The following is a 72,089-nucleotide window of genomic DNA, read 5'->3' as shown; positions in this document are numbered from 1 at the left end:
TGGGGGATCAAGTCTGGGTCGTGGTCGCTCATACCCTGGAGCACCTTAGCTTCCGTTTCCATCTACCTCTCTTCGATAGGGAGACCCGCCGGTGCTTAGCCTCATTTCCCGGCCCAAAACACCGGACCATCTTATGTGGACTTTCGGAGCTACCGCAGGCTTTCGTCTCAGGCGCTGAGAGAGCAGGAGTAGGGGACACGTCACAGGACTGTGTACAGAGAGGCTTCGCAACCCTTTCGGGCCCATGAGAGGTTGGCGGCGAGTTTCGGGTATTTATCTCCGCTTCAGCTTCCCGGGAGGTGGCGGAGTCTTTTACCGGAGGGTATGCTACCATCTAGACGGCCGGGAGAGTCATGGCAGGCTCTTGCTCCCGCAGCCCCGGCAGGAGGGAGGAGCTGATAGCCCCTACAGGGTCATTCCGGGTTGATAGGGTCCTGAGGCCGGCGGTGTCGAACGAAGGGGATGGAAGTTTGGAGATTTATCTGACTTCCGTGCAGCTGATCCATGCAGCCAGCGGCAGCAGGGAAAGTGGGGGGTGGGGAGGGGAATCCCGGATTCCCGGCACTTCTGGGGTGGGCGGTGCTCCTGGGCTCGGGATTCTGTGGTCCTGAGCTCAAAGGAAGTGTGGAATGAGATCGCGGTAATGCGGCGTTGGGCCGTCAGGGGGAGCTTCTCGATGGAGAGGAGGGAGTTCGCTGCATGGTCTTAAATTAACTCAATAGATCACTTTAGATACTTATGGAATAACACAAACAGAGGACTTGTGTAAAATATATTGATATTAATATTTTATTGTGATTCACTCTGTTCCAGCAGCCTCCCTTCATAAACAGGGAACACACACTAATCCCGCAGCCCTGCGTCAGTCTTCAAAATAATTCCACAGACACTAGTCAGTCCCAAAGTAATCCCACGGCACCACGATTATCCCACAGTCTCGTGTCATTCTCCAAACTAACACCACTGCCCTGCTCATTACCCACAGAGTTGTGTCAGTCCCCGAACTAATCGCTCCGTCCCTCTCTCTCCCCCGAGAGCCTTCGTCAGCCGCCGAACTAATCACACTGTCCCTAACTCTCTTCCCATGTCAGTCCCTAGACTAATCACACTGTCCCACTCTCTCTCCCCACAGTCCATGTCACTCCCTAGACTAATGTCACCGTCCCACACTCTCCCCACAACCCGTGTCGATCCCCAATTTAATCCCACGGCCCCGTTCTCTTCCCACAGGCCCACGTCAGTCCCCAAACTATTCAACTTCCCCGCTTTCTCCCCCCTCCCCATCCCCGTGCTTGCCAGTCACCAAATGAATCACAGTGTCCCACGACCTCCCAACAGACCATGTCATTCCTCGAATAAACCGTCCCACTATCTCCACACACCTCTGTTTCAGTTCCTGAAGTAATTAGTTGTGGGAAGTGGAATTAAGATCCTATATGGCTGGAAACGGACCTTATATCAGGAACAGATGTGCTCTGGGAAATGCACAACGTGAAGGTGGAGGTATTTCAGGCAGCACTTCCATTGGGTTCTATAAACCATATAAACCAGACACAAACGTAAAAACTACAGCACAGAAACAGGCCTTTTGCCCTTCTCGGCTGTGCCGAAACATTCTCTGCCTAGTCCCAGTGACCTGTACACTGACAATATCCCTCCATACACCTCCCATCCATGTATCTGTCCAATTTATTCTTAAATGTTAAAAAAAAGAACCCGCATTTACCACCTCATCTGGAAGCTCATTCCACACTCCCACCACTCAGTGTGTGAAGAAGCCCCCCGCACAATGTTCCCTTTAAACTTTTCCCCACTCACTCTTAACCCAAGTCCTGTTTTTTTTTTCTCCCCTTGTCTCAGTGGAAAAAGCCTGCTTGCATTCACTCTATCTATACCCATCATAATTTTACATACCTCTATCAAAGCTCCCCTCATTCTTCTACGCTCCAGGGAATGAAGTCCTAACCTATTCAACCTTTCTCTGTAACTGAGTTTCTCAAGTCCCAGCAACATCCTTGTAAACCTTCTCTGCACTCTTTCAACCTTATTTATATCCTTCCTGTAATTTGGTGAACAAAACTGAACACAATACTCCAGATTCGGCCTCACCAATGCTTTATACAACCAGATCATAACATTCCAGATCTTCTAGTCAATACTTTGATAAGTAAAGGCCAATGTACCAAAAGTTCTCTTTACAACCCTATCTACCTCTGACGCCACTTTTAGGGAATTTTGTATCTGTATTCCCAGATCCCTCTGTTCTGTTGCACTCCTCAGTGCCTTACCATTTACCTTGTATGTTCTGCCTTAGTTTGTCCTTCCAAAGTGCAATAACTCACGCTTGTCTGTATTAAATTCCATCTGCCATTTTCAGCCATTTTTTCCAGCTGGTCCAAATCCCTCTGCAAGCTTTGAAAACATTCCTCACTGTCCACTACACCTCCAATCTTTGTATCATCAGCAAATTTGCTGATGCAGTTTCCCACATAATCATCCAGATCATTGATATAGATGACAAATAACAAAGGACCCAGCACTGATCCCTGTGGCACACCACTAGTCACAGGCCTCCACTCTGAGAAGCAATCCTCTACTACCACTCTTTGGCTTCTTCCATTGAGCCAATGTCTAATCCAGTTTACCACCTCTCCATGTATACCTAGCGACTGAACTTTCCTAACTAACCTCCCATGCGGGACCTTGTCAAAGGCCTTACTGAAGTCCATGTAGACAACATCCACTGCCTTCCCTTCATCCACTTTCCTGGTAACCTCCTCGAAAAATTCCAATGGATTGGTGAAACATGACCTATCACGCACAGAGCCATGTTGACTCTCCCTAATAGGTCCCTGTCTATCCAAATGCTTGTAGATTCTGTCTCTTAATACTCCCTCCAATAATTTACCGACTACCGACGTCAAATTTACCGGCCTATAATTTCCCGGATTATTTTTCGATCCTCTTTTAAACAACGGAACACCATGGGCCATTCTCCAATCCACCGGCACCTCACCCGTAGACACCGACATTTTAAATATATCTGCCAAGGCCCTGCAATTTCAACACTAGTCTCCTTCAAGGTCCCATGGAATAGCCTGTCAGGCCCTGGGGATTTATCCACTTTAATTTTCCTCAAGACAGCAAGCATCTCCTCGTTTTCAATCTGTACAGTTTCCATGATCTCACTACTTGTTTCCCTTAATTCCATATTCTTCATGCCAGTTTCTTGAGTAAATACAAACGCAAAAAAAAAAAACATTTAAGATCTCCCCCATTTCTTTTGGTTCCGCACATAGCCGACCACTCTGATCTTCAAGAGGACCAATTTTATCCCTTACAGTCCTTTCACTCTTAATACACCTGCAAAAACTCTTTGGATTATCCTTCACTTTGACTGCCAAGGCAATCTCATGTCTTCTTTTAGCCCTCCTGATTTCCTTCTTAAGTATTTTCTTGCACGTTTTATACTCCTCAAGCACCTTATTTACTCCCTGTTTCCTATACATGTCATACAACTCTCTCTTGTTCTTTATCAGAGTTGCAATATCCCTTGAGAAACAAGGTTCCTTATTCCTATTCACTTTGCCTTTAATCCTGACAGGAACGTACAAGCTTTGCACTCTCAAAATTTCTCCTTTGAAGGCTTCCCACTTGCCGATCACATCCTTGCCAGAGAATAACCTGTCCCAATCCACGCTTTTTAGATCCTTTCTCATTTCTTCAAATTTGACATTCTTCCAGTTTAGAACATCAACCCTAGGACCAGATCTATCTTTATCCATGATCAATTTGAAACTAATGGTGTTATGATCACTGGAACCAAAGTGCTCCCCTACACACGCTTCCGTCACTTGCTCTAACTCGTTTCCTAATAGGAGATCTAATATTGCATACCCTCTAGTTGGTACCTCTATATATTGATTTAGAAAACTTTCCTGAACACATTTTACAAACTCTAAAGCATTTAGACCCCTAACAGTATGGGAGTCCCAATCAATATATGGAAAATTAAAATCCCCTACCACCACAACCTTATGTTTCCTACAGTTGCCTGCTATCTCTCTGCAGATCTGCTCCTGCAATTCTCGCTGACTATTGGGTGGTCTATAATACAACCCTACTAATGTGGCCATACCTTTCCTGTTTCTCAGCTCCACCCATACGGATTCAGTAGACAAGCCCTCTAATCTGTCCTGCCTGAGCACTGCTGTAACATTTTCCCTGACAAGCAATGCTAAACAGAGTTGTTCCATTCAGGCAGGGAAAGAATGGTAGAGTGAAGGAACCAGGGTTGATAAAAGAGATATGGAACATCTAGTCATGAGAGAGAGAGAAAAAAAAAAGCTGATTTAAGGTTATGAAGCAAGGATCAAACAGGGCTGTAGAAGTTACAATTTAACCAGAGGCGAACTGAAGAATGGAATGAACAGAGTCAGAAAGGTCTTTAGAAAGAATTCGCACGGAGTATTAAGGAAAGCCCCAAGGCATTCTAGGTTTATGTGAAGAAGAAGAGGATGACTAGAGTGAGGGTAGGACCGGTCAGGGATAGAACATGAAACATGCGCCTGGAGGCGGGGAGGTGGGGCAAGTCCTGAATGAAGACGTTACTTCACTATTCACCAGTAAGAGGAATCTTGATGTTGGTGAAGGTGTTAAAAGAGCTGATGTGCTGGAACATGTCCAGGTGAAGAAAGGGAATGTACTGGAAATTTTGAAAAACTTTAGGATAGATTAGTTCTCATGTCTGGTCGGGATATACCCCAGGTCACTGTGTGAAGTGAGGGAAGAGATTGCAGCTATCTTGGAGATGAACTTTGCATGATCACTGGCTACAGAAGGAGAGTCAGAGTATTGGAGCAGGAAAAATATTATTCCTTTGTTCAAAAAAGGGAGTGGGGATAACTTTGAAAATGATAGACCACTGAGTCTTATTTCAGTAGCGGGAAACTATTGGAGAAGATTCTCGGATACTCGATTTACAAGAATTTGGAGACGCATCTCCTGATTAGGGAGAACATGACTTCGTGAGCAGCAGGTCATGGCACCCGAGCCTGGTTAAATTTTCTGATATTACAAAGAACATGATAAAAATAGAGAGGGCGATATGGTGCTTCTGGTGATATTTAGTAAGATATTGTGTCATGGTCCCGTCTGGCAATTTCCCATCTTGCTATTACCTCCTGAATTGGGCGTTAATCCCCTTGTCTGATTTCCATTCATTCCTATTTCCACTAATTACATCACACCTGGTTCCCATTAGCGAACATGGGATAAAACTCCGGCTGTACAACCATGCTTTGCCAGTTCGTTGGTCGACTCTAGCGTGAGCTAACCTCGTTTCCTGATTCCTTAGGACTGTTCTATGGTCCACATCATTTCCTGGATACTCTACGTGAAACTTGTCTCTGTGTAAAGACTCTCCTGGATACGGGTTCCCCTTTCGCGGTGGTGCTAACGCCTCACGACTCTGAAGAGTATAGATAATGGCTGGAGTCAGCCGTCTAGTAAAGATACTTGCTCAGAGAACCAATAGTCAGTGCAAGTGGGTTACATGGGGCATCCGGGTGGATTCTTAAATTAATATGTATATTATGCAACAAGAGGAGAAGCTGTACTGGATCTGGCGTTAAACTGGCCAGCTGACCGACCTTTCAGACCAAACAGTTACCACAACTCCGTAAGTTTTACGACAGCTACAGACAAGGACAAACATGGAGCTTGTGAAAGAGTATTAAAGTGGAGCAGGTTACACTACGAGAGCATCGTGCAGGAATTAGGGAGGGTTAATTAGAATCAGTTCCATTTGGGCGAGTCCACATCCAACATGTGGAAAGTGTTTAAAGTCTAACTACACAGAGTACAGGGCAGGTATGTTCCAGTCAGAAGGAAGGACAAGGATGGCAAGGTAAGAGAACCGTGGATGTCGAGGGAGGTTATGAATATAGACTAGAATGAAAAGGAAAACTAGGGAAAGCTTAGGAAGTCAGAATCAAATAGGGGCTTGTGGGATTATAGAGAAGCCAGAAAATAACTTACGACGGGAATTAGGAAAGCCAGGAGCGGCCACGAAAAGTGCTTGGTCAGTAGGATTAAAGAAAACCCCAAGGCATTCGGTACATACTTCAGGGGCAAGAGGATTACACGGAGAGGGTGGGATCACACAAGGATAAAGTGGGAGGGTGGGGAGGAGCATTTGCTTGGGTGCAAAGATGTGGGTGAGGTCCATAACAAGTACTTTACATCAATATTTACCAAACAGAAGGATGTGGAGATCATTGCATGTATATTAATGCTCAGCCATTTTGAAGTGTAGGGGGAGGCAGTACTGGGTAGTTTAAATAGCATTAAGTTCGATAAGTCCCTAGTGCTTGACGGGATACAGTATACCACGGGTAACTGAGAGGAAAGTGAAGAGATTGCTGGGGAATTGAGCAATATCTTTGTGTCCTCCATAGCCACAGGCGAGGTCCTGGAGCACTGGTGAGAAGCTCATGTTGCTCCATTGTTCAAGAAGGAAACCAGGAATAATCCCAGAAACTATAGACCGGTGAGTCTCACATCAGTGACATGGAAGGTACTGAGGAGAATTCAGAGAGATAGTGTTTGAGTATTTGGAAAACCATAGCCTAATTAGCGAGAGCCAGCATAGCCTTCAGTGGGGCTAATTGTGTCTTACTATATTGATTGATGTTATTGATAACGTGACGAGGATGATTGATGGAAGTGGAGCTATGATTGTTATTTCAACACAGCGTTTCAGAAGATCCGACGTGGGAGGCTCATCAAGAATATAAAATGTGAGGGATCAATGATGATTTAGCCGTTTGAATTCAGAACTGGCTTGCCCATTGGAGACAGAGGGTGTAGTTGATGGGACCTATTCTAGCTGGAGGTCATGATTAGTGGTTTCTACAGGAATCTGTACTAGGACCTCTGCCGTCTTTGAGATTTTGCAATTTCGCGTCAAGTTATACATACCTCATCACAATTGGGATTTTACTTGAATGATATCAGGTTTATTTTTGCCCCAGCTGTTGGAAGACACGTCAACGTTGTGTAGTATTGAATATTCAGTGTGCTGGAGCGGGTATAAATGAATGATCGCGGAGATTCATCAGCTCAGTTTCCCCAGTGAAGACAGCTGGAAGACGGGGTGAATCTCAGACAGAATGCTTGAAACATTTTACCGTGTGAGAACGATATATTACATGATCCTTGCCGTTATTGGCGTTCCTGGTAAGAACAGAGGTGAACTAGCAGTTCCCGTTCTGTGTGCGTGGTCTGGGGACTCGTTCAGTTACCGACAGCGTTGTGATGCCGGTGTATCAGTGAGTGCCGTGCAGACAGTGTGACAAATCCCTGTGTTCGGTCAGAAGTTCCCTTGCAGTTTAATCGGCGGCCACGGCTGAAAATAAACCGGCATTGGAAACAGATATAGAAATGAAGATCAGCCAGATGGATTAATTTTGTAGATTCATAAGAGGCAGCTTTGATTTATCAATGCAAAGCGTATCAAAGTTATTCACTGTGCTCGGCATCTTTACAGACCTATTGGTGTTATCTATCAATTGCACAACATGTTTTGAATTCAAATTTAAAGATATTATTCTGTGTTTTAAGAAATGCTGCAAATTTGAACGGGGACGCGGGAAGTGAAACCCCGATGAGATTTAGGGGAAAGGGATAGACGTCACTTCTGAGTTACACTCTGAACCATCAGGAGTTTCAATAACTCAAATGAGGGACTATGTACAAGGGTTTGTTTCCACGCCCTGTTACCCGTGAAGTGAAGAGGCAGTTCAGAGCCAAACCAGCGGTGTCCGTTAGAGGTCAGACGGGGTAAGGTTTATGCGACACTCCGCGCTGAAACAGTAAGCATCGAAGCTTTTAGATAATGCTGCGGTGATTTGGAGACGCAGATGTTATGAAGTGCCTACATTGTCTTTCCTTTAGAAATTGGACGTTTAAGCTGTAGCGTGCAAAATATCTGAAAATTCAGCAGGCCAGGCAAAATCTTTAATAGCGGTAATTAAACGTTTCTGATAGGATCCATTGACGTTTTGTGAAAGAACCATGAAGAAGGGCAGTTGCTGAATACAAGACAATCGAGACTAAGACATGCAAACGTGGAAAATAAAATTGGTTTCAACATTGAACGTTTGAAATGGACAAAGATGGAGAGAGCGGGCCTTACCTGTATGGGGAGAGCGTCAAAATGTAGGGAACCGGAATGCGGCAGTCACTGCCGAGGTATCCAGGCTTCACAAATCAGTTAACAATATGACGGTGGGAGATTTATAATGATTTCTCCCGAAAGCCTGCTGCTCTTCCAGTACCGAGTAACGGACCCTTTCACGCAGCATGCACGCGTTTGGGGCATCGGCGACTTTCACTTTTAATCATCTAGAAATGAGCTGTCTGGAAAGTTTTATTGTTCTCAACTTCAAGCTCTGCCCTGAGACCCACAGAGCGGCGAGACAGTAATTTTCTCATACTTTTCGATCTTCCCCCAGTGAATTTAGTGGCGATGGTGATCCTGTCCCGGGGAAAGTGCGGCATCTCCACCTGCACCGCTCGCTACCTGGTGGCCATGGCAACGGCCGATCTACTAACCATCATCTTTGAGGTGATATTGTGGCGGCTCAGTTATTATTACTTCCCCTGGACTTTCCTGGACATCACCCCCGTATGCAGTGCGATCTCTGCCCTGGGGAAGACAGCCACAGAAAGTTCTGTCTGGTTCACGGTCACTTTTACGCTTGATCGGTTTGTCGCCATCTGTTGCCAGAAATTGAAAGCAAAATCTTGCACCGGGAAAAATGCGGCTGTTGTTCTGACAGCAACCGGCGTTCTACTCTGTTTTAAAAATGTGCCCAATTTCTTTAAGTACAGTCCTGCGAAAGTGATTGACAATATACCCTGGGACTGTATTCCAAATCCTGGGTCCTATACGGATCCCGGGTGGGTGGGATTTAGATGGCTTTCTACTATTCTAACGCCATTACTGCCGTTCGTGTTAATACTCCTGTTCAACGCTCTGACAGTCAGACACATTTTAGTGACCAGTCGCGTCCGTAAGGGGCTGAGGGGTCAGAGCAAGGCGGAGAACCTCAGTGACCCGGAGATGGAGAGCAGGAGGAGGTCTGTGATCTTACTTCTCACCATCTCCGGAAGCTTCATCGCCCTGTGGTCGGTGAGTGTTGCCGAATTCCTGTATAACACCATTGTCCGATGGGATCACAGTAGTTACAGCGATTCGGAATACATATTTCAACAATCCGGATACATGCTGATGATATTAAGTTGCTGCACAAACACGTTTATTTATGGGGTAACTCAGTCCATGTTCAGACAGCAGTTCATCAACGCAGTGAAATATCCACTCATGTCAATTATTCAAACAATTGATAAACAAAATATCTAAGTTCTTCTCGGAGGCGGTCTCAGTGTTTCACCTTGATGTTACATAACTGCCTGTCATCGGAGAACGTGGCAGCGGGGAGAATAAATCTGATTTCCAGCCCGAGACAGACAGAGGACGGGAAAAGCCCTTCGTCTCCCGCACCCCGCGACCTCGTCCTCCTACCAATTAATAAACTTATGGAATTTTTATTTTTTATTTATTTTCACCATATTCCCGCTCTCGTCAGTCCACCCCCCTTCGATAATGATAGAGCGGGTCAGGATCTGCGGATATTAAAGACCAACTCGATAGAAATGCAGTCACTCGCTGTTTTAGTCTTTTGCATAAGAATGAAACGAAAAAGAAACATAGAAAACATAGAAACATAGAAAATAGGTGCAGGAGTAGGCCATTCGGCCTTTCGAGCCTGCACCGCCATTTATTATGATCATGGCTGATCATCCAACTCAGAACCCTGTACCAGCCTTCCCTCCATACCCCCGATCCCTGTAGCCACAAGGGCCATATCTAACTCCCTCTTAAATATAGCCAATGAACTGGCCTCAACTGTTTCCTGTGGCAGAGAATTCCACAGATTCACCACTCTCTGTGTGAAGAAGTTTTTCCTAATCTCGGTCCTAAAAGGCCTCTATCCTCAAACTGTGACCCCTCGTTCTGGACTTCCCCAACATCGGGAACAATCTTCCTGCATCTAGCCTGTCCAATCCCTTTAGGATCTTATACGTTTCAATCAGATCCCCCCTCAATCTTGTACATTCCAACGAGTACAAGCCCAATTCATCCAGTCTTTCTTCATATGAAAGTCCTGCCATCCCAGGAATCAATCTGGTGAACGGTCAGTACAATTTGCGGTAAAACTTGCAGGTGTATATCGCATTACATAACCCTCTTCTGGAGAAATGTTTAACATGACAAAAGTCCTGCATTCTCTTTACATTTGTGCTAATTTCTACGGAAAATCGCACTCTACTTAACGGAAAGAATGTCATCTCACCACCTCATTTCTGAGCAAACTGCATGGTGAATCTCCTCTGCATTCACTCCAGTACAATCACATGTTTGTTAATATTATTAAAGCCAGTAAAGCCTGAGTTAGCAACATGGACAAGCACATTTCTCAATTACTAGGAACTTCCGGACTATCCTAATGGTGTTTATCACTGTGGCTTTGATAAATATTGTCGTGTCCGCCAATGCCGTCGTTACTTTGGGATGAAACCATTGGTAGATATTACTATTGCTATTGGGACAATGCACACCCAGTTCGGCTACCATAGTCTTTGAACTTCTTCCTTCAAGTCACTTATTTCAGGTGTTTTTCAATTATTGATGTCTGTGTGTTGTGTGTATTCTGAAAGGCCATACCTATTCAGTAAATTCTTTTTGCATGTTTATCCTGTGATATTATTTCCGGACGGATATTGTGTATTCACCTATATCTATTAATAAATCAGTCTCAATATAATTGTATCACCCTGACTCCGACTCTAAAATTAGATCAGGACTGCATTTATAGTGATGTAAGATATCTTTCATGAGTTTGCACTTTAAAACAAGATTTGGGTGACTGATGTTTACCAGTTGTTTTGCCTATATAAGTAATCAGATTGAGTTAAACTGTTGCAGGCTCCTGTGTGTAGGAGAGTTTTAAAGCATTTTCTGCTTTAGCGTCTTAAATGTGTGGGTCCTGTATTGCCACAAGGAGCCACTCTGTTTCTGTGAAGAGGTCTCCAACTTTGACCCAGGCGTTGGACGCTTTGGCGTCGACAGCGAATCTGCTCAGATCGTGTGGTTGTCTTCCCTCATCATCTTCTTCCCTCCTGTCAAACCACAGCACACCCTCTGCTCTCAGTCTCACTCCTCCAGCTTTTCATTCCCTCCTCTCCCTCCGCTCCTTCTTGCCCCCTCACTCGAACATTTCCCTCTTCTTCCCGACACCCCTCTCTAACTCACCTAACCCCCACTTTCTCGCACGCTCATTTCTTTTCTCCAATTTCAGTCTATCCACCCCCACCTCCTGCACCTCTTCACTGACTGACATTGAATCTCTCCCCGAGTTCATTCCGGGATGGCACCGCGTCCCTTTCAAGGTGCGAAGGTCAAAATTGTCTACAAGATAAATCGTGTTGCATTTGGAGATCAGAACTTGCAGGGAGAGGGGGGGGGTGGGGAAAGGTGGAGAGAAAGAGTCAGATAAAGAGAAAATAAGAGAGAGAGACGGAAGGAGAGATGGAGAGTAGAGAGAGAGAGAAAGAGAAATAAAAATGGGAGGGGAGTATAGAGAGAGATATAGGAGAGAGCTGGTGCCTGGGGCAGAGAGAGAAGGGAGAGACAGGGCGAGAGAGTGATAGACTGGAGGAAGAACGGGAATAGCGGAGAGATATACAGGCAGAGAGAAATCGGAGTGTTGAAGAAATAATGAGACTGGGGATAGGAGTAGAGAGACAGCAAAAAGAACCAGTGAGGCAGGGAGAGTCTGAGGGGTGGGATTTAGAGAAAGACCAAGGGGAGGGAGGGAGCGCAAGTCGAGAGATCTGCGGTTGAGAGAGAGATTGGATTGAGGAAGGAGATTGGAAAAGACCCGGAAGGGAAGCAATGAGAGTGAAGAGAGAGACCAACTGCACTGAGACGGAGGGGGTTGGGTTGGAGGGATAGGTGTGAGGGAGAGGGGAAACAGAGCGAGAGAGAGAGAGGTGAGAAGCAAAGACTGCAGATGAAGATACTGGGGGCTTCTGGGGGCGACCGAGTGACTGGTGGGAGAAAAATACTGGGAGAGAGCTAGTCTGGAAGAAGAACGTCACGGGGGTACGGAGAGAGACTCGTGGGAGGGATAGACGGGGTTGGGGAGTGAATCGGGGAAGAGCGCCCAGGGGGAGTGAGAGAATATTTTAGAGACTGACAGTGAGGGTAGGGACTGGGGGATACAGAGAGACGGGAGATAAAAAGACTAGGGGAGGGAAATAGACACTGGGGTTGAGAGACAGAGACTGGGATTTGGTGGGGAAGTGTGAGCCAGAAAAGGCTGTACACAAGTACAGTGCAAGGTTACAGGGCTTTTCTTCCCGCGTCACCATTCTGAAGGCCCTCTGGAATATCCAACCCAACCCGTCTCGCTGACCCCTCTGGCCCCTCTGACCCCGTCCCCGGATCCCATTGCCTCCCACACCGTATCCACGATTTGCCTTTCACCAACTCATCTTCGTGACCATTACCGTCCTTTCCCCGCTCTGTGACCCCCTACTTCTTTCCCAGTCTCTGTGACTACACCCCTCGCCTCCTGTTACGTACGCACTGAATAGTCTAATGAAACGTGTGTGCTGAGTCATGTTAGTAATGGGACATAGTGGACAATTTACAATGTGGAAACAACGAGACGAAAACCATGAGCACTCGAAAGCCTGCGCCAAGAGGACGCCTCATACGCGCAAAAGACCCAATCGATAAACCTCGCGCAATCGATCAGCCGCATGGGCACCTGCCACTTTGTCGCAATCGGTCTAATGGATACGTTCACATCCTTCCCCTGCCCTTCTGCCCATCTCCACGACATCCTATCGGGCCCATGCTGTTTAGGCGTCGAGTAGGGCCGTTCATTTCGGCCTCGGCTTCCCGGGAAGTGGTGGATGCTTTCACCGAGGTGTGGATCACACCGGACGGGCAAATGGTCACGGTAAGCTCTCTTTCCTGCTGATACCACCTTTCCAGACGTTCTGTGTCGACAGGGTCCTGAGGCCGAAAACGGCGCGGCGACAGGAAGGTTGGAAGCCCCAGTTTCCCGGTACTTGTGGGATTGGTGGTGCTCCTGAGCCCGGGGATTCCGCGGTCCTGAGGTCAGAGGTAGTGTGATGTGAGAGCGGTAATGCGGGGTTGGGCCGTGAGGGGGAGCTCCTCGATTGAGAGGGGGAAGATCGAAGATCTCTCTGTTGTCTTACTTTATAGAACATAGAACATAGAATAGTACAGCACAGTACTGGCTCTTCGGCCCACATTGTTGTGCCGACCCTTAAACCCTGCCTCCCATATAACCCCCCACATTAAATTTCTCCATATACCTGTCTAGTAATCTCCTAAACTTCACTAGTGTATCTGCCTCCACCACTGACTCAGGCAGTGCATTCCACACACCAACCACTCTCCGAGTAAAAAACCTTCCTCTAATATCCCCCTTGAACTTCCCTCCCCTTACCTTAAAGCCATGTCCTCTTGTATTGAGCAGTGGTGCCCTGGGGAAGAGGCGCTGGCTATCCACTCTATCTATTCCTCGTATTATCATGTACACGTCTATCATGTCTCCTCCTATCCTCCTTCCCTCCAAAGAATAAAGCCCTACCTCCCTTAATCTCTGCTCATAATCCATACTCTCTAAACCAGGCAGCATCCTGGTAAATCTCCTCTGTACCTTTTCCAATGCTTCCACGTCCTTCCTATAGTGACGCGACCAGAACCGGACACAGTACTCCAAGTGTGGCCAAACCAGAGTTTTATGCAGCTACAAGTTTACATCGCGAATCTTAAACTCTATCCCTCGACTTATGAAAGCTAACACCCCATAAGCTTTCTTAACTATCCTATCCACCTGTGATGCAACTTTGTGATCTGTGGACATGTACCTCCAGAACCCTCTGCTCCTCCACATTACCAAGTATCCTGCCATTTACTTTGTACTCTGCCTTGGAGTTTGTCCTTCCAACGTGGACCACCTCACACTTCTCCGGGTTGAATTCCATCTGCCACTTCTCAGCCCACTTCTTCGTCCTATCAATGTCTCTCTGCAATCTTTGACAATCCTCTACACTATCTACAACAACACCAACCTTTGTGTCGTCTGCAAACTTGTCAACCCACCCTTCTACCCCCACATCCAGGTCGTTAATAAAAATCACGAAAAGAAGAGGTCCCACAATAGATCCTTGTGGGACACACTAGTCACAACCCTACAATCTGAATGTACTCCCTCCGTCAGGACCCTCTGCCTTCTGCAGGCAAGCCAATTCTGAGTATACCTGGCCAAACTTCCTGGGATCCCATGCCTTCTGATTTTCTGAATAAGCCTACTCTGTGGAACCTTGTCAAATGCCTTACTAAAATCCATATAGATCACATCCACTGCACTACCCTCATCTATATGCCTCGTCGCCTCCTCAAAGAACTCTATCAGGCTTGTTAGACATGATCTGCCCTTCACAAAGCCATGCTGACTGTCCCTGATCAGACCATGATTCTCTAAATGCCCATAGATCCTATCTCAAAGAATCTTTTCCAACAGCTTTCCCACCACAGACATAAGGCTCACTGGTCTATACTTACCCGGACTATCCCTACTACCTTTTTTGAACAAGGAGACAACATTCGTCTCCGTCCAGTCCTCCGGCACCATTCCCGTGGACAACGAGGACAAAAAGATCCTAGCCAGAGGCTCAGCAATCTCTTCCCTCGCCTCGTGGAGCAGCCTGGGGAATATTCCGTCAGGCCCCGGGGTCTTATCAGTCCTAATGTATTTTAACAACTCCAACACCTCCTCTCCCTTAATATCAACATGCTCCAGAACATCAAACTCATTCATATTGTCCTCGCTATCATCACGATCCCTCTCATTGGTGAATACCGAAGAGAAGTATTCATTGAGGACCTCGCTCACTTCCACAGACCGAACATAATTAATTGTAGGAAGTGGAATTAAAATACTCCCAGGCTGAAACCTCGAAACATATTTCGGGAAGGAATGTGCTGTGGGAATGGAAAGGTGGAAGTATTGTAGACAGCACTTGCATGGGGTCCTGGTTTGGTTTGTCCCACTGAGGCCGGGAACGGATGGTAGGGTGAAGGATCCATGGTTGATACGAGATGTGGAACATCAAGTCAAGAGACTGATTTAAGGTTTCGGAAGCAAGGATCAGACAGAGCTGTAGAGAGTTATCAGGTGGGCAGGGACAATCAGAAGAATGGAATTATGAGAGTTAGAAAGGTCTTCAGAAAGACTTTGCCACCAAGATTAAGGAAACGCCCAAGACGTTGTCAATGCATGTGAAGAAAAAAGGGGTGACTTGTTTGAAGGTAGGAACTGGTCTGGGATAGAAGATAAAACATGCGCTGGAGTTGGGGAAGGTAGGGCAGGTCCTGAATGAAGCTTTACTTCAGTATTCACTAGTGAGGGGGATGATGACGTTTGCGAGGACAGCGTTAAACGGGCTGATGTGAGATAACATATCGACGTTAAGAGCAAGCATGGGCTGGAACTTTTGGAAATCATCAGGATAGATAAGTGCTCTGGTGTAGTCACGATATACCCCAGGTCACCGTGGGAAGCGTGGGTTAGAGATTTCTGCAGCCTTGGCTTTATCACTGGTCAGAGAAGTCGTGTCACAGCTTTGGAATGTGGAAAATATTTTTCCTTTGTTTAGAAAAGGAAGTAGAGATAACTCTGAAAATTATAGTCTAGTGAGTTTTACCTCTGTGTGCAAACTATTGGAAAAGATTCTTAGAGACATAATTTCTGAGAATTTGGAGACCTGATTTGAAATAGTCATTATGTCTCAGAAGCCGTGTTGTGTTTTGTGAGGATATGACAAAGCACATTTATAATGGTAGAGATGTTGATCTGGTAAAAAATGGATTTTAATAAGGCATGTGATAGGTTTCACCAAGATAGGCTATTTCAGTATCCAGGGAAAGTTGTCTGGTGTATTCAAAATTGTTTTTATAATCGACAGAAGGCAGAAGATAATTATACAGAGTCTTTTCTCCCTGGAGGATGGTAACTAGTGGTGATGTGCAGGGATCTGTTCTGTGAATCCCTGTTTTTAGTGCTTTTTATAAATGATTTGTCTGAGGAAGTGTAAGGGTGGAATTCGTAAATTCGCAGATGATATGGAGATTGCTAGAGTTGTGATTAGTGTAGAAGATTGTCGTAGGTTACAACAGCACATTGACAGGGTGCAGAGCAGGGATGAGAAGTGCCAGATGAAGTTCAACACAGAAAATTCCGACGTGATTCACTTAGGAAGGAGGATTTGAAGGCAGAGTACAGAGTTGACAGCGGGTTTGTTAGCAGTGTGGTGGAACAGAGGGATGTTACGGTCAACATCCACAGATCCCGTAATGTTTCTTCACACCTTGATAGGCAGTTTAAGAAGACAAATTGGGTGTCAGCCACATTAGTTAGGGGATTGAGTTCAGGAGCCATGAGGTCACGTTGTAACTCTAAAAATCCTGGTTAGATGGCACTTGGAACATTGTGTTCAGTTCTGAGCGCCTCATTATAGGAAGGATATGGAAACGATAGAGAAGGCTCAAAGGAGGTTTACCAGGACGCTGCCTGGATTAGAGAGCACATGCTCTGATGACACTTTGAGCAAGCAAGGGTGTTTCTTTTTGGAGCAAAGGCGGAGGAGAGCTGACTTGATAGAGGTGTACAAGATGACCAGAGGCATACAGTAGATCGAGTGGACTTTTCTCCAGGGCAGAAATGGTGGTTATGACTGGAAATAATTTTATGGTGAATGGAGGAAAGTATGGGGAGAATGAAAAGCACAGAGGGGAATAAGCACAGACCTTGCGGGTGAGTATTAAACTGGAGCAGGCCAAATTCAGAGAGATTAGGCAGGAAGAAGCGAGTGTTCACAGGGAACAGCTGCTTTTGGGCAAGTCCACATCCAACATGTGGAGGGTGTTTGAAATCTAACTACACAGTGCAGGACAGGTATGTTCCAGTCAGAAGGAAGGACAAGGATGGGAAGGTAGGGAATCAGGGATGTTGAGTGATATCATGACATCTTGGTCAATGTCTCCCATCCTCTGCATAATGTACTGGGTGGGCAGAGGTGTACATTCAGCCAGAGACTCATTCCACCGAGATGCAGCACTGAGCGTCATAGGAAGTCATTCCTGCCTGTGGCCATCAAACTTTACAACTCCTTCCTTAGAGGGTCAGACATCCTGAGCCAATAGGCTGGTCCCGGACTTACTTCATAACTTAATGGCATAATTTACATATTACTATTTAACTATTTATGGTTCTATTACTATTTATTATTTATGCAGCAACTGTAACGAAGGGTCACAGTTTGAGGATAAAGGCGAAGCCTTTTTAGGACTGAGATGAGGAGAAACTTCTTCTCACAGAGAGTGGTGAATCTGTGGAATTCTCTGCCACAGGAAACAGTTGAGGCCAGTTCATTGGCTATATTTAAGAGGGAGTTAGATATGGCCCTTGTGGCCAAAGGGATCAGGGTGTATGGAGCGAAGGCTGGTACAGGGTTCTGAGTTGGATGATTAGCCATGATCATACTGAAAGGCGGTGCAGGTTCGAAGGGCCGAATAGACTACTCCTGCACCTATTTTCTATGTTTCTATGTTTCTATACGTAACGAAAACCAATTTCCCCCGGGATTAATAAAGTATGACTATGACTATGACTATGACTATGAATGTAGTCCAGAATAAAACGGAAAGTAGGTAAAGCTTAGGAAGCTAGAATCAAGCAGAGACTTGGAGGATTAAAATGAAGCCAGAAAAGAACTCCAAGAGAAAAAAAAACTCGAGGAGAATTCGGAAAGCCATGAGGGCCCATAAAAGCTCCTGGGCAAGTGTGATTAAAGAGAATCTCAAAGCATTCTATACATACGTCAGGAACAGGAGGATAACACGGGAGAGGGTGGGACCACTCAAGGACAAGGACGGTGGGAACAGTTGGTTGGATGCAAAGGATGTGGCTGAGGTCCATGACAAGCACTTCACATCAATATTTACCAAAGACAAGGGCGTGGAGGATGTGGAGATCAGGGCGATCATGATTAACATGCACGGGTACTTTGAAGTAAAGAGGCAGTAGCTTTGGGCTCTTAAGTAGCATTAAGGTGTGTAATCCTAGGGCCTGATGGGATACATCATAGATTATTGATGGAGGCAAGTGAAGAGATTGCTGGGGCTTTTACCAATATCGTTTGTGCCCTCCCTAGCCACTGGCGAGGTCCTGGAGGGCTAGTGAGCAGCCAAAGTTGATGCATTTTTCAAGAAAGGAACCAGTGATAATCCCAGAAGTTAGAGACTGTCAGTGGTAGGGACAGGATTTATGTGTGTAAGGGGTTTCTTCTTTTTTATGTTAACTGCTGAGAAAGGTCTCTCGCTAGCAGCTTGTTTGGGTTATATTCAGTTGATAACCAATTGGGATAGACGTTATTCTTTCTGGTGTGTCTGTATGCTATTGTACGCACGGGCTTTGGGCAGAAGGCGCGATGCTGTAAGCTGGCTGACGGGGCGGACTCCGAACAATAACATTGTTCAGTCTACAATGTTTCAATGCGATTTTCGGGTCAGTGTGTTGTTTTACTACACCGAGCTCCAGAAATTCTTTCAGGATTTTCTCCAACTTTGCCAACCCATTCCTCATTTCCACAGAGGATTCCCACAACACTCCCTTGGACAGGGAGCCTTTCCCCAACACCAGGCTGAGGAAAAGGGGGGAATATTCTGTCGGGGCTCACTTCTCTGTGAGTTCTGTGATTTCCTGTTAACAATGAATGTGTTGAGTGAAAGACTGAGTGAAAGAGAATAACAACTCATTGTTGGGACGTCCCAGTGACTTTGCACACAGGAACAGTCACTAGTCAGCCTCTTCACACGAACTGTAAATTTCTGGGTTCAGTCATTAGCAGCAAAGCACTGGCTGTGGAAATTACAGATCAGAATATTATTCGAGTCACAAAGCCCAGCAGCACAGAAAGAGGCCCTTCGGCCCTCCTAGTCAATACCGACCTGTTTTTGTTTTTACTACCTATTTCCAACTACCAGTACCATTGCCTCCCATCCATGTCATCACCCAAATTTCTCTTCAGTGTCTAAATCGAACTCACATCCACCACTTCCGCTGGCAGCTCATTCACATTCTCACCAAACTCTGACTGAAGAATTTCCCTTCAGATTCCACTAAAATATTTCACCTTTCACCCTGAACTTATGTCCAATGTGGGGGTAAGAGGGAAGACGGGGTGGAGAGGGAAGGCAGTAAGGGGGGCGGGCAAGGTTGATTAGATTAGATTATGAGGACACTCAGTCCTCGTTTATTTCATTTAGAAATGCATGCATTAAGAAATGATACAATGTTCCTCCAGAGTGATATCACAAAAAAAAACAGGACAAACCAAAGACTAACACTGACAAGATCACATAATTATAACATACAGATACAGGAGTGCAAAGCAATACCATAGTTTGATAAAGAGCAGACCATGGGCACGGTAAAAAAAAAAGTCTCAATGCCCGATCGACTCCCGATAGTCCGGATAGCAGGCGGTAAAAGGGAGAAATTCTCCATGCCATAAACCTCCAGGCGCCGTCAGCTGCCAATGTATTGGAAGCGCCCGACCACAGCCGATTCTGAGTCTGTCCGAAAATTTCGAGCCTCCGACAAGCCCCTCCGATACAGCCTCCCGAGCACCATCCTCTGCCGAGCGCTTCAACCTCTCCCCGGCCGCCAAGCAACAAGCAAAGCCAAGCACTCGGGGCCTTCTCCTCCAGAGATTCTGGATCACACGGTAGCAGCGGCAGAGAAGCAGGCATTTCAGAAGTTTTTCCAGATGTTCCTCCGTACTCTCACGTCTGTCTCCATCAAAGCAGGATTGTGCACGGCACCCTACTTGACAGACAACAGATATCATTCACCGGAGTGGCCTCTACGCGCTGCGTCGCGTCGCCATCTTCTCCTTCTCATCCACTCTTTTCCCACCACATGCCAGCTCACCTCAGCCTCCGTTCACACCTCTTGACTGGGGACAAGAAAACAGAGGGGAGTGTTTATACTTCTGTTTTTCAAAAACGTAATTGCTTGAACTTACTTGCTACAAACTTACTACCCATACCCTGTACATTCTCAACCAAATTACTGATTACAGATGACAAGTAACACGAAGAGCACTGTCAGCTGCCTTAATGACTACCATCTAGTGGCTCTCACATCTCTGGTGATGAAATGTTGAAGGGCTGGTCATGGTGAGAATGAACTCCTGTCTTAGGAAAGATCTGGACCCAATGAAATTTGCTCATCACAGCAACAGGTTTACAGCAGATGTGATCGCAATGGCTCTTCACACGGCCTGAGATCAAACACCAGAAGAGTTCTGCTAAATAGCTGACAATTGCACCTTCACCAACTGCTCACATGAGGCTACTGTCTATAACCGTGACACAGGAAATCACATCACTGTCACTTTCCTGATAACCTGTCTGACCTGCTCCCCTCCGGGTATCCTCCCTCAGCAAGCTTCTTCCTCAGTCACCATCTGTGAGATTATACAAAACAAAAACAGTTAAAACGATCTGTCAGAAAACTCCTGTACCCCTCCACCCTTGACCGTGCTTCGCTGGTTAAATCTCTCTCCTCTCAGCCCCTTCCTTTTTCCCTTTCCCATTGTAACTGCAGATATGCCAACAGATCCGAACCCGCTGTACAAACCCGTGTCCTTCTTTGACGCAGAGGTCACAGACCACCCCCAACTCCCCACCTGCTTCCTAATCTGCACTTGCAGCCCATGCCGGTGACAACTGTTCCCAGCTCTGGGGCTTTGTAAGAAACACAATGTTAACAGCAAGATCAGTCAGTGATTAATATAAAGAGAAGAATTGATGCTTCCGGAAAGGACGCACGACCGTCCGATTCAATGGACCAGATACTCCCTTGTCTCCTACTTCATTTGACCCGGGTCACGGAACTTCCAATCATCCCACTTTCTCACATCACCACCCTATCCTTCTCCCCAATCGCCTACCGTCCCACACGTTTCCGATCATTCACCCCGCACCCAGACGTCCACCTATCCCCACACACACACAGACATTTCCCCAAACGCCAAACCCCTTTCCCGCTTTGGGAGCCACAACTAATTGATCCCACAGCCCGGGCTCGAGAGCAAAGCTAAACCCGCGACTACGATACCGGAGAGGGCGAAGCCTCCAGTCGTCCGACAGAGCTCGGTCCCGACCCTTTCCCACCGCAATCAGCCCCCGATTTACACGAACCCGACATCAGTCCCTTTGTCACCGGAGATCCCCGGCGACACCTGGGGTTGGCCCTACGCCTGCGTCCAACAGGAAGCTCGGAGGTTGGCACAGCGCCACGGGCGACCGGTGGTCTGCACATCGCCACCGGTTGTCGAAGGTTGCCACAGCGCTACGAGCGGCCGGAGGTCTGCACATCGACGCCGGTTGTCGGAGGTCTCCGCAGCACCACCGGCGGCCGGAGGTCTGCACATCGCCACCGGGAGTCGGAGGTCCGCACAGCGCCTCCGGTGGCCGGAGTGACGACGGAGAAGTAAATCACAAACCGGAGGTAGTCTGCAGATGCTGGAAATCCAAAGCGACACTCACAAAATGCTGAAGGTAACCATCAGGTCAGGTAGCATCTACCGAAAAGAGTCGACGTTTCCAGTTGAGATCGGTCTTCGCGACTGAGGAGGAAGGGGATAATATCTGAATAAAAACGGGGCAGTGAGGAAAAGCCTCGCTCGAAGATGATAGTTGAAGTCAGGTAGGTGGGAAAACTCAAGAGCAGGAGGGAAAAAATCTAATAGGAGAGGAGATTAGACAGTAGGAGAAAGGGATGGAGGAGTGGTCCCAGGGAGAAGTGAAAAGCAGGTGAGAGGAATGAAATGTCAGAGGAAGTAAATTGGGAATTGCTGCCTCAGCTGGAAAGACTGTTTGGACAACGGAGAGAGTTAAGCCTTGTCGCCCTTTCACTGTGACACCCCCGAGCACACCGACCCACATCAAATCCATGCAAATGAATCTCGGTGAACTTTAATGACCAGCAAACTACCGCTCACTAATCAGCTGTCTGAATGAATAACTGACTTTAAAGAGAAAGAGTATCCATGACACACAATACTCTGTAGATGCTGGGGTCACTGTGGGGTCCTCCCTTGCTTGTGCTCACATCTACCAAAGCCGTCACTCCCTCCCCAGCAGACATTTCCAGTGAAGAGTCGCCATTTGAAGTCAACGTGTCCTTCACTCCTTCTCTGCCGCTCACTTTAACCAAGGCGTTGCTCCCTCCTTGGTCCCGTTTCAACCCGGCCGAACGGGGTCTCCTCCACTCACCACATCACCCCCTTTTTCTCAACAACATTAACGATGGTGACGGCCGTTTTCAATCGGCGTCTCACCCCCTCCCTTCCCGGCGCTCACTTTAAACAAGGTATCACTGACCCTAAACCACCCCGTCAGACAGTTCAAGCGAAGCAGCGGGCATTTTATGTCAGATCGTCACTCTCTCCGAGTACATCATTTTACATCGACCCATTACCCCCTCTCTCTTCTCAATGTGCCACTGTCTCCATTTCCGCCATTTTACCCGGTGCGTCTCTCCCTCCCTGTTCGCCATTTGAAGTCCGTCCATCACTCTCTCCCTGTCGGCCATTGTAACAAATGTATTAGGGGCTATTTCAGGTCAGGCCGCCACTCCGTCTGGCTTGTCAGTGTGTTACTCCCTTCCTGGCGTCCATTTTCTCTCAGAGCATCCTTCCCTCTCTGGAGACCATTTTCAATGTGGGCGTCAGACCTTCCCTGGTGACAATGTTATGTCGGCGCGTCACTCTCTCCCCGGTGATAATTTTATTTTTTGGCTTTAATCCAGAATTCTATTTTTAATCAGCACATAACTCCCTCCCTGGTGATAATTTACAATCAGTGATTCGTCCCCACCCTGTCAACTTTCAACTCGGCCTGTCACTCCCACTCTCGTGTTCGTGTATCACTACCTCCCTGTCGGCCACCTTAATATCGTGCGTGACTCCTTCCCCGCTGACCATTTTAACAACAGTGACGAGTTTCAGCTGAATTCCCTCCATCGCCCCCTCCCTGGCGCTCAAAGTCACTCAGCCCACCACCTTCTCCCCGGAGACCATTTTCAGTCAACCTTTCACTCCCTCCCCAGTGACCATTCTGAATCCTTCTGTCGTTCCCTCCCTAGTCACTATTTTCAATCAGGAGCTCCTCGCAGGACAGACACTCTCGACCATCCTCCACTCGATTGCGCGGACTGTTTATCACAAATAATAAATATATCGCAAACAATAGAGACCGGTCCGACATCCTCATCTCCGGATCCTGTGAGTTATTACTCCAAGCGACGTGTAGAGAGGAGGATACAGACACCAGGAAACGTGTGCGGTAACATTCCCGGTGTAGATACAGAGACCCGACACCGTGCGCGGTTAAACTCTTGGTGTGGAGACAGAGATCAGAAGCCATGTCTGACAAAATTCCCAGTTTGGGATTCGGAGACCGGAAACCGTGTCCTGTATGCTATGTGGACACCGGGAACCAGGATAAATGAATCACCGGCAGTTTCGTCAAATTTCGTAAACCCCGCTCCGAGTTCTGTCAAATACAGAATTCAGGCGTCCCCGCCAATTTCCAGGATCCCATTCCTGTTGGAAATCAACTGGAAAGGGTTCGATTCGGAGGCAGATGCTGGGAGTGAATGACAAGGGCTGGGTCCCATTGGGAGTAAACGAAAAGGGGTGGGTCCTATTGGGTGTGCAAGGGAAGGGGTGCGGTCTATTGGGGTGTGGATGGTGAATGGGAACGGAAAGAGGTGGGGGTCTATTAAGGTACGGATGGTGAGTGTGAATGGAATGAGGTGGGGTCTATTGGGAATGCGGACGGAGGGAGTGAATGTGAAGAGGTATGGTTTATAGGGTGTGTGGGCGGTGGGACTGAATGGAAGGCGTGGGGTATGTTCGGAGTGCGGACAGTGGGAGTGAATGGGAGGAGTGGGGTCCATTGGGAATGCTGACGGTGGGAGTGAATAAGAAGGGGTGGGGTCCATTGGGAGTGCGGACGGTGGGAGTGATTGGGAAGGGGTGGGGTCTATTGAGCAATGCCAGAAGCATCAGGAAGAAAGGTGATGAACTGAGAGCTTGGATACAAACATGGAATTATGATGTAGTGGCCATTGCAGAGACTTGGCTGGCAACTGGGCAGGAATGGATTCTCAATATTCCTAGATTTCAGTGCTTCAAAAGGGATAGAGAGGGCGGAAAATGGGAGGAGGGGTGGCATTACTCGTCAGGGATACTATTACAGTGACAGAAAGGGTGGGTAATGTAGCAGGATCCACTTTTGAGTCAATATGGGTGGAAGTCAGGAACAGGAAGGGAGCAGTTACACTATTGGGGGTATTCTATAGGCCCCCTGGTAGCAGCAGAGTTACAGAGGAGAAGATTGGGAGGCAGATTTTGGAAAGGTGCAAAACTAACAGGGTTGTTATCATGGGTAACTTTAACTTCCCTATTATTGATTGGCACCTGATTAGATCCAAGGGTTTAGATGGGGCAGAATTTGTTAAGTGTGTCCAGGACGGATTCCTATCACAGTATGTGGACAGGCGGACTAGGGGAATACCATACTAGATTCAGTACTAGGTAATAAACCGCGTCAGGTCACAGATCTCTCAGTGGTTGAACAGTGCCTCAGGGACAGTGACCACCGCTCCCTGGCCTTTAGCATTATCATGGAAAAGCATGGAATCAGAGAAGACAGAAAAGTTTTTAATTCGGGAAGGGTAAATTATGAGGCTATAAAGCTAGAACTTGCGGGTGTGAATTGGGATGATGTTTTTGCAGGGAAATGTACTATGGACATGTGGTCGATGTTTAGAGATCTCTTGCAGGATGTTAGGGATAAGTTTGTCCCGGTGAGGAAGATAAAGAATAGTAGGGTGAAGGAACCATGAGTGACAAGTGAGGTGGAAAATCTAGTCAGGTGGAAGAAGGCAGCATACATGAGGTTCAGGAAGCAAGGATCAGATGGGTCTATTGGGGAATATAGGGAAGCAAGAAAGGAGCTTAAGAAGGGGCTGAGAAGAGCAAGAAGGGGGCATGAGAAGGCCTTGACGAGTAGGGTAAATGACAACTCCAAGGCATTCTTCAATTATGTGAAGGAAAAAAGGATGACAGGAGTGAAGGTAGGGCCGATTCGAGATAAAGGTGGGAAGATGTGCCTGGAGGCTGTGGAAGTGAGCGAGGTCCTCAGTGAATACGTCTCTTCGGTATTCACCAATGAGAGGGAACTTGATGTCGTGAGGAAAATATGAGTGAGGTTGATGTTCTGTAGCATGTTGATATTCAGAGAGAGGAGGTGTTGGAGTTGTTAAAATACATTAAGACGGATAAGTCCCCAGGGCCTGACGGAATATCCCCTAGGCTGCTCCACGAGGCGAGAGAAGAGATTGTTGAGCCTCTGGCTAGGACTCTTATGTCCTCGTTGTCCACGGGAATGGTACCGGAGGATTGGAGGGTGGCGAATGGTGTCCCCATGTTCAAAAAAGGTAGTAGGGATAGTCCGGGTAATTATAGACTAGTGAGCCTTACGTCTGTGGTGGGAAAGCTGTTGGAAAAGATTCTTAGAGATAGGATCTCTGGGCATTTAGAGAATCGTGTTCTGATCAAAGACAGTCAGCATGGCTTTGTGAAGGGCAGATCATGTCTAACAAGCCTGATAGAGTTCTTTGAGGAGGTGACCAGGAACATAGATGAGGGTAGTGCAGTGGATGTGATTATATGGATTTTAGTAAGGCATTTGACAAGGTTCCACACGGTATGCTTATTCAGAAAGTCAGAAGACATGGGATCCAGGGAAGTTTGACCAGGTGGATTCAGAATTGGCTTGCCTGCAGAAGGCACAGGGTTGTGGTGGAGGGAGTACATTCAGATTGGAGGATTGTGATTAGTGGTGTCCCACTAGGATCTGTTCTGGGACCTCTACTTTTCGTGATTTTTATCAACGACCTGGATGTGGGTGTAGAAGGGTGGGTTGGAAAGTTTGCAGACGACACAAAGGTTGGTGGTGTTGTAGGTCGTGTAGAGGATTGTCGAAGATTGCAGAGAGACATTGATAGGATGCAGAAGTGGGCTGAGAAGTGGCAGATGGAAATCAACCCAGAGAAGTGTGAGGTGGTACACTTTGGAAGGACAAACTCCAAGGCAGAGTACAAAGTAAATGGCAGGATACTAGATAGTGTGGTGGGGCAGAGGAATCTGGGGATACATGTCCACAGATCACTGAAAGTTGCCTCACAGGTGTATATGGTAGTTAAGAAAGCTTATGGGGTTTTAGCTTTCATAGGTCGAGGGATATGTAATGATGCAGCTGTATAAAACTCTGGTTAGGCCGCACTTGGAGTACGCTGTCCAGTTCTGGTCGCTTCACTATAGGAAGGATAAGGAAGCATTAGAAAGGGTACAGAGGAGATTTACCAGGATGCTGCCTGGTTTAGAGAGTATGCATTATGATCAGAGATTAAGGGAGCTAGGGCTTTACTCTTTGGAGAGAAGGAGGTTGAGAGTGGATATGATAGAGGTGTACAGGATAATAAGAGGAATAGATAGAGTGGATAGCCAGCGCCTCTTCCTCAGGGCACCACTGCTCAATACAAGAGAACATAGTTTAAAGGTAAGGGGTGGGAAGTTCAAGGGGGATATTAGAGGAAGTTGTTTTTTACTCGGAGAGTGGTTGGTGCGTGGAATGCACTGCCTGAGTCAGTGGTGGAGACACATACATTAGTGAAGTTTAAGAGACTACTGGACAGGTATATGGATGCATTTAGTTGGAGGCTTATATGGGAGGCAGGGTTTGAAGGTCGGCACAACATTGTGGGCTGAAGGGTTTGTACTGTGCTGTACTATTCTATGTTCTATTGAAATTGCGGACTGTGGGAGTCAACTACAAGGGGTGGGGTCTCGTTTGTGCAAAATTATCCTCATCTTCGATTTCCTCCTGGGCTACTTCTCCACCGCAGAAATCACCTGTATTCCCCCTGCCCGTTTGTGACCCTCCCACCCTCTGCACCTCCGTGCACCCGGTGTCACTCCCCGTCTCTCTAACCTCCCCGACATAGATACAATCCCTGTATTGGATGGGGGATGTCCCTGTGCTACAGTTCCAACCTTATCTGAGCTGATAGATCTCCGGTCACAGAGATCGTTTCTCCCTGGCTGGGCACGAGAGGGCGAGATTGGACAGATTCACTCTGTGTCTAACCCCGGGAGTGTGTGATGGGACTTTGAGGTGGGAGATGCACTCTGTGTCTGACCCCGGGAGAGTGTGATGGGACGGTGTGGAGGGAGATTCACTCAGTTTCTGACCCCGAGAGTGTGTGATGGGATGGTGCGGAGGGAGATTCACTCTGTGTCTGACTCCGGGAGTGTGTGATGGGACGGTGTGGAGGGAAATTCACTCTGTGTCTGACCCCGGGAGTGTGTGATGGGATGGTGCGGACGGTGCTTCACTCTGTATCTGACCCTGGGAGTGTGTGATGGGACGGTGTGGAGGGATTTTCACTCTGTGTCTGACACCGGGTGTGTGCGATGGGACCGTGTGGAGGGAGTTTCCCTCTGTTTCTGACCCCGGGAGTTTGTGATGGGACGGTGCGGAGGGAGATTCACTCTGTGTCTGACCCCGGGAGTGTGTGATGCGACGGTGTGGAGGGAGTTTCCCTCTGTTTCTGACCTCGTGAGTGTGTGATGCGACGGTGTGGAGGGAGATTCTCTCTGTGTCTGACCCTGGGAGTGTGTGATGGGACGGTGTGGAGGGAGATTCACTCTGTGTCTGACCCCGTGAGTGTGTGATGGGACGGTGTGGAGGGAGATTCACTCTGTGTCTGACCCCGTGAGTGTGTGATGGGACGGTGCGGAGGGAGATTCACTCTGTGTCTGACCCCGGGAGTGTGTATTCCATCCCCCCATCCACTTCGCACTTGGGACTTCCGTGAAATCACGTCTGACATTACAGTCGATTTTAACGCTCTTTAGGGGCAGTTAGCCAGGAAGGGGGTTGGGTGGAGATGAGGTCCTGGGCACTCAAACTCTGCCAGACCGACATCCCTCAGCCTGGAGCTTAGACGCTGCTGTACCAGTGTGAGGTCACTGTTTCTCCTCTAATGAGACTGCAGCCCGACACCAAGACAGGAAGTTACAGGTTTATTGATTTCATCAAGACAAATGTAAATTAAACGCTGTGTGAGCTGCTAACGGGCGGGAATATATAAACTGATTCCGATTCACTCACAGTCACACGCAATTAACTGACCGACGTCAACGGGTGACAGTTTGAATATCCGTCCCGTTTCTCACCGTCACTCTGCATCGGGGAACCGATGATTATAAAATCACACTTCAGGGCCGTGTCCGGGATCGCTGCAGATCCAGGGTCACTGCCGAGGTATTTGTCAATTTAACATCATTATATCGGCCAGACTGCCGAATGCACCGACCTCAGCAAAGGGAGCAAAATGATTTTCTCCCGGGATAGTCCTACCCAGGGACACCGGTGTCCCAGAAATAAAACCGCCATCCTTGGGCCATTCCTGTGTGAGTAACTCCCCGGGGTGTCACATCGTGGGTGACACAGGGTGTCGATCGCGAATATCCGGCTGAAAGACGTCACTGCGGGAGCACGACGACGACGCACCTGGAGCGCGGCCATTAAGGGTAAGAGCGATAGTTAAAGGGGACGGCGAGATTTAAAGGAGAGGGCGGGAATTAAAGGCAAGGAGGGAGTTAAAGGGGAAGGAGGGGAATCGGCCAAAATGTCCCCATCCCGCGTGCGGGGATGTTCACACATTCAGATTTTCACACGATCAGTGTCAGTCCGGGCCTGGGTTCCTGCAGAGATCTCAGTTCCTTCTTCCCGGTCTCACTGAACTGATTCATCCCCAGCCTGAAACAGATGGCAGAATAAAGATGAAATGAACAGATTACACAACAGTGTCAGTAACAGGGGACCGGGGTTAATGTTTCAACAACACTCACAGACAAATATCACCAGAAAACCCGCGGATCCGCTGATATTTTATCAGATTGAACACTCACCCGATCCACTTCAGACTCGGGAGGGTCTGTATGAGGCGGCGGAGAGCGGGGACAGATCGATCTGTCAGCGAGTTTAATCCCAGGTTCAGCACCGTCAGTGATGGGTTTGTACAGAGAGCGGAGACGAGATCCTCGGCACCGGAATCTGTGAGACCGACATCGGTCAGCCTGGAGATGAGAGAGAGTGAGGGTGAAGGACACAGAGAGACAGGAGACGATACAAATCCCCAGTGTTTATCAGTAACACAATTACTGATCACATTAATGTTCAGTGTCCGACACCCAGTGACTGTGAACACAATCTCATACAGACTGGTACTTACGACAGCTTCTGTATTTTACACTCCGGGTTCCTCAGAGCCGCAGACACCAGTTTCACTCCCAGTTCATTCCCTCCAAGTCTAAACACAAACAGACAAATTGATGGACAAAGTGATTCAAACCGTGGGTCTGAGGGAATTTCTCTCACTCGGATATTTGAGGAAAAATTAAACCCCTCAGTAAATCACTGATCGGAGTTCCCATCACTGTCAAAGTCCCTCACTGCCCAGCTCCAGCATGTTCACCGAATGTCAGTAATTATTCTCTCGATGTGACCCTGTAAACTCCACATATTCTGTCTCATTCCCCTATGGTTAAAAAAGTGTTCCTGGCGTGAGAGGGTCGGAAGGGGTAGGGATGAAGGTGGGAGAAAGTCCCACAGTGAATGTCGGTGGGAAGAAAAAGGAGGAAGGTGGAAGGGGAAGGAGGAAAGGGGATGGCATTTGTCACAATTCTTTACAATCGCATTTACTACAGTTTTACCCAAATCCTTTTACATTGAAACAACAAAATGGCACAGTTTCACATTTCAGAGTGAGATATAAATCACGTTACTTCAGCTCCTGGCATTTGTGCAGCCCGGGTCCCAGCCGCTGGATTCCTTCACAGTGAATGTGGCAGCTCTCCAGGTCGAGGTGTTTTATTGTATCACAGAGTCCGATGACTTGAGACAGGACAGCGCAGTCAATCGTAGTCAGTGTCAATCCACGGAACGAAAGTGTTTCTTCTGATACCAGTGCGGCCTGAGCCAGACCACGATTCTGAGACTCACACAGGTAGTGCAATGTGTTCAGGAGGCTTCTTCTACCAGCTTTACTCCATGTGTTTCCATTCTGGCGTTTAACCTCCTCCTTCACCCAGTCAATCACCCGGCAGGTTGTTTGATGAGGAAATGGACCCAGAAACTCCTCCAGGCCCCGAGCTGTCATTGGGTTGGAGAGACCAGCAACAAAACGGAGAAATACCTCAAATCGCCCATCTGACGTGTTGTGGGCTTCAGTGAGGAATTTCAGGATATCCTCGGGATGTAGATTCAGGAATTGTGCGACTGCAGCTACAAACTCTTGGATGGTGAGGTGTGGGAATGTGTACACCACACTCCGGGCGGAATCCTGTCTTGCCAAAAGCTCCATCAGGAACCCGGACAGGAACTGGGAAGGCTGCAGACTGTAGTTGATCAAATCTTCATCTGTAAACATAATCTTCTTCTGGGACACTCCTCTGAAGGCCATCTGACCAACCCTGAATAACACATCACGGGGGTTCTCAATCTCACGGCCGTGGTTTTTCAGGATGTTGTAAATATAGTAGGAGTACAGTTGGGTGATGGTCTTGGGAACTCGCTGTGGGTCCCTGACTCTTTGTGTGAAGAAGGGGCCCAGTGCCAGAGCGAGAATCCAGCAGTAGGAGGGGTTGTAACTCATGATGTACAGGATCTCGTTCTCCTTCACGTGATTGAAAACAGCTTCCGCCACCGACTGATCTTCAAAATACCTGATAAAATATTCCTTCCGTTCCTCACCAACAAATCCCAGGATTTCGGCACAGACAGTGATCTCTGCCTTTTCCAATAAATGTAACGCGGTGGGACGGGTGGTCACCAGCACTGAACACCCTGGGAGCAGCTTGCCCTGGATTAAACTGTACACAATATCAGACACCTTGCACTTGAATTCAGGATCTGTGCATGTGGACTGAGGTTCTCTGTCCCTGCGAATGTCAGCAAAATCAATTTTGTCATTGAATTCATCCAAACCGTCAAATATAAACAGCAATCCCTCTGGGTTCTTCCAGACCTCTCTCAGAAAATTCGCAAAGACAGGATACTGATCCAGAATCAGTTCCCTCAGGTTTATTCGACAGGTGATGGTGTTTAAATCCCGGAAATTGAAACTGAAGACAAACTGGAATTGTTGGAATATTTTCCCCGTGGCCCAGTCATAAACAATCTTTTGTACCAGTGTTGTTTTCCCAATCCCCGCGACTCCAGCAACTGCTGCCGAACTCCCAGATTTGGATTTACTCCGGGAAAAGCTACTCTGGAACAACTGATCAGTCCGGATTTTTTCCAGCTCTCCACGGAGATATTTCTCTCTCCACTCCTCATGGTCTCTGCCTCTTGCCAGCAGCTCTTGTTCTACCAGTGTCCGATCTCGAACAGTAGAAATGACCGTGAGCTCAGCGTATCGATCAACCAGCTGGAAAACCTTCACCTTCTCCCTCATCAGGATCGTGTTCACTCTCAGTGTTTCAGTTTGTGCCCGCAGAGTCTCCTTGTGTTTCTGTTGAACAGCTTCCATGGGAACAGACAGTGATCAACCTGTTAGATGCCTCATCTCAGAACTCAGCATTTAAATACACAAGAATTAGCTGAAAGTTATTGCATTAATTGGATTAATCAGTGGATGCTCGTACAGTAAAGCAAATTGGATTAACAGAACCCTGACTGGACTGAGATGCCTGGTCTAGATAAACACCACATCGTCACATTTTCACAATTAATTGTGCTCTGAAGGTGAGTATTTCCCTGGTAGTTTACTGATCCCCAAGTGTCCCGTACTGGACAAACTCCCTCTACTGTCACAGCTGTCATTTTTTCCTGTGGAAGAAATATTAATCCCCAGTGTTGATGTGGCGTATGGGGATGGAGAAGACGGTAGTGGGTATTCTGTGAAAGGAACAGGTCGGGGAATCACAGCTCCCTCTCCCCTCTCACCATCACTGATTCAAAATACAAAGAGGTAGCTTTGCTGATCAGCACCTGTACTGTGGATGGGTGGTTGGGGTGTGTGGGATCATAAAGTGTGTTCGAATCCTGTCATGGGAGTTTGGACCCTGTCTGGACCCTGCCAGGAGTGTGTGGGATCCGACAGAGTCTCAGGACCCTGTCAGGGGTGTGTGGAGTCTAATAGTGTGTCAGGACCCTGTCAGGGACGAGTGGTGTCTCACAGTGTGTCAGGACCCTGTCAGGAGTGTGTGGGATCCGACAGAGTCTCAGGTCCCTGTCCGTGTCGTGTGGTGTCTCACAACGTGTCGGGACCCTGTCAGGTGTGTGTGGGGTCTCACAGTGTGTCAGGACGCTGTCAGGGCTGTGTGGGGTTTCAGAGTGTGTCGGGACCCTGTCAGGGGTGTGTGGGGTTTCAGAGTGTGTCGGGACCCTGTCAGGGGTGTGTGGGGTTTCACAGTGTGTTAGGATCCTGTCAGGAGTTTTCGGGTTTCAAAATGTGTGACAGGATCTTGTCGCGGGTGTGTGGGATCTCACAGTGTGTCAGGACCCTGTCAGGAATGTGTGGTGTCTGACAGTGTGTCAGGATCCTATCAGTTGTGTGTGGGATCTCTCAGTGTGTCAGGACACTGTTGTGGGGGATCTCAGAGTTTGTCAGGACCCTCTCAAGTATGTGTGGGATCTCAGTGTGTGTCAGGTCCCTGTCAGTTGTGTGTGGGGTCTCACAGTGTGTCAGGTCCCTGTCAGCTGTGTGTGGGGTCTCACAGTGTGTCTGGACCCTGTCAAGGGTGTGCGGGGCTTCACAGTGTGTCAGGAACCTGTGAGTGGTTTGTGGGGTTTCATAGTGTGACAGGATATTGACGCGGGTGTGTGGGATCTCACAGTGTGTCAGGACACTGTTGTGGGGGGATCTCACAGTGTGTCAGGACGCCCTCAGGTATGTGTAGGATCTCAGTGTGTGTCAGGACCCTGTCAGGGGTGTGTGGGGTCTCACAGTCTGTCAGGACGCTGTCATGGGTGCGTGGGGTCACACAGCGTGTTAGCACCGTGCAAGGACTGTGTGGAGTTTCACAGTGTGTCAGGTCCCTGTCGGGGGTTGGGGGGGGGGGGTCGCACTGTGTCAGGACCCTGTTAGGAATTTGTGGTGTCTGACAGTGTGTCAGGACCATGCCAGGGCTGTGTGGAGTCTCGCAGTGTGTCTAGACCCTGTCAGGGGTGTGTGTGGTTTCACAGTGTGTCAGGACCCTGTGACTGGTTTGTGGGGTGTTGCAGTGTGTCAGGACCCTGTCAGGGGTGTGTGATGCTTCAAGTGTGTCTGGACCCTGCCAGGTGTGTGTGGGGTTTCACAGTGTGTCAGGTCCCTGTCAGGGGTGTGTGGTGTTTCACAGCGTTTCGGGACCCTGTTAGCGGAGTGTGCGGTCTCACAGTGTGTGAGGACCAGGTCAGGGGCATGTGGGGTCTCACAGAATGTTAGGTCGCCGTCAGGGTTGTGTGGGTCCTCACAGTGTGTCAGGACCCTATCGGAGTTTGTGGGGTCTCACAGTGTGTCAGGACCCTGTCAGAGTGTGTGGGGTCTCACAGTGTGTCAGGTCCCTGTCAGGGGTGTCTGGTGTCTAACATTTTCTCAGGAGCTTGTCAGGGGTGTGTGAGGTCTGACAGTGTGACAGGATATTGTCAGGGGTGTGTGAGTCTCACCGTGTGTCAGGACACTATCAGGGGACCGTGCGGTCTCACAATGTGTCAAGATCTTGGCGATCTGGAAGGCCATGTAAGGAATCTGGAGCAGCTGGATGACCTTCGACTCATAAGGGAGAATGAGGCAGTCATAGATGAGAGTTACAGGGAGGTAATTACACCTAGGCTGTCGGAAGCAGGTCGTTGGGTGACGTTCAGAGGGGGAAAGCCTGGGTTGTGTGGTGTCTCACAGTGTGTCAGGACCCTGTCAGGAGTGTGTGGGTTCTTGCAGTGTGTCAGGACCCTGCCAGGTGTGTGTGGGTTCTCAGAGTGTGTCTGGACCCTGTCAGGCGTGTGTGGGGTCTCACAGCATGTCAGGACCCTGTCAGGGGTGTGTGGTGTATCACAGTGTGTCAGGACCCTGTCAGGGGTGTGTGGTGTTACACAGTGTTTCGGAACTCTCTCAGGGATTTGTGGGATCTCACAGTGTGTCAGTACGCTATCAGGTGTGTGTGGGATCTTACAGTGTGTCAGGTCCCTGTCTGGGGTGTGTGGGGTCTCACAGTGTGTCCGGACACTATCAGGGGTGTTTGGTGTCTCACAGTGTGTCAGGACCCTGTCAGGAGTGTGTGGTGTCTCACAGTGTTTCGGGACCTTCTCAGGGATTTGTGGGGTCTCACAGTGTGTCAGTTCCCTGTCAGGGGTGTGTGGTGTCTCACAGTGTTTCAGGACTCTGTCAGGAGTGTGTGGGCTCTTGCAGTGTGTCAGGACCCTGCCAGGTGTGTGTGGGGTCTCACAGTGTGTCAGGACCCTGTCAAGTTTGTGTGGTGTCTCACAGTGTCTAAGGACCCTGCCAGGGGTGGGTGGGGTCTCATAGTGTGTCAGGACCCTGCCAGGGGTGTGTGGTGTATCACAGTGTGTCAGGATCCTGTCGGGGTGTGTGGTGTATCACAGTGTGTCAGGATCCTGTCAGTGGTGTGTGGTGTATCACAGTGTGTCAGGATCCTGTCAGGGGTGTGTGGTGTATCACAGTGTGTCAGGACCTTGTGACTGGTTTGTGGGGTGTCACTGTGTGTCAGGACCCTGTCAGGGGTGTGTGGTGTCTCACAGTGTTTCGGAACTCTCTCAGGGATTTGTGGGATCTCACAGTGTGTCAGTACGCTATCAGGTGTGTGTGGGGTCTTACAGTGTGTCAGGTCCCTGTCTGGGGTGTGTGGGGTCTCACAGTGTGTCAGGACCCTGTCAGGGGTGTGTGGGGTCTCACAGTGTGTCCGGACGCTGTCAGGGGTGTGTGGTGTCTCACAGTGTTTCAGGACTCTGTTAGGAGTGTGTGGGCTCTTGCAGTGTGTCAGGACCCTGCTAGGTGTGTGTGGGGTCTCACAGTGTGTCAGGACCCTGTCAGGGGTGTGTGGGTCTCACAGTATGTCAGGACCCTGTCAGGGGTGTGTGGGGTCTCACAGTGTCTCAGGACCCTGTCAGGGGTGTGTGGGGTCTCACAGTGTGTCAGACCCTGCCAGAGGTGTGAGGGGACTCACAGTGTGTAAGGTCCCTGTCAGGTATTTGTGGGGTTTCACAGTGTTTCAGGAACCAGTCAGGGTTTTATGGGGTCTCACAGTGTGTGAAGACCCTGTCAGCGTCATGTGGGGTCTCACAGGGACTGATTTGTGGGGTCTCACTGTATGTTAGTATCCTATCAGGGGTGTATCGGGTCTCACAGTGTGTTGGGACTCTGCCTGGGTTGTGTGGTGTCTCACAGTGTGTCAAGACCCTGTCAGAGTGTGTGGGGTCTCACAGTGTGTCAGGTTTCTCTCAGGGGTGTGTGGTGTCTAACGTTTTCTCAGGAGCCTGTCAGGGGTGTGTGGGGTCTGACAGTGTGACAGGATGTTGTCAGGGGTGCGTGGGTCTCAGAGTGTGTCAGGACACTATCAGGGGTCCGTGCGGTCTCACAGTCTGTCAAGATCTTGGCGATCTGGAAGACCGTGTAAGGAATCTGGAGCAGCTGGATGACCTTCGACTCATAAGGGAGAATGAGGCAGTCATAGATGAGAGCTACAGCGAGGTAGTCACACCTAGGTTGTCGGAAGCAGATTGTTGGGTGACAGTCAGAGGGGGGAAAGTGAAGGTGAGCAGACAGGTAGTGCAGAGCACCCCTGTGGCCATTTCCCTGAATAATATGTTCACCGTCCTGGATACTGTTGGCAGGGCGACCGACCGGGTGTGAACCACGGTGGCAGGGCCTCCGGCACTGAGTCTGACCCGGTGGTGTAGAAGGGTGGGATGGAGAAGAGGAGAGATGTCATCATTGGAGGCTCTATAGTCAGGGGAGCAGACAGGAGATTTTGTGGACGTGAGAAGGACACCCGCATGGTTTGTTGTCTCCCGTGTGCCAGGGTCCGGGATGTCTCTGACCCGGTGCACAACATCCTGGTACGAGAGGGAAAGCAACCAGAAGACATGATACATAGAACCATAGAACCATAAAAACTACAGCACAGAAACAGGCCTTTTGGCCTTTCTTGTCTGTGCCGAACCATTTTCTGCCTAGTCCCACTGACCTGCACACGGACCATATCCCTCCATACACCTCCCATCCATGTATCTGTCCAATTTAGTCTTAAATGTTAAAAAAAGAACCCGCATTTACCACCTCGTCTGGCAGCTCATTCCATACTCCCACCACTCTCTGTGTGAAGAAGCCCCCCCAATGTTCCCTTTAAACAATTACCCCCTCACCCTTAACCCATGTCCTCTGGTTTTTTTCTCCCCTTGCCTCAGTGGAAAAAACCTGCTTGCATTCACTCTATCTATACCCATCATAATTTTATATACCTCTATCAAATCTCCCCTCATTCTTCTACGCTCCAGGGAATAAAGTCCCAACCTATTCAACCATTCTCTGTAACTGAGTTTCTCAAGTCCCAGCAACATACTTGTAAACCTTCTCTGCACTCTTTCAACCTTATTTAAATCCTTCCTGTAATTTGGTGACCAAAACTGAACACAGTACTCCAGATTCGGCCTCACCAATGCCTTATACAACATCATCATAACATTCCAGCTCTTATATTCAATACTTTGATTAATAAAGGCCAATGTACCAAAAGCTCTCTTTACGACCCTATCTACCTGTTAAGCCACTTTTAGGGAATTTTGTATCTGTATTCCCAGATACCTCTGTTCCACTGCACTCCTCAGTGCCTTACCATTAGCCCTGTATGTTCTACGTTGGTTTGTCCTTCCAACGTGCAATACCTCACACTTGTCTGTATTAAACTCCATCTGCCATTTTTTAGCCCATTTTTCCAGCTGGTCCAAGTCCCTCTGCAGGCTCTGAAAACCTTCCACACTGTCTACTACACCTCCAATCTTTGTATCATCAGCAAACTTGCTGATCCAATTTACCACATTATCATCCAGATCATTGATATAGATGACAAATAACAATGGACCCAGCACTGATCCCTGTGGCACATCACTAGTCACAGGCCTCCACTCAGAGAAGCAATTCTCTACCACCACTCTCTGGCTTCTTCCATTGAGCCAATGTCTGATCCAATTTACCACCTCTCCATGTATACCTAGCGACTGAGTTTTCCTAACTAACCTCCCATGCGGGACCTTGTCAAAGGCCTTACTGAAGTCCATGTAGACAATATCCACTACCTTCCCTTCATCCACTTTCCTGGTAACCTCCTCGAAAAACTCCAATAGATTGGTCAAACATGACCTACCACGCACAAAGCCATGTTGACTCTCCCTAATAAGTCCCTTTCTATCCAAATGCTTGTAGATTCTGTCTCTTAGTACTCCCTCCAATAACTTACCTACTACCGACGTTAAACTTACTGGCCTATAATTTCCCGGATTACTTTTCGATCCTTTTTTAAACAACGGAACAACATGAGCCACTCTCCAATCCTCCGGCACCTCACCTGTAGACAGCGACATTATAAATATTTCTGCCAGGGCCCCCGCAATTTCAACACGTCTCCTTCAAGGTCCGAGGGAACACCCTGTCAGGTCCCGGGGATTTATCCACTTTAATTTTCCTCAAGACAGCAAGGACCTCCTCCTTTTCGATATGTACAGATTCCATGATCTCACTACTTGTTTCCCTTAATTCCATAGACTTCATGCCAGTTTCCTTAGTAAACACAGACGCAAAAAACCTATTTAAGATCTCCCCCATTTCCTTTGGTTCCGCACATAGCCGACCACTCTGATCTTCAAGAGGACCAATTTTATCCCTTACAATCCTTTTGCTCTTAATATACCTGCAAAAGCCCTTTGGACATGTTGGCACCAACGACATAGGCAGGAAGAGGGATGAGGTCCTGAAGTGTGAGTTTCGGGAACTAGGCAGAAGGCTGAAGAACAAGACCTCAAGGGTGGCATTCTCAGGATTGCTGCCAGTGCTACGTGACAGTGAGGAGATGGCAGTTGAATGCATGGCTGAGGAGTTGGTGCAGGGAGCAGGGTTTAGATTTTTGGATCATTGGAATCTCTTCTGGGGAAGGTGGGACCTGTACAGATTGGATGGGTTGCACCTGAACTCGAGGGAGAGCAATATCTTTGCAGGTAGGTTCGCTGGATGGATTGGGAGGATTAAAACTAATTTGCAAGGGGGATGGGACCCGGAGCGATAGAGCAATGAAAGAAGTGCATGGAGTAAAGCCGGATCGAACATACAGAGAGGCTTTGTGGAAAGAGAAGCAGAATAAATGGTGTAAAGATAGTAAGGTAGCAGGGCGAATGTGCGTGTACTTCAATACAAGAAGCATCAGGAACAAAGCTGATGAACTGAGAGCTTGGAAACATACATGGAATTATGATGTAGTGGCCTTTATAGAGACTTGGCTGGCACCAGGGCAGGAATGGATTCTCAATATTCCTGGATTTCAGTGCGTTAAAAGGGATGGTGAGGGTGGGGGGGGGGGGGGAGGAGGGGTAGCATTACTGGTCAGGGAAACTATTACAGCGACAGAAAGGGTGGGTAATGTAACAGGATCCTCTTTTGAGTCAGTATGGGTGGAAGTCAGGAACAGGAAGGGAGCAGTTACTCTATTCGGGGTATTCTATAGGCCCCCTGGTATCAGCAAAGATACAGAGGAACAGACTGGGAGGCAGATTTTGGAAAGGTGCAAAAATAACAGGGTTGTTATCATGGGTGACTTTAACTTCCCTAATATTGATTGGCACCTGATTAGTTCCAAGGGTTTAGATGGGGCAGAGTTTATCCAGGATGATTCCTGTCTCAGTATGTGGACAGGCCGACCAGCGGGGATGCCATACTAGATCTAGTACTAGGTAACGAACCGGGTCAGGTCACAGATCTCTCAGTGGGTGAGCATCTGGGGGACAGAGACCACCGCTCCTTGGCCTTTAGCATTATCATGGAAAATGATAGAATCAGAGAGGACAGGAAAATCTTTAATTCGGGAAAGGCAAATTATGAGGCTATAAGACTAGTACATGCAGGTGTGAATTGGGATGATGCTTTTGCAGGGAAATGTACTATGGACAAGTGGTCGATGTTTAGGGATCTCTTGCAGGATGTTACGGATAAATTTGTCCCGGTGAGGAATATAAAGAATGGTAGGGTGAAGGAACCATGGGTGACAAGTGAGGTGGAAAATCTAGTCAGATGGAAGAAGGCAGCATACATGAGGTATGCTCATGAAGAACAAGAAGGGCGCATGAGAAGGCCTTGGCGAGTAGGGTAAAGGAAAACCCCAAGGCATTCTTCAATTATGTGAAGAACAAAAGGATGACAGGAGTGAAGGTAGGTCCATTTAGATAAAGGTGGGAAGTTGTGCCTGGAGGCTGTGGAAGTGAGCGAGGTCCTCAATGAATACTTCTCTTCGGTATTCACCAATGAGAGGGAACTTGATGATGGTGAGGACCATATGAGTGAGGTTGCTGTTCTGGAGCATGTTGATATTAAGGGAGATGAGTTGTCAGAGTTGTTAAAATACCTTCCCCAACTCCAGCGCATGTTTTATCTTCTATCCCAGACCAGTTCCTACCTTCAAACAAGTCACCCCTTTTTTCTTCACATGCATTGACAACGTCTTGGGCGTTTCCTTAATCTTAGTGGCAAAGTCTTTCTGAAGACCTTTCTAACTCTCATCATTCCATTCTTCTGTTCGTCCCCGCCTACCTTGTGACTCTCTACAGCTCTGTCTGATCCTTGGTTCTGAAACCTTAATCAGCCTCTTGACTTGATGTTCCACATCACGTATCAACCATGGACCCTTCACCCTACCATCCGTTCCCGGCCTCAGTGGGACAAACCGACCCAGGACTCCATGCAAGTGCTGTCTACAATACTTCCACCTTTCCATTCCCACAGCACATTCCTTCCCGAAATATATTTCGAGGTTTCAGCCTGGGAGTATTTTAATTCCACTTCCTACAATTAATTACGTTCGGTCTGTGGGAGTGAGCGAGGTCCTCAATGAATACTTCTCTTCTGTATTCACCAATGAGAGGGATCGTGATGATAGCGAGGACAATATGAATGAGTTTGATGTTCTGGAGCATGTTGATATTAAGGGAGAGGAGGTGTTGGAGTTGTTAAAATACATTAGGACTGATAAGACCCCGGGGCCTGACGGAATATTCCCGAGGCAGCTCCACGAGGCGAGGGAAGAGATTGCTGAGCCTCTGGCTAGGATCTTTATGTCCTCGTAATCCACGGGAATGGTGCCGGTGGATTGGAGGGAGACGAATGTTGTCCCTTTATTCAAAAAAGGTAGTAGGGATAGTCCGGGTAATTATAGACCAGTGAGCCTTACGTCTGTGGTGGGAACGCTGTTGGAAAAGATTCTAGAGATAGGATCTATGGGCATTTAGAGAATCATCGTCTGATCAGGGACAGCATGGCTTTGTGAAGGGCAGATCGTGTCTAACAAGCCTGATAGAGTTCTTTGAGGGGATGCTGAGGCATATAGATGAGGGTAGTGCAGTGGATATGACCTACATGGATTTTAGTAAGGCATTCGACAAGGTTCCACAAGGTAGGCTTATTCAGAATGTCAGAAGGCATGGGATCCAGGGAAGGTTTGGCCAGGTATACTCAGAATTGGCTTGCCTGCAGAAGGCAGAGGGTCCTGACGGAGGGAGTACATTCAGATTGAAGGGTTGTGACTCGTGGTGACATTAGTCTGTTGTGGGACCTCTTCTTTTCGTGATTTTTATTACCGACCTGGATGTGGGGGTAGAAGGATGGGTTGGCAAGTTTGCAGACGACACAAAGGTAGGTGTTGTTGTAGATAGTATAGAGGATTGTCGAAGATTGGAGAGAGACATTGATAGGATGCAGAAATGGGCTGTGAAATGGCAGGTGGAGTTCAACCCGGAGAAGTGTGAGGTGGTACACTTTGGAAGGACAAACTCCAAGGCAGAGTACAAAGTAAATGGCAGGATACTTGGTAGTGTGGAGGAGCAGAGGGATCTCTGTGTACAAGTCCACAGATCCCTGAAAGTTTCATAACAGGTAGATAGGGTAGTTAATAAAGCTTATGGTGTGTTAGCTTTCATAAGTCGAGGCATAGATTTTAAGAGTCGCGATGTAATCTTGTAGGTCTATAAAACAGTGGTTTGGCCACACTTGGAGTACTGTGTCCAGTTCTGGTCGCCTCACTATAGGAAGGATGGGGAAGCATTGGAAAGGGTACAGAGGAGATTTACCAGGATGCTGCCTGGTTTAGAAAGTATGCATTATGATCAGAGATTAAGGGAGCTAGGGCTTTACTCTTTGGAGAGAAGGTGGATGAGAGGAGACATGATAGAGGTGTACAAGATATTAAGAGGAATAGATAGAGTGGACAGCCAGCGCCTCTGAACATCTGGAGAAGAGTGATGCTTATGTGAGAATGCTGTTCTTGGACTACAGTTCAGTATTCAACACCATCATTCCCTCCAGGCTTGACAAGAAGCTCAGAGATCTCGGCCTCGACCCTGCCTTGTGCAGCTGGATCGTGGAGTTCCTGTCAGATCGCCAGCAAGTGGTAAGAGTGGGCTCCCTCACCTCTGCCCCTCTGACACTCGACATAGGTGCCCCTCAGGACTGTGTCCTAAGCTCCCTCCTTTACTCTCTGTATACCCATGACTGTGTCGCCACCCACAGCTCCAAGCTGCTAATTACATTTGCTGACGATGCTATATTGATTGGCCAAATCTCAAATAATAACGAGGTAGCCTACATGGAAGAAGTCATCACCCTGACACAGTGGTGTCAAGAATACAACTTCTCCCTCAATGACGCAAAAGCAAAGGAGCTGGTCGCAATGTCGCAAAAACAAGAGGAATAGAGACAGGCTAACTCCTATTGACATCAATGGATCTGGGGTTGAGAGGGTGAACAGCTTTAAGTTCCTCGGCATTCACGTCACTGAGGACCTCACGTGGTCTGTACACACCAGCTGTGTGGTGAAAAATGCACAACAACACCTCTTTCACCTCAGATGGTTGAAGAAGTTTGGGATGGGGCCCAAAATCCGAAAGTCTTTCTACAGGGGCACAATTGAGAGCACCCTGACTGTCTGCATCACTGCCTGGAATAGGAACTGTACTTCCCTCAATCGCAGGAACCTGCAGAGAGTGGTGCGGACAGCCCAGCGCATCTGTAGACGTGAACTTCCTACTATTCAGGACATTTCAGAGACAGGGGGTAAAAGGGCCCGAAGGATCATTCTGGACCCAAGTCACACCAAGCACAAACTGTTCCAGCTGCTACCATCCGGGAAACGGTACCGCAGCATAAAAGCCAGGACCAACAGGCTCCGCGACAGCTTCTTCCACCAGGACATCAGACTGATTCATTCACACTTAAATTGTTATTTAAGTTCTTATTTTTCTTTGCATATTTTCCAAATCTGTTTCAGACCAGGATATTATACCAAAACTATATGTCAATATGGGCATAGTGAGTGTTTACTACCTTTGTTATATTTTACTGTTCAGCTCTGTTTGGCAGATTTTCTTGATCCTTGATGTAAATTCAGATTTTCTTCAGACTTGCAGTAAATTCAGATTTTCTTTGGCCTTGAAGTAAATTTTCTTGTAAGGTTTTCCTTTATCACACGATTATATATTTTCTTTCTTATTGATATCGTAATATATATGTTTGATATTCTGTTGCATTGTATCCTGATGCTCTGTTTGATATTCTACTGGCTCTATTGCACCGTTCTTTTTGTTTCATGTTCTGTACTTTTCTAGTCTAAAGTTCATGCTTATATCTTTGGAAATTAGTTCCATTATTTGAATTATTTGTTTTAGCTTTGCTGATGCACGAGCAAATAATTTCAAATCATCAATGTACAGCTGTGTCAAGCTATAATTCATCTTTTTACCTGATTTGATACCTGATTTTTGTCCGTTTCAGTAAGTTATGAGCAGGTTTACAGCCAAACAAAACCATACTGGCCTTAGCGGGTTTCTCTGGAAAATCCCTTAATTTATTTTGATAATGGTGGTTGTTCCTTTGTGCTTGTTAATAAGACGATTATTTTACGCCGATGCGTCATCAGATGTTGTAGAAATTTCACAAGTATTGGGTGAATTTTATATCTATTCGGAACTTCTCTTAACCATGTGAGGGAGAGAATCAAATGATTTTTGATAGGCAATATAACACTGAAAGATTTCTGCTTTCCACAGGGTTGGATATAGAATTACATAATCAGTTATCTGTTGTTCATCCCCGAACTGTATTCTTCCTGCTCTCCTGAGACTATATTGTGGTTATCTAAGTGATTTGTTGTTAGTTAGGAGATGCACGATGCTACAATTTTATATATATAATTGCCTTATTATTATTAAGAGCCAATAATAGCATAGTAGGTGACCATTCAATGGTCTTATAAATGCAGAATTAAAGCTGTCCCTGAGGCTGGTGGTACATACCTTCAGCCTTTTATATCTTCTGCCCCACGGGAGTATGAAAGAGAGAATGTTTGAGGTGGCTTGGGGTTCAGCAGCAAGGCTTTGAATGGGGTTTGCGTCTTGCCAAGTTGATTGAGTTCCTCCAGGACGTGACAAAGGTGATGGATGACGTTACACATGCATGTTGTCTACTTGTATATTGGTAGAGTCTTTGACAAGTTCCTACATGGGAGGCTCATACAGGAAATTAATATGCTTGGGAACTGTGGCGAATTGTCCTGGCTGGCGGAGACCCACACTGGGAGAACTTTCTTGCCTGGCGGGTGGTGAATCTGTAAAATTATTGTCATGGACGGCGAGGAAGACAAGTCATTGAATATATTTAAAATGAGGGTCAATATGTTCCTGGTTAGGAAGAGCGTCAACATTTACAGAGGGCAGGATAGTGGTGTTGAGAGGAATTGCGGAGCAAATTCACTGAGCCAACTGGCTTAATTCTGCTCTTAAGTCTTATGGTTTTCAGGTGCATCTGGAGTATTGTATTCACTTCTGATCGTCCAGCAGTTGGAAGGATTGGAGAGGGTATAGAACAGGTTCACCAGGATGTTGCCTGGATTCGGTGGCATGTGCTACAAGTAAAGGCTTGATAAACTTAAGTCTGTTTACTCTGGAGTTAAATTAGAGATCTGATAGATGTGTAAAAGATTGAGATATAAGAGTTTGGGTAGAGAACCTGTATTTTGTTTTTCACACAGGACTGCTGTCTAATATCAGATGGCAATTGGTTAAGGTGAGATGGGATAAATTTACAATACTTATGAGTAGGTTTTTCTCAGGGAGGAGGGTGCCTGGAATTTACAGCCTGGATCGTGCTGGAGGCAACTATGTTATAGATGCTCCTAAATATACATGAATGTGCAGGAAATGCAAGGATATAGTCAATGATATAGGAAAGGATACCCACGTTTTTTTTTCTTCTTTCCCGGATAAATAAAGAGTCAAAATAAAGGAGAGGGTCGATATCAGACCGCTGAAAAATGATGTTGTAGGTGTAGTAACGGGTGACAAGGAAATGGCAGACAATCTCTGTGGAAGTCACTAGCAAAATTACAAAATGTAAAGAGCATCCGCGGACAGAACTGCGTGCAGCTGCTATTACGAAGGAGAAGGTGCTTCAGAATCTGAAAGGTCTGAAGATAGAAAAATCACCTGGACAGAATGAATCAGTGTATCTGGAGCCTGCCTAGGGTGTGTGGGCGTTCCCACAGCGTTAGTACCTGGAGTGAAGGCTTCATCAGAACCAGCAGCTGGATTAATACACTAACAGCTGGATCAAATGCTGGAAAAAATATATTTTGGAATATTGAGGCTGCAACGAGAGTTTATCTGAATTGTAACCTGAATCCAGAGATCAACGAGTGAATTTTCATTCCCAGATTCTGCCCAGTCAGAGTCTAACATTTGAGATGTTGTTTGAACTGTGCTTTTTATGACTCACCTATCAGTTCAGTGGGTAACTCAGGTAACCCTTGGGCGATGTTCATGTATTCCTGTGGATCCGGACCTGTCCAAATTTAAAAAAAAACATGCCCGTGAAAAGAGAATTAAAATAATTAAACCTGTATATTTCAATGTGCCTTTGTGTTCAGTGCGTATTTTCAACATACCCAGTTCTTGTATTTCCCTCAGTATTCTGTCCAGCTTCGGTAACTCAGTCCTCCACATCACAAAGGATTCCCACATCGCCCTCCGGGCCCGGGAGCCTTTGCCCATCACCAAACTGAGGAAGAGTGTGGAACTCTCTGTCCGGTTTCCCTTCTCTGTCAGTTCGGTGACTTTCTAGAAAAGGAAAGTAATAAATTTACTGTGGAGCAGACAGACAGACATGGAGAATGTGCAGGAAAATATCTGTTCATGGTCCCAGTAGCTTCAGAATTGATGCAGTCACTGGGCTGCTGCCTCATCCTCTCTGGGTTCAGTCATTAACAGAGAAACAGTAACTGAGGGAAATTCTAAATCAGTATTGTTTATGAGCATGGATAAATGACACCCTATAGTATATTCAACATGATTAATTTACTTGTCTTCAATATGCAACATTACATTCAAAAGATGTGACAACAAGAACGGAAGAGGGAGAGAGCCAGGGAGCAAAACATGGATGGTGGGCATCACTGAATCATGGCTGAAAGAAGATCATATTTGGGTGCTCGCATCCGAGGATAAATATTTAATCAAAAGGATAGGCAGCTGGATGAAAGGGTTGGGTTGACTTCGTTCTCATAGAAGATTAAAAGTCCTCATAAAGAGGTGATATCTGATTGGACGATGTAGATGTTAAGAAACCGCATAGGAAAAATGACCCTGATGGAACAGTAACCAGGATGTGTGATATAAATTCCAATGGGAGAGAGAAGAGGCATGTAAAGAGGTCAATGTAAAAATAGTCATGGGGAATTTCAATATGCAGTGCTGAATCCCAAGTCAGGGAATTTATAGAATTTTATGAGATGGCTTTTGAGAGAAGCCTATGATTGAGCCCACTATAGGAAAGGCAGATCCGGATTCGGTGTTGTGTATTGCACCAGATTTGATTGGGGAGCTTCAGGTAAATAAACCTTTAAGAGGCAATGATCCATATTACAGAGGAGTAAAGGAATTACAGACGCATGAGAGAGGAACTGGGCAAAAATAAATTGGAAGAGGGCACTAGTAGAGGCAACAGCAAAGCAGGAATAGAAGAAGATTCTGAGAGCGATTCGGGAGGTGCAGGTAGAGGTAGACAATCCCAAATCTTGAATCTTGAATTTTGAATCTTGAATTTGAAAAATTTTACCACAGGGAGGATCACTTTGATCAACCGTGACTGACGAGGAAGTCAATGCCAGCACAAAAGCAAAGAAGAGGGCATAGAATATAGCAAAATATAGTGAAAAGCTGGAGGACTGGGAAGCTTTTATAAACCAGCAGAAATCAACAAATAAGCTGTAAGTAGAGAAAATATGAAATATAAAGGTTGGCTAACTAATAACGTAAAATAGCTTATAAAAGGTTTGTCTTATATATATGCCCTTCCAGGGAAACCTATTGATTTTTGACGTCATGTGATATCAGCTTTGTGCATGGTAGTTCATGTCTAATCAATCTTAATGATTTCCCAAAAAGTTACCAGGAAAGTTGATGAATGGAAGGAAGTGGGTGTTGTCTCTGTGGACTTTAGCACGACATTTGACAAGGTACCGCAAAGGAGGATGGGCAAGAAAGTTCAGTTGCTCAGCAGTCAAGGTAAACTAGTAATTTGGATTAGACAATGGCTTTTTGGAAGAAGGCAGAGAGTGGTTATAGACTGTTGAATCTCTGACTGGGAGTTTGTAACGTGCTGTGCCACAGGGATCGGTACTGGGTATGTCGTTGTTTGTCATCTAAAATCGATGATCTGGATGAAATTGTGGTTAACTGGATCAGCAAATTTGAGGATGACACCAAGAGTGGGGACGTGTAGTGGAGAGTGATGAAGACTACCTTACAGTGACCAGTAAGGCACCGAGGAGTGTGGTAGAACAAAGCGATCTGGGAATACAGGTCCATAATCATTAAAAGTGGCAGCAATGGGTGATAGATCGGAAAACACGTATTCGGCACACTAGACATCATAAATGAAAATATTGAGTACAGGAGGTGAGATATGATGTTGAACGTGTATAAGACGTTGGTGAGGCTTAATTTTGAGTATTACATGCATTACGGGCCATCTACTTATAGGACAGATGTAACGAAGTTTGGAAGAGTACAGAAAAATTTACAAGAATGTTGTCAGGATGGAGGACCTGAGTTATAGGAAAAGATTGAAGACATTATGCCTTGGAACGTAGAAAATTGAGGGGAGATTTGATAGAGGTACACAAAATTATGACGGGTATAGATAAGGAAAATGCAAGCAGACGTTTTGCACTGAAGCAAAGAAAGGTAAAACAAAAAGAGGTCTTCAGTAAAGGATGAAGGGTGACAAGTTCAAGGGGTAAATGAGGAAAGACTTCTTCACTCAGAGGGTGGTGAGAGTGTGGAACGAGCGATCAGCACAAGTTGTAGAAGCGGTTAAGAGAAGTCTGGATAGATGCATGAATGATAAGGGTATAGAGCGCCATAGTCCAGTGCAGGTCAATGGGAATAGTCAGTTTCAGTAGTCCAGCATGGAATAGATGGGCCGAAGAGCCTCATTCTGTGCTGTACTTTTCTATGACTCTGACAAGTCAGACAGTCATTGTTTGGGAACTCAGTTGGAGAGCAGACCAGCTGTGGTTAGCAGGTTTCCCTCCCTCAAGTACCGCAGTGAAGCCAGTTGTCCCAATTTACAATCTGACAGTTTAATATTCATCCTGGATTAAGGAGCTGAGGTGAATTTGACCAACGGTCCTGATAAGACGCGAAATTAGTTTTGGACTGAGTGCCTGTTCAACAGTCCAGATATACAGCCACTGCACGTATATCACACTGATAAATACAGCAGGTGTGAGAGGGAAAGGTGACGTTGAACCTGTAGTTCCCAGTGCTCCCCACCTTAACAGCTGAGACCAGATCAGCTGGACACAATCAGAGATCAAAGTCTCCATTGCCATGTAGAACTAGAACGTACAGGAGAGTAATTCTCCTAGAACTCCTAGAATGTGCAGGAGATTAATATTGATCACTTTTCCCGCCGACACCAGCAGTTCGGTGACAATACACTAAACACACTCACCTCATTTTCTTCTCTACTGAAATGTCCCTCCTCTGTCAACATCAAACAGAGTCTCTCAACCTTTTCTTCAATTGCTTGTTGGAGTCTGTCCCTGTAGAACTTTGTCAGCTGGTACAGTCGATATTCACCCACCTCTGCCAGGAGGTCGGAGATTGTAAACTCTGGCTCTGTGAATATAAAAAGTGAATGTAGTCACAAACTCAAATATCCCTCATGTCCACGGCTCTCACACTACTCAACAAACCAATCATGTCTCGAAACTCAATGTTCACCCGTCTTCAGCAACAAACACGGATTTTGTAACAATTTCCAACACTGACCTTAAAACCGACCCAACAATATTTTGGGTATTACTTGATCCACACCCAAACATTGCCCCTCTTCTCTGACCAACCCTCCAGCAACGCCTGACATTTACCCTCCTCTCTGCCACATTCTGTGAACACATCATGCTTATATTTCACTCACTCGCTCCCTGTTGGGCATTTGACAGTTCCGTGTTCAATGAGCTTCCGAGCTGACGGACAGTCGCCTCACTTGTACCGGTTCCAGGGTCCTGATCAGTGTCTCTGACGTCACTGTCTCTGGGCTGACAGACAGTCGCCTCACTTGTGCCGGTTCCAGCATCACTGACGTCACTGTCGCTGGGCTGGCTTTGATCCTCCTCCTCTGCGGCCGGACGGCATTCACCTGGGACATCGCTCTCAATCTGACCCGGCTTTGGTACCTTACTTCTCTTGTCCCGATCATCTTCCCTCGATGAGTTGCCTGGTAAAAACCTGTTTAGTAGTTTCCGTGCCCAATTTAATCTCCCACCTAAAGTAAATGATGAATAGCAGGTTTAGAGTGAGTTATACTCAAACAAGGATTCACAATGGGTGTCTGCAATGGAGCCGAGACTCTGGTTGACCAGATTTGGAGTGGGACTGTGCTAGTGAATGTGAACCACACTTCCTGCTATGTGACCATCCCGATAAGCCGGTGTTTGGACACATCCATTCCCAGAAAAAGAACTGGATAGACACAGTGATACTGATCACCGACTACGCATTAATTGATCACACTGATAACCAGCGGTTATTAATGGAACGACATCAGGTGATACCGGGAATTATCACTGGGATTATCTTCCACAAACATAAATCTCCCTCGATCACAAACTATCCAGTCAGCTGTATCACTCACAGAGAAGCCACTGGATTACTCATGGTCCGATCCATTCGATCACACGTTCTCCTTTTGTTTTGTCATACATTGTCTTGTCCCCTGGGTCACAGACTGACCATTGCCTTGAGACGAACAATGTCCAGTCCCCTGGGTCACAGACTGACCATAACCTTGAAGCCCATGATGCCTGGTCCCCTGGGTCCCTACCCATCTCCTGGATGATGATCGTCATATAACAACTATACAAGTCATTGGCAAAGGGAGAGTCTTGCGTGCAGTTCCAGTAGCTAAACTTAAATTTTCCCTTCGAGAGCTTTGCGTGCATTTGCAGTTGCTAATCCATAGGATGGGTGTGATTCAGCTGGAAAGAGTGTCGAGGAGATTGACAAGTACGTTACTGAATGGGGCTCTTTGGTTTTTGTGTTATATGGTTCAGCTGGGACAGTTTGCACCTGGATCGTTGGAGCTTGCAGGGTGACTTTACACACGTACAAAAAATAATCAGGGGTGCTGATAGGGTAGATGGTCACAGTCTTTTTCCCAGGGTACGGGCATTGTTAGTCTCATGAGACCATGGATTTGCGCCTTGGAAGGTTTCCATGCCGTAGGCCTGGGCAAGGTTGTATGGAAGACCAGCGGTTGCCCATGATGCAAGTCTCCCCTCTCCACGCCACCGATGTTGTCCAAGGGAATGGCATTAGGACCCATACAGCTTGGCACCGGTGTCGTCGCAGAGAAAAGTGTGGTTAATTGCTAGCGACCTTCAAATCACTAGACGAACGCCTTAACCACTTGGTCACGTGCCAACACGGGGTAGGGGAGTTTGAGACTAACAGACGTACATAAAATCATCAGGGGTGTAGATAAGGTAGATGGTCACAGTCTTTGTCCCAGGGTAGAGGAGTCTGAGGCTCGAGGGCAGAAATTTAAAAGGGACCGAAGGGGCATTTTTTTCACGAGGCGGGTGATGGGTATAAATTACGTGCAGCCAGAAGAGGCTGTAAACACAAATAAAATTACGAAGTTGAGAAGATGTGGGCAGGAAAAAGGATAGAAGAAGTCTGCAAGGAAATTTGGGAAAAGCTGCTGGGAAATTGGGTAAGCTTTGCATGGTGAGCGGAGTGATTCGACCATTACTGGTGTCAGGTCCCTGCGCTGGAACTGTTGGATTGATCGATTACTCAAAGCCGCTTTACCAGTGCGATCAATGACACTGTTTGATGAAACTTTTCTCTGCCCTGTTAGCGCCTGTGTAAGTTTATTCATCTGAACTATTGTGCACCAACAGGGCAGAAGTTTAATTATAAAGATCCCAGTGAACGTACCTGTAGCCATTCTGATTCTGACTGACGATTGTTGATGGTCGTCGTCTTGCTTACCCTTTGGTGGCGATGCAGGACAGCTCCACCTGCTGGTGATGCCCTGAATTACACAACAAGCAGACAGTGAGTCAGAGAGAGTAGGGTTACTTTGCAAATGTGTCAGTATCGCCATCCTCGGTATGAGAGCAGCAGTTTGCTTAGAGACCAAACATTCCGTGCTAATATCAACTCCCACTCCACGTCTGTATGTCTTTCCAGTGGTATCTGGCGAATCCTACTGATAGAGTCACAGAGCAACAGAGCACAGACACAGACCCTTCTGCCCATCGAGACAATGCTGACCACAGTGCCCACAGAGTTGGTCCCAATTTCCTGTGTTGGGCCAATTTCCCTCCTGGCCTCTTCACTCTATCTTCACATCCAAACTGCTTCTAGAATGATACAACGGTGCTGCATCATCAAATTCCTCTGCCAGGTCCCTCTACACCATCACCAAACTCTGCGTGAAACTGTTGCTGCTCGTGTTGGTTTTACAATCTATTTATCACTCCTCTGCCCATTTAGATCCCCTATAAGCTACGATATTCTTCACCGTGAGTACCACCTACTAATTTTGTGTCATCCACGAAGTTACTGGTCAAGTCTTGTGCACTTGCATTCAAATCATTGCTATCGAATAATGAATATCAAATGTCCCAACCTGTAGCTTTGCGGTACACTACTCCATTCTGAGGAGAAACCTTCAACCACCACTCTTTGCTTGCTACCTTCAAGGCAATTTTTAAATCCATCTAACTTTCTCTCTCTGTACCGCATGGGACCTTATCTTCCAGATCAAGCTGTCATAAGGTATCTTGCCAAAGGTTTTACTGCAGTTCAATGTACAACATCCACTCCCCCACCCTCACTGACAATCATCTTCAAAAACCATATAAAGTATTGTTGAACACAACTTTCCATGCACAGTGCTATGTTGACTCCTGATCAGTCTCTGTCGAATCAAGTGTTGGTAGATATTCTGTGTGTGACTGGTCCATATTGTGGAAAATCATCTCAGACACCTCCCCTTCCATTTCTAAACTTACCATCAAAAAGCCAAAATGGTACCCCGTAGTAAGATTATGCTTCTCCAAATGCTCAAAATTTCTGTCCGCAAGTATCCGTTCCAAGGGTTGGCCCACCTCCCGATGTAACGCTCACTGGTCTATAATCCCAAGGATTAAACCCATTTGGTTTATTGAATTACGGAACAGCATTTGACAGCCTCCAATCATGTGGTTCTATCGCTGTGGCCAGAGAGGATGCAATGATCATTGTCAATGCCCTGTAACCTCCCCCCTCACTTCCTCTGGTAACGTGGTTTATACTGGTAGATTGAATAACATCTCTTTCTTAACATTGCCGTGCTGCTATGTTATCGTCACAATCACTGTCCATCTCATTGGTAACTCTGAGGCAAAGCATTCATTAAGCACCTCGCCTATCACCGCATCCACCCGGCACGTTTCCACCTTTGCTCCTGAGTAGTCCTTACCTCAATCTATTCACCATCCTCTTCTTTATCCACATGTAAAACGCCTTGGGCTTTCCTTCATCCTACTTGCCAAGGACAATTCTCCAGAGCCTTGCTTGAACGTTGCTTCCTAAACCTAAATAATGCTTATTTTTTTCCCTCTTGCTTAAATGTTCTCATCTCTTGTGAACCACGGTTCGTTTATATAACCATTCTTTCACTGTGTGTGGAACAAATCTACCCCGAATCGCATACAAGTGATCCTGAAAAAACCTTTACAGTTCCATTGTGCATTTCACCTTGAAAATGTTTTCCCAATTTAGACCCCCAAGTTGCTACTAATACCATTGTAATTATCCATCCACTAACCAAATACTGCCTCGTATCGTCTGCTACTATCCCTGTCCAGGACCATGATAAAAGTTAGGGTGTTGTGGTCACTATCTAAAAAGGGTCACCCATCGTGACATCTGTCACCTGACCTGCATCCTTCCCTCATACTAGATACAGCATGGCAACTCCTCCAGTTAGCTCATCCACATACTATGTTAGGAATCCTTCCTGAACACACAACACATTCTGCCCCATTGACAGCATTTTGGAACAAGGAGATGGAATGAACATCAGGAAAGTTGAGGTCATCAATGATAACAACATTGTTGCTTTTGCACCTTTCCCAAAACTTTCAAGTTACCTGCTCTCATCATCCCTGTGGCTTTGGGGGAGGCCTATAGAATACTCCCAGAATGATAGCCCCCTTCCCATTTCTGACTTTCACCCACATTGACGTCCTCTGTGTATGTAGCTGTGATACCATCCCTAATTAGTAAGACAATTTTCCCCCGTTCAACCCCCCCACCTCCCCCCATATGTATTCTGAAACAACTAAAACCTGAAGCATCAAAACCAATCCTGCCCTTGTAATAGTCAAGTCAGTGTAATGGTGATAACATGTACCATCAATTTTTTAAGTTATTCTTATTCTTAATACTTGTTGTATTGAATTAAACACATTTCCAACTGACTACCTGATGCCTTGTCCACAACCGATCCTTCCACAGTCTCTCTGAGAATTGCATCTACCTTTATATCAACTCTTCTACCATCTGACCAAACACTCTGCTTCCCATCCCACAACGACTGAGTTTAAACCGACCCCGGCAGCTCCAGCAGTCCTGGCTACAAGAACATCTCAAGTACAGATATAACCCATGCCTTTGGTGCAGGATGAAATGGGAACATAACTTCATTGGAAAACCTAATTTTGCTTAATCACGGATTCGTAGGTTATGACAATTTATTAGTAGAAAAGTACTTGATGAAGACAGGGTATGTAAATGTAAATTATTGGTTGCCATTTGCTCGTTAGGACTGAATGAAATGTAGTGCTGGGACATTTGGCTTCGTTGGGGTTTGTGCTTAACAGAGGCTTGCATGACCATATACTCGAGGGCAAGTATGTCACTGTAGCTTGCAAAAGACAGAGGAATCCATGACATGTTGCTGTAGTCCATGGTAATTCCACATTTCTGCAGTCACTACAGCAGTAAGTAGTCGTGGCGTCTTCTAAAGGGAGGAAATTCTCAACGCAAGTTGAGATAATTATGACCTAACAGAGCCAAGCAAGGAAACATCAGAAGTGATGTTTGAAATGAGCAAACTACATGAGGGAATGTGAGTGGCTTCACAGAGCTGATGCTGACAGCACATTAGTAGATCTGACTGGGTCTGATAGAGGCATAAATGGCATTTCTAGGCTTATTCAGTCTCACTCCAGCTATTTCTTAACTGTCTTGGTACAGAAATCCAATGTCTAAAGGACCAGTGTTAGAGTAAATGAGACTCACCAAACTTTCTCCGGACTGAATCAATGGAAACCCTGAGTCAGAAGGGTTCCCTCCAGTTGATGCTCCCAGTCCTTGGGCAGGTTCACTTGTTGCTGTTCCCTCATGTACAGTTGTGGTTCTCTTCCAGTCGTGGGCTTTGCTTCCAATAAATCTGTCGACATAGGTCGAAATTTAACCAGAGAGATAATGAAGCGTGTTAGCAACACAGAGGAGAGCAAAGAATTAAACTCATTGAAATTTAAATCTTCAACGCATATATGATGATCCCAGTGAAGAAACCTGCAACTGTCCCTCACACTTTACAAAGCCTGACATGGGATACAAAAGAACACATACAAAATGCTGGAGGAACTCATGAGACCAGGAAGCATCTGTATGTCGACTCTACTCTCTTCCATAGATGCTGCCTGGCCTGCTGGGTTCCTCCAGCTTTTGTGTGCGTTGCTTGGATTTCCAGCTTCTGAAGATTTTCTCCTGTTTGTGATGGGATACACATAGCGGGGCTCAGTCATGGTATAAGATGCAAGTCATAATATATAGGAGTGGTTCGGTCATTCTAGTCTGATACATAATCAATCATGGAGGATTTATTTTCCAAAACCGTATTTTTTTTAGATTATGAGGACACTCAGTCCTCGTTTATTGTCATTTAGAAATGCATGCATTAAGAAATGATACAATGTTCCTCCAGAGTGATATCACAGAAAAATAGGACAAACCAGAGACTAACACTGACAGAACCACATGATTATAACATATAGTTACAGCAGTGCAAAGCAATACCATAATTTGATAAAGAACAGACCATGGGCACGGTAAAAAAAGAAAAAAAAAGTCTCGAAGTCCCCAGTCGATCGACTCCCGGGTCCTCGATAGCAGGCGGCAAAGGGAGAATCTTCCTGCCATAAACCTGCAGGCACCGACAACTGCCGACACTGAGGAAGCACCCGACAACAGCCGACACTGAGTCCGTCCGTCCAAAAAAATTGAGCCTCCGATCAGCCCCTCCAATGCAGCCTCCCCAGCGCTATCCTCTGCCGAGCGCCTTCGAACTCGTCCAGGCCGCCAAAACTAGCAAAGCCGTGGATTCGGGGTCTTCTGCTCCGGAGATTCCGGACCACACAGTAACAGCGTCAGCGAAGCGGGCATTTCAGAAGTTTCTCCAGCTGTTCCTCCATACTCTCACGGCTGTCTCCATCAAATCAGAATAGCGCACGGTCCCCGACCTGACAAATAACAGATATCACCACCGAAGTGGCCGCGCGCACTTCTCCTCCTCCCACTGTAACACTCAAACCATTTAGCAATCCAGAACATGAATACATCCAACGATCGCCTCCACCACCCTCCGTGGCATCAAATTCCACAGAGCCACAGATCAACCAACGTTTACCTAAAGTAATCGCTCTCGTCTCAGTTTTAAAGTGAAGCTTCTTTATTCTGAGGCTGCACTCTCAGATCACAGACTCTCTGTCTGAGCAAGACACCCTCTCCATTCTCTCTCTATCCAGACTTCTTGTTATTCAGTTGGTGTAAATAATCACCCCACCCAACCCCCAAACCCCAACTACCATCCCTCTGAACACCACTAAACACAGGCCCAGGGCCATCAGATGCTCCTCATGCATAATGCTTATCATTTCTCAGATTATTCTTGTGAACATTGTTAGCAACAACTGTACTGAAAACATTTCCAGGGGTAACAGGCAATTTGGTACTTTGATAATTTACAGGAAAAGCTGTAGTTTCTTAACGGTTCCAGTAACTATCACAAAATGAGAGCTGGTGAACTGTTCCATTTCCAGCAGATTTAAAATGTTCCAGCGTGAATGTAATAAAGAGAAACTGGAATTGTAGAAACACTCATCAGGTAAGGAACAACCCTGGGGAGAGGAACAAAGTTAACGATTCATTTTCCTAACCTTTCGTCAGAATGATTCAAATATTAATCAGCTTGTAGTGGGAATCCTGGGTTGTTCTCTTTGGAGCTGTGGGAACGTGGGTGAGATCTAATAGGGCTTTATAAGATGATGAAAACAACAGACAGAGTAGGAAGGGGTATCATTTTTCCTGTTTGGAAGTGTGAGGGAGTAGATCCCGGTGATTTGCCATTGTGTTCCTGCCATTTCTGATTCACAAACTAAGGCGGAACTGGAACCTAATAACCTCTGGCGCGGCCCGGGCTCAGGCTGGTTCACCGGTCTGTAGGTTGTGAGAGGATGCAGATACACTTCACCTTGTCTCCAGCAGCTAAACTGAGCACATTTGATCACTATCTTATTGTAGTGTGGGATCTTGCCCAACACGGTTTGCTGCTATGTTTCACGCAGTGTTTCAGGAAAAACATGTCACATTATAAAGTCGAAAATGCTGGGAACTCAGTACATCAAGCTACATCCATAGAAACCATAGAAACCATAGAAAAACTACAGCACAGAAAAAGGCCTGCTGGCCCTTCTTGACTGTGCCTAGCCATATTCTGCCTAGTCCCACTGACCTGCACACGGACCATATCCCTCCATACACCTCCCATCCATGTACCTGTCCAATTTGTTCTTAAATGTTAAAAAATAACCCGCATTTACCACTTCGTCTGGCAGCTCATTCCATACTCCCACCACTCTCTGTGTGAAGAAGCCCCCCCCCCATGTTCCCTTTAAACTTTCCCCCCCTCACCTTTAACCCATGTCCTCTGGTTTTTTTCTCCCCTTGCCTCAGTGGAAAAAGCCTGCTTGCATTTATATCTATACCCATCATAATTTTATATACCTCTATCAAATCTCCCCTCATTCTTCTACGCTCCATGGAATAAAGTCCTAACCTATTCAACCTTTCTCTCTAACTGAGTATCTCAAGTCCCGGCAACATCCTTGTAAACCTTCTCTGCACTCTTTCAGCCTTATTTATATCCTTCCTGTAATTTGGTGACCAAAACTGAACACAATACTCCAGATTCAGCCTCACCAATGCCTTATACAACCTCATCATAACATTCCAGCTCTTATACTCAATACTTTAATTAATAGAGGCCAATGTACCAAAAGCTCTCTTTACGACCATATCTGGCTTTGATGCCACTTTTAGGGAACTTTGTATCTGTATTCCCAGATCCCTCTGTTCTACTGCACTCCTCAGTGCCTTACCATTAACCCTGTATGTTCTACCTTGGTTTCTCCTTCCAACGTGCAATACCTCACACTTGTCTGTATTAAACTCCATCTGCCATTTTTCAGCCATTTTTCCAGATAGTCCAAGTCCCTCTGCAGGCTCTGAAAACGTTCCTCACTGTCTACTACACCTCCAATCTTTGTATCATCAGCAAACTTGCTGATCCAATTTACCACATTATCATCCAGATCATTGATAGAGATGACAAATAACAATGGACCCAGCACTGATCCCTGTGGCACACCACTGTGTCTCAGGCCTCCACTCGGAGAAGCAATTCTCTACTACCACTCTTTGGCTTCTTCCATTGAGCCAATGTCTAATCCAATTTACCACCTCTCCATGTATACCTAGCGACTGAATTTTTCTAACTAACCTCCCATGTGGGACCTTGTCAAAGGCCTTACTGAAGTCCATGTAAACAATATCCACTGCCTTCCCTTCATCCACTTTCCTCGTAACCTGCTCGAAAAGCTCCAATAGATTGGTCAAACATGACCTACCACGCACAAAGCCATGTAGACTCTTCCTAGTAAGTCCCCGTCTATCTAAATGCTTGCAGATTCTGTCTCTTAGTACTCCCTCCAATAACTTAGCTACTAACGACGTTAAATTTACCGGCCTATAATTTCGCGGATTACTTTTCGATCCTTTTTTAAACAACGGAACAACATGAGCCACTCTCCAATCCTCCGGCACCTCACCTGTAGACAGCGACATTTTAAGTATTTCTGCCAAGGCCCGTGAAATGAGAAACGATGGAAGCCCCAGTTTCAGACTGGTACTGTTCAAGATGCCGCCGATCTGCCGAGCGCTTCCAGCATTTTCTCCAGCTTACTTTAAATTTCCTGCAACTGTAGTTTATTTCTCCCCCATCCTCATTTTAATGCACAGATAGTAACTGATTGCAAAATGTCTGCAACACTTCAATTTGTTAGTTCTGGCGCTCTAAACAATGTTTCGAGGCAAACAACACAAGCAACTCAGGAAATCTGCCCTCTCCGAGGAGAGCAGCCACACTTTGTAACAACAGCAGATGAGAGGACTTTGCAGAGATTCAACCCCTGTGAGGCAGAAAACATTCCAGGCCGAGCGCTCCGGCTGTGTGTACACCAGCTCACTGATGACGTCACGGACACAGTCAACTCTTCACTCATCCAGGCTTCAAATCGGCCAGCATCATCCCGGTACCAAATAACTCTACACCTTCAGAATGAAACGACTACCGCCCGGCGGAACTGCCACCAATCATCACAAAGAGCGCGAAACGGCAGGTAACGGCGCGTATCAAAAACTCCAATCCTGCCACACTGGTTACTCACCAACATGCTTACTGACAGAACCACTCCAGTACAAATTCCAACTCTATCATCCAAATACAGCCCTGTGCAACTGGGTGTGGGATTTCTGGACAAATTGGCACCCGGGGAATCACATTGTCAATTTGGCCAATGACACAACAGTGGTGTGGTCCATCCCTAATATCAATGAGATGACATACAGAGAGAAGGACTAAGGGTTTGTTGCCAGGCAAACAACCTCTTCCTCAATGTCAACGAGACAAAGGAGATGGTTATCAACTTCAGGAGAACTTGCACCACTCACACTCATCTTTGCATCAGCAGCAGAGCAGTGGAAACGAAGCAGTTTCAAACTCCTAGGCGTGTACATCTCACACAACCTCCCACGGTCCCAGAACATATTCCACACAATCTAGACTTTCCGAGGAGGCTGAAGAGGGATGGACTATGTATAGTACATGTATACTCATGTCAGACAACAGATGTACAACAGAGAGTATCCTAACATGCTGAATCACTGCCTGGTACGGGGACGGCACCGTGGCGGAGAGACAGGCTGTACAATGGGTGGTCCAACTTCCCAACACATCACTGGTACCAGCCGACACCCCCGCCCCCCATCAAGGTGCGGGAGAAAGACCGGCAACAGCATGAAGGTTCCCACCCACGCTGCGCGTGGACTGTCTGTCCCACTCCCATCAGGGAGGAGGCTACATGGCATCAACTCCAGGACTAGTAGACTCAAAATAGTTATTTACCCAAGCAGTAAGGCTAATGAGCACCTCCACCCACTATCTTACCCCTCCACAACCCCAGCGCCACGAGTTTAAAGTTTCCTGTCAGTTCCCATATGTCCACATCCTCCTGCGCCTAACGTCACTTTATGGACATACAATTAACGTTTTAAGCTGCGATATGTATTGTGTGTTTTTTTTAATATAATTGTGGTCTTTCTCTTTCTGCTTGTGTGTGTGCTTTTTTTTTTTTGGTTCCTGCATCATTTGTTCTCCTTTTCACTTGACATGAATGACATGAAGCAATCTGAATCTGTAATCCTGGGGAATACACCACGACCAGCTCCTTCCTGATTTTATAAACTCCTACAAGGTTACCCTCATTCTCCTGTGCTGCGTGGAATAAAGATCCAGCTCGGCCAACCTCTCCCTATGACTCGGCTCTCTAGTCCAGGCAGCATCTTCACCAATCTCTTCGTCACGCTCTCCAGCTGGATGATCTCTTTCCTACAATAGGGTGAACAAAACTATATATGATACTCGCTGTAGCCTCACCAACAATTTATACAACTACAATATAATGCCCATAATCCAAAATTCGATGCTACACTGATGAAGACCAGCATGGTTAAAGCCTTCCTTTCCAAACTTTTCACTTGCACGTCCACTTTCAGGAAGCCGTACACTAGTACTCCCAGGTTGCTCTGTTCCACAACACTTGGTGCCCCGCCATTCACTATTTCAATCCCATCATGACTTGACTGCCCGTAATGCTCCATCCGTCACTTGTCCAAGATGAAAACCAATTGCCATTTCACATCCCATCTATATAACTGACCAAGATATCTTTAACATTCATTGGAGCCTGTTGTAATATCGAGCAGACTCCCGAATTTTATATCAAACTTGCTGACCATGCCATGCATATTCATATTCATGTCCTGAGTTATGAATTACAGAGGTCTCAGTACTAACACTCACATCCCACTCGTCACAAGCTTCCAGTCGCTCTGTCCATCTACAGTCATCACCCTCTGCTTCCTGTCATCCAGCCCTCTTGACAGATATGACGTCCCAGTGGGTGATGTAGTCGGTGATTTCCCACAACTAATGTCCAATCACCGGGATTCTCAGGTTCACTGCAGACTGAGAAGTTTCCAATAAACACCTATATAGTGACCAAGTGGACGTAAGCCCCTATACAGCCCATCCCATATTCTCACAGACTCCTTCCCAGTATAATAACACACAGCCCTGCGATGCTTTGGTGCCGGCGATTTCCCGTGGTGTTCCTGCCATTTCCGATTCATAAACTAAGGTGGAACTGGAACCTAATGCCCCAATGCCGAGGCCGGGGCTCAGGCTGATTAACTGGTCTGTAGGTTGTGAGAGGATCCAGATACACTTCAGCTTGTCTCCAGCAGTTAAACCGAGCACATTTGATCACTATATCATTCCTGTGTGGGATCTCACCCTGCACAGTTGGCTGTCATGTTTCCCATAGTGTAGCAGGAATAAATTGTTCATTATATAAAATTACAAAATAGAAAATGCTGGGAACTCAGTACATCAGGCTACATCTGAGAAAGGGGAAATGGTGGAAGACCCAGTTTCACAACTGGGGCTGTTCAAGGTGCAGCCGACCTGCTGAGCGTTTCCAGTATCATCTTCTTCTTGCTTTAAATTTTCTGCAACAGTAGTATTTCCTCTCTATTTAGTACACAGATATAAACTAATTGCAGCCATATTTGGGGCACCCCAAATTGTTCAACAGATTGGTACAAATGCCATCGCCACAACCATTAACTTGTCACTTGTCAGTCCACTCTGACCCTGGCGTAATGCCGTCCATAGTAACAATGTTCATAGCATCCTTTCCTCCCACTATCATCTGTTGCATTTGTTCCCAAGGCCACTGATTCGATGCTCAGAGGCCGTGACCAAAGAGCGATAAAAATTGTGCAACTCCTGTTGCAATTCTGGCCAGGTGTTACCGTGGAAACGGAGGAAGTGGCTCAACAAAGGTAACTGAAAAGGAAATAACAAACTCAACATCATCCGCTATGAGTTACATTGTGACAAAGATTAACACTGCAGTCATTTTGTAACGGGGAAACTAAAATTTCAAAGGCTACCTTTACTCTGACTCCTGTTGTAGTTCGTTAAACCTCTGTAGATCCAGCTCACAAAAAAGACTCCTGGACACCTCAATGAGGTAAAAGGTGGAAGACAATAGTTTACAGTGAAGACGACGGTTAGAAGAAACGTTGTTGATATATCTATACCATTGAGCTGATGAGATACATGCTGGGCAGAAGACAGCAGAGAACTGTGACACAGCTGAACACATCAGAGAAACTCGTCTCCCCTTCATGGACTCTGTCTGTCCTCACCACTGCCTCAGTAAAGCAGCCAACATACCCACAACCCTGGACATTTTCAATTCTCACCTCCCATCGCGGTGAAGATAAAATAAAACAGAAACATACCACCAAGCTCAAAGACAGATCCTTAACCAAACTGAATGTTCCCCAGTTTGATGAGATGGAGTCCTGACCTCACAATGTAACTCGATGTGACTTTGCACCATATGTCTAAATTCTCTGTAACCATAATGCGTTGTTAGTCTGTTATTGTTTTGCCCTGTTTCACTGCAATGTACTGCAATAATATATTGATCTGCAAGGATGATACCGAACACAAGATTTTCACTTCACCTCGGTACATGACAAAATAAATATTTTTCCTATTTTAATTGAGCGGGAATATTAGACAGCTAGGGTCTTCCTTTGGGAAATCTAGAGGAGAACTTCGTTTTCCGAGAAATCTATGTAAATGAAACAGAGACTTAATTCGCTGATGAATCGGGTCATTTATAGGGAAACATTGGACGTATTGTGGAAAATCCTAGCATGGAAAAGAAAATCGAAATGCCCCCAAGAGGACGTGACAGATCAGGATCTCACTGTCGCCTGAACGGATTAAACATTAAACTACACATAGACGTCGATTAGTGTCCCGGAAATCCAATTACTCGGTTTAACCTTCTCGATCTACCAGAACACAACAGGCCGAATGGCCGCTTTCTGTGTCCTAGAATGATGTAAAATAATTGTTAACCCCAGGGATCCATCCAGATGAATTTTGGATCCGCTACCGGGCCGGGTGATGGAGGTAAAGTTCCCCAGGTACAACTGAACGGGTGGTGCAGTCCCGATATCACCAGCTCATCCCGCTCCCAGAACCAAGGCACCAGGGGCTGAGCGGTGACTCATCTCAGGCGGCTCGGTGTGTAAATCCTACAACCCTGACAGATCCCGCCAGGGAAGTGACCGGGACTCACAGCCCAACATCATACGTTCCCGCTCGGGACCGGCCTCAATACTCACCGGAGGAAACTTGATGTACTAGCCCCGCAGGCAGAGAACCGACCGCCGGCTCCGCGACAATGATTCGTTTCAATACAGAACGGAAAGAGAACCACCGCCCAGCCCTGGATTGAGCATGCGCAATGTGATCTCGCGTCTTGGATTGGCGGGCGGGGCGTCGGAGACAATCCCGCAGCTACTGTAGTTCCGCGATTAACGGGCTCATATGACTGATGGGTTTGGTCTCCCATGGCAATATCACAATCTGATTCAATATCCCCGACATACGTCATGAAATTTGTTGCCTTTGCGGCAGCACCATTGTGCAATAAATAACAATACCGAAAAAAAACTGATAAGTATTGCAAACATATATATGTTTTTCAAAAATCCAAAACTCAATGCCACAACTTTTACAGGTATATTAAGAGCAAAATGATTGTAAGGGATAAAATTGGTCCTCTTGAAGATCAGAGTGGTCGGCTATGTGTGGAACCAAAGGAAATGGGGGAGATCTTAAATAGTTTTTTTTTTATTTTGCAACTGTATTTACTAAGGAAACTGACATGAAGTCTATGGAATTAAGGGAAACAAATAGCGAGATCATGGAAACTGTACAGATTGAAAACGAGGAGCACTTGCTGTCTTGAGGAAAATTAAAGTGGATAAATCCCGGGACCTGGCAGGGTGTTCCCTCGGAACTTAAAGGAGACTAGTGTTGAAATTTCAGAGGCCCTGGCAGAAATATTTAAAATGTCGCTGTCTACAGTTGAGGTGCTGGAGGATTGGAGAGTGGCTCATGTTGTTCCGTTGTTTAAAAAAGGATCGAAAAGTAATCCGGAAAATTATAGGCCGGTAAATTTAACGTCGGTAGTAGGTAAGTTATTGGAGGGAATACTAAGAGACAGAATCTACAAGCATTTGGATAGACAGGGATTTATTAGGGAGAGTCAACATGGCTTTGTGCGTGGTAGGTCATATTTGACCAATCTGTTGGAGTTTTTCGAGGAGGTTACCAGGAAAGTGGATGAAGGGAAGGCAGTGGATATTGTCTACAAGGTCCCGCATGGGAGGTTAGTTAGGAAAATTCAGTCGCTAGGTATACATGGAGAGGTGGTAAATTGGATTAGAGATTGGCTCAATGGAAGAAGCCAAAGAGTGGTGGTAGAGAATTGCTTCTCCGAGTGGAGGCCTGTGACTAGTGGTGTGCCACAGGGATCAGTGCTGGGTCCATTGTTATTTGTCATCTATATCAATGATCTGGATGATAATGTGGTAAATTGGATCAGCAAATTTGCTGATGATACAAAGATTGGAGGTGTAGTAGACAGTGAGGAAGGTTTTCAGAGCCTGCAGAGGGACTTAGACAAGATGGAAAAATGGGCTGAAAAAATGGCAGATGGAGTTTAATACAGACAAGTGTGAGGTATTGCACGTTTGAAGGACAAACCAGGGTAGAACGTACAGGGTTAATGGTAAGGCACTGAGGAGTGCAGTAGAACAGAGGGATCTGGGAATACAGATACAAAATTCCCTAAAAGTGGGGTCACAGGTAGATAGGGTCGTAAAGAGAGCTTTTGGTACATTGGCCTTTATTAATCAAAGTATTGAATATAAGAGCTGGAATGTTATGATGAGATTGTATAAGGCATTGGTGAAGCCGAATCTGGAGTACTGTGTTCAGTTTTGGTCACCAAATTACAGGAAGGATATAAATAAGGTTGAAAGAGTGTAGAGAAGGTTTACAAGGATGTTGCCGGGACTTGAGAAACTCAGTTAAGAGAAAGGTTGAATAGGTTAGGACTTTATTCCTTGGAGTGTAGAAGAATGAGGGGAGATTTGATAGAGGTATATAAAATTATGATAGGTATAGATAGAGTGAATGCAAGCAGACTTTTTCCACTGAGGCAAGGGGAGAAAAAATCCAGAGAACATGGGTTAAGGGTGAGGGGGGAAAAGTTGAAAGGGAACATTAGGGGGGGCTTCTTCACGCAGAGAGTGGTGGGAGTATGGAATGAGCTGCCAGACGAGGTGGTAAATGAGGGTTCTTTTTTTTATACATTTAAGAATAAATTGGATAGATACATGGATGAGAGGTGTATGGAGGGTTATGTTCCGTGTGCAAGTCAGTGGGACTAGGCAGAAAATGGTTCGGCACAGCCAAGAAGGGCCAAAAGGCCTGTTTCTGTGCTGTAGTTTTTCTATGCCTCTATGGTTTCTAACTGATGAAGGCCAGCATGATTAAAGCTTTCCTTTCCATAACTCACCAAGATATCTTTAAAATTCATTGTATCCTGTTGCAATATCAAGCAGACTTTCGAATTTAATATTAAACTTGCTGACCATGTCATGCATAGTCATATATTCAAATAAATATCATGAGTAATTAATTACAGAGGTCTCCAGCAGCTAAACTGAGCACATTTGATCACTATTTTATTGCTCTGTGGGATCTTATCCAGCTCAGTTTGCAGCCATGTTTCCCACAGTGTAGCAGGAGCAAAATGTTTTGAATGTAATATTATAAAATAGAAAATGCTGGGAACTCAGCTACATCTGTGAAAAGAGAAATGGTGAAAGACCCAGTTTCACAATTGCGGCTGTTGACCTACTGAGCGTTTCCTGTTTTTTATTCTTCTTGCTTTAAATTTCCTGAAATAGTAGAATTTCCTCTATTTAATACACAGATATAAACTAATTTCAGAAATATTTGGGGCACCAAAAACTGTTCAACATATTTGTGTAAATGCCATCTCCACAACAACCAATTTGTTAGTTTTCAGTTCATTCTGACCCTGGTGTAATCCATTCCATACAGTCAATGCTCACAGCATCCTTTCCTCCCTCTATCTCTCTGTTGCATTTGCTCCTGAGGCCACTGCCTCTACGCTCAGAGGCGGTGACCAAAGAGCGATAAAATTGTGCAACTTTTGTTGTAGTTCTGGCGGTTTGTTACTGTGGAAACAGAGGAATTGACTCACAAAAGGTAACTGAGAAAGGAAAAAACAAACTCAACATCGTACGCTATGAGTTAAATTGTGACAAAGATGAACACTGCAGCCATTTTGTAACGGTGAAACTAAAATTCTAATGGCTGCTTTTACCCTGCCAAGTGTTGATTCAGTTAAACCTCTGGTAGTCCTAGCCAACAAAAAGCAATTCCTGGAAAACTCATTCAGGTAAAAGGTGGAAGATAATGCTTTACAATGAAGGCAACGGTTAGAAGAAACGTTGTTGATATACAGTGGTATGCAAAACTTTGGGCACCCCGGTCAAAATTTCTCTTACTGTGAATAGCTAAGCGCGTAAAAGATAATCTAATTTCCAAAAGGCATAAAGTTAAAGATGACACATTTATTTAATATTTTTATCACAATGGGGGCGGGGGGCATTAGGAGCAAGGGTGGATCCAAATGCAAGACGCATCTTGTGAGGTTAATTAAATTGAGTTTATTGTTCGATACCAGGAGAGCAAAGCAGGAGCAGGAATAGCGACTGGACAAGGACTCGGGACTACGACTAGGCTGGGACCAGGGGTCTGGGCTTGGACTCGGAATCGGATCCCAGAACTAGAGGAGACATGAAGAGGCTGGGGTATGGTATCTGGGTCTTGCCTCGGGCTCGGACCCCAGAATCAGGCAAGGACATGACATGGGCTAGGGAGAGGAGGAACATGGAAAACAGAGCCTCGCTCTCGGGAGAGCAGGTGCATGGAACCATTGACAGAGACATAGATGACAAACCGGGGCCCCTCCTTGGGTACAGGACATAGGGCCGGGACTCATATTCAACCGGACACTAACATGAGACTGGACAGTACAAAACAACGACAGACGGATCCTACCTAGCTCCGGCAAAGAACTAGACCGAGGTGCGGGCGAGGGCTACAGAGGAGGCGAGGCAAGGTTTCAGGAGGAAGGGGCAGAGAAGGGATTCAGACGAGGGGTAGGACAAGAATCATAGACCGCCAGGGCCAGGACTTGACTCGGTACTGGGTCGCCGCCAGGGCCAGGAATTGACTCGGTGCTTGGACGCCGCCAGGGCCAGGACTTGACTCGGTGCTTGGACGCCGCCAGAGCCAGGACTTGACTCGGTGCTTGGACGCCGCCAGAGCCAGGACTTGACTCGGTGCTTGGACGCCGCCAGAGCCAGGACTTGACTCGGTGCTTGGACGCCGCCAGAGCCAGGACTTGACTCGGTGCTTGGACGCCGCCAGAGCAAGGACTTGACTCGGTGCTTGGATGCCGCCAGGTAGTGGCGAGGTCTCGTCTCGGCCCGGGAACAGTAGACAGCGGTTCTTGATTCCCTCCGGCGGGTTAACTGACCTCGGTGAGGAAACCTTGCAGGCTCGCTTTGGCGAGGTAACTTGACAGGGTTGCTCCGGTGAGGAGAGGCGAGTTACCAGCACTCGGTTCAGGCAGAGACTAGGCTTGCTCCGGCCCGATGACATCGGCACACCGTACTTTTGATGACTTTGCAGACTCTCTCGCGCCTAACGGCTGAAAGCCGGAGACTATAAACTACCGGTTCAACCAAGAGTAAATTGCCTCCAATCACCAAGGCCGAGGGACACGGGAAAAGAGGGAATCAACGGTCCGAATCGTAACATAAACAAAGTAAATTTAAAGGGACCCCGAACCGGACCATGACAATTTTAGGCAAGATTTTTTTTTTTTTAATTTCCATCTTTTACGGTTTCAAAATAACGGAAAAGGAATAGGGCACGAAACAAAAGTTTGGGCACCCTGCATGGTCAGTACGTAGTAACACCCCGTTTGGCAAGTATCACAGCTTGTAAACGCTTTATATAGCCAACTAAGAGTCTGTCAATTATTTTTCAATCTTTTTATTAAATTTCGGATTAATACACACAACAGTGCTAATAGTACACAGAGATCGGTATAACATTCATAACGGTTAACATATACAAACATAATTCGAGTGAAATGTATAATTCAAGCCTCCTAATCTCTGAGTAATTGAACAAGAAAAAGAGTTTTATAAAGAAAACCCTAAAGTTAAAAAAAAGCAAAACAAAACAAAGACTGGGATGACATATTCCATTGGATAAGAACATTATTTGTCCTTAACTCGGCTCCTCTATAGATAAACAAAAGGTTGTTAAAAAAGGGTTCGGAAAGCTTACATCATATGAAAAAATCGAATAAATGGTCTCCAGCTTTCTTCAAATTCAACTGAAGAGTCAACCACACCTCTCCTAATTTCTTCCAGGTTTAAACATAATATAGTTTGAGAAAACCATTGAAAAGTAGTAGCAGGATCAGAATCTTTCCTTTTAAGTAAGATGGATCCTTTAGCTGTTAATGTAACAAATGCAATCAAACGGCAAGCTGAACGGGATAAATGACCATCATCTGTCACTGGTAATCCAACAGTTGCAGTAACAGGATGAGGTTTTAAATTAGTACGCAAAACTTATGGAAAACGAGGGGAATAGCATGCTTTCGTGATTTATCCATGGATAATTGTTTTAGGTCGCTTGAATAATTATCTAATAGATTTAAGTTGCCTAGTTACATTTTTTGAGATATCTGCAGATTGGAAGTTTATTGAATGTTATTTTACCTAATTTTCCAATATTTCATCTAACTAATTACAGAATTTTTTTTGGGCTTAAATCCCTATCAGAAGCGCTTAATAGCAGTTTCGTATGATTTAATTGTGAAAATACATCAAGGTACATTTGATAATTTTTTAAAAAATGAATGGGAAAGAGAAATTCAGGTAACTTTACCTATAGGGAAATGGGAGAAAATTCTTGAACTAGTCAGTACTTCCTCAATGTGTGCTAATTCAACTTAAAATATTCCATAGGGCTCATATGTCTAAGGATAAATTAGTTCGTTTTTACCGACATATAAATCCTGTTTGTGACAGATGTAATTCTGAGCGGCCTCTCTGACACATACCTTTTGGTCTTGCCGTCTTTTAGATAAATATTGGAAAGATATTTCTGTGTCTTTCAATTCTTGTTTGGGGGATTTTCGCCCATTGTTCCTCGCAAAAGCCTTCTTGTTCTGTGAAATTCTTGGGCCGTCTTGCATGCACTGCTCTTTTGAGGTCTATGCATAGATTTTCGATGATGTTTAGGTCGGGGGTCTGTGAGGGCCATGGCAAAACCTTCAGCTTGCGCCTCCTAGTACAGTCCATTGTGCATTTTGAGGTGTCTTTAGGATCATTATCCTGTAGTAGAAGTCATCCTCTTTACATCGTCAGCTTGTTTACAGACGGTGTGATGTTTGCTTCCAGAATTTGCTAGTATTTAATTGATTTACTTCTTCCCTCTACCAGTGAACCGTTCCTCGTGCCACTGGCTGCAACACAAACCCGAAGCCTGATCGATCCACCGCCGTGCTTAACAGTTGAGAGGTGTGCTTTTCCTGAAATTCTGCACATCTTTTTCACCAAACATACCTTTGCTCATTGCGGCCAAAATTCAGCGTCAGAAGTTTGCAAAGGAAAATATAAACAGCCTGATGCATTTTGGAAACATGTCCTGTGGACTGATAAAGTTAAAAAAGGATCTTTTTGGCCATGGTCATAGCTGAGCACATCAGAGAAACAAATCTCCCCTTCATGGACTCTGTCTGTACTGCCAGCTGCCTCAGTAAAGCAGCCAACATAATCAAAGATCCCCACAGACCTGGACATTCTCATCTCACACCCTCCCATCGGGTCGAAAATAAACTAAAACAGAAACATACCACCAGGCTCAAGGATAGTTTCTATTCTGCTGTTATAAGCGAACTGAATGTTCCCAGAGTGAAGAGATGGACTACTGACCTCGCAATTTACCTCGATATGATCTTACAGCACATATCTTATCATGGTCTGATCCGTGAAGTCCCTATTCCGGTTCACTATCCGGTCCATAGTTCCTTATTCCAGGGTTTCTGGTTTTCCCCAGGTTCTGTTGTAGGCACATGATTCTCGTTTTGTGGCTGAGACATAAATACCTCTGCAAACCAGGGATTCCCTGTTGGACTGTTTTGTTCCCTTCCCTGTCCTTTCCCCCGTCGCCTGACTCTCTGCCTGGATACCTCGCCTGACTCTCTGCCCGCTCACCTAGCCTGGATACCCCAGCTGTATCGCTGAAGTTCTGCTGCCGGAGCAAGACCGGAGCCTTGTTAGGTCAAGATAAGGAACTTTCTTTCGTTGTGTGAAATTGTCTTTCTGTGTCCACGCCTTTGCTAGGTAGGTCCGGCCGTTTGCCGCTACCCAGTGTTAGGAACTGTCTCTGTGTCCTCGCCTTCGCTAGGTGGGTCGGGCCGTTTGTCGCCACCTTGTGGTGGGATCCGTCTTTTCATGTTCAGCGTTCTGCGTATGAGTCCCGGTCCTACGTCCTGTTCCCAAGGAGGGGTCCCGGCTCTGTGTTATGTGTTCCGTGCTCCCGTCTCTTCTAGTTCAAGGCTTCGTGCTCCTGACGGCCCTTGTCCAGTCCGTGCCTAGTCCAGTCCTCTCCGACTCCTGCCCATGTGCCATTACCTGTCCTTCTGTCTCGCCCTACCCAGGAGTTCTTCACCCAAGCCATGTCCAGTCCTGTAGGCTTGTCTTATCCTCGCCTCGTTCTGGAGTCCGAGCCCGAGTCAAGTCCCAGGTTCTGGGTCCTTGCCCAGTCTCTGGCTCGGAGTCCATTCCTAAGCCTCGAAGTACCCTAGACCACAGACTCCAGCCTGCAGCCTCAAGACCCAAGACCCCAAGCCTGTCTTCAAGCCTCAAGCCTGTCTCTAAGCCTCAAACCTCAAGACCCCAAGCCTGCCTTCAAATCTCAAGCCTCAAGACCCCAGCCTGTCCCCAAGCCTCAAGCCTCAAGTCCCCAAGCCTGTCTCCAAGCCACAAACCTCAAGACCCCAAGCCTGTTCAAACTTCAAGCCTCAAGACCCAGGCCTGTCCCCAAGCCTCAAGCCTCAGACCTCAAGCCTGTCTCCAAGCCTCAATCCTCAAGACCCCAAGCCTCAAGCCTCAAGACCCAAGCCTGTCTCCAAGCCTCAAGCCTCAAGACCCCAAGCCTGTCTCCAAGCCTCAAACCTCAAGACCCCTGCCTCCAGTCCTGCAGTCATGTCATGTCCTTGCCTGGTTCTGGAGCCCGAGCCCGAGGCAAGACCCAGGTTCTGAGTCCTTGTCCAGTCTCTAGCTCGGTGTTCAAGCCCAGGCTCCTAGTTCATAGTTCCTTGTCCGGTTTCCCTGTTTCGTGTCCATGTCCTAGCCCAGGTCCTGCATCCTTGCCTTGTTCCTAGTACTTCAGTGTCTGTGTCTTGCATTTGGGTCCGCTAACAACGCCCCCCATTGTGACATATCTACCTGCACTGCACTTCCTCTGTAACCACAATCATTAGTTACACAGTTATTGATTTATCCGATTTCACCTCAATATACTGTAGTAATGTGCCTGGATTTTACCGAATGCAAGACTTTCACTGAACCACAGTGCCTGACAAAAATACGCAGTCCCCATTTCAATTGTGCGGAAATATCGGACAACTGGGGTCTTCCTTTGGATATTCTGGAGAGGAACTTCATTTTCTGAGAAATGCATATAAATAAATCTTTGGCAGTACCAGAATGCAATACATAACAATACCGAAAAAAAAAATGAATTGCAGAAAGTATATATATATATATATATATATATATATATATATATATATATATATATATACACACACACATATACACACACACAGACATATATATACACACATACATATATATAAATATGCGTGCATACATGCATATATATACTTTATTACATATTTAAATTAAATACGTAGCGCAAAAATAGAAATACAAAACTAATAAACCGATAGCCCATTTTAATTGTGTGAAAATGTTGGACAGCCTGGGTTGCTGCTTTGGAACTTCTAGCGGGAGGCTTAACAGAAGTTTACAGAATTTTGAGAAACCCAGATCACTGGAAAACGCTTAATTCTCTGATAAAAACGATCAGACATCGGGAAACATTGGCTGCGCCTCGCGGGTGGTAACAGTGGAATAGAGTCAAGAAAAAAAA

General features: G+C 46.4%; 1 protein-coding gene across 1 annotated transcript; it reads right to left on the bottom strand.

Annotated features, from left to right (window-relative positions):
- Positions 1 to 28,443: 28,443 nt before the first annotated feature.
- On the bottom strand, positions 28,444 to 63,560 carry LOC134342139 (NLR family CARD domain-containing protein 3-like). The gene is made up of 11 exons (XM_063040107.1): positions 63,080 to 63,560; positions 54,488 to 54,638; positions 51,131 to 51,227; positions 49,107 to 49,454; positions 48,639 to 48,805; positions 45,568 to 45,739; positions 45,399 to 45,464; positions 30,166 to 31,903; positions 29,613 to 29,690; positions 29,290 to 29,457; positions 28,444 to 29,137 (listed from the first exon to the last, which is right to left on the bottom strand). Exons 1-11 carry the CDS (start codon positions 63,349 to 63,351, stop codon positions 29,050 to 29,052), a joined length of 3,345 nt encoding a protein of 1,114 aa, XP_062896177.1. The 5' UTR covers positions 63,352 to 63,560; the 3' UTR covers positions 28,444 to 29,049.
- Positions 63,561 to 72,089: the final 8,529 nt, after the last annotated feature.

This window comes from Mobula hypostoma, unplaced genomic scaffold (assembly GCF_963921235.1).
Source record: "Mobula hypostoma unplaced genomic scaffold, sMobHyp1.1 scaffold_64, whole genome shotgun sequence".
NCBI lineage: Eukaryota > Metazoa > Chordata > Chondrichthyes > Myliobatiformes > Myliobatidae > Mobula > Mobula hypostoma.
Note: the sequence above shows the minus strand (reverse complement) of the source record. Positions and strands in the feature narration are given on the sequence as shown.

Coding starts and splice junctions, on each gene's coding strand:
- LOC134342139 (XM_063040107.1), bottom strand. CDS start 63,351: ATGACGTATGTCGGGGATATTGAATCAGATTGTGATATTGCCATGGGA. Junction 49,455..51,130: donor CAGAATCAGAATGGCTACAG/GTACGTTCACTG, acceptor CATTTACTTTAG/GTGGGAGATTAAATTGGGCA. Junction 29,458..29,612: donor TGTAAAATACAGAAGCTGTC/GTAAGTACCAGT, acceptor TCTCATCTCCAG/GCTGACCGATGTCGGTCTCA.